The following is a 62,858-nucleotide window of genomic DNA, read 5'->3' as shown; positions in this document are numbered from 1 at the left end:
TCTGAAAGTGTTAATTGTCTTGCTGGCAATGCAGGCATCACTGAGCCATCGGATTTTATGAAAAATATCTTAATTTGTGTTCCAAAGATGAATGAAGGTCTTACGGGTGTGGAATATTCTAGTACTTAGTATGCCCTCCATAATTTTGAATATACTGCTCTGACCCTTCTTGGCACGGAGTGTACAAGTTCATGGCAAATTGTCACATCTGTCCTGTATAACTCCTGGATGATGAGCTTCTTAAATGCCCTGATCTTTAATGCGGAGTGTTGCTCAACTCATCTCTACAGAATCCCCCACAGGTGCTCAAAAGTGTTAAGATTGAGTGCAATACATGTCCACAGAAGGTTTTTCACCTTGGGAGAATGCATATCCTCATTGTCATGTTGAAAAAATGCCCAACAATGCAGGGAATGAGGAAAGGGTAACATCTTCTGTTTCAAGTTTGTGTATTAAATTACACAGTAGTGTGGGAATTCATGACAGCATTGATAAAGCACAACTCCCTCACACCTTCAGCACTCATACATCCTTATATAAGAGCTTTACTACCACTGAACTTTACTGTGGGAACCAGGCACTTTTCACTGTACTCCTCCTCTAGCAACACCATAACATTTTGGATGCTGTTAGATCCAAAATGATTAATTTGGTCTCAGGTTACCAGAGTATTGATTCACAGAATCTATATTTTGTAAATATCGGCTTTGGAAATGGCTAACTGACTTTATTATGCTTTGGCTACAGTAGGTAGTTCCAGTGAGAACAACAACCATGCATGTCATTTCTGCAGGCTGCATCTTACTCTGTGAGATAAACAGTCACTCTTTTCATAGCTTTTGCTGGCTCTGAGACACTCACTTGTTATTTCTCCTGCTCTTTGTCTAGCAAAAAAATCCCTCATCACTAAATGAAAGCTTAAAATGAAGGCTATAGCTAAGGCTTTGCTATATTTTCACACTTAAAACAATGATTTGGTTATCCTCTTGTACCACTGTCCTCTTTTGTGCTAAGAAATAAGTCTCCTGACAGTTCTGTCCCAAGTGGTTCCATTGTTGTCAGCATTAAGTCTGAGAATGATTCAGTGGGCTATATAACGCTTTTAATTGTCAAGAAATTACTTCTCTTTAAATGTTTTGGTTCAACATACTTAGCTGTTGATCAAACATTGCCTTAAACTTACACCAGAAAATTTTTATTTTGTTTTATTTAGTAACTTTTAGGAGGGTGTACTCATTTTTGCTACACAACATTTTATCACCTTGATAAGAAAAACTTATTTTCCTGAATAATTTTGACTTGCTTCCAGACTTTCTGGAAGATTATATCTCTAAAGAACCCTAACATGTCTTCTAAGTAATTGAGTAATTGCTGACTTTCAGAAGTTTCAGAGGGGGTGTACTCATTTATGCTGTGCACTGTATATCTCATTTGCAGAAAAAGATCAACTCACTCACCAAATCAAACACCTGTCGCAATCAGGCTCTTGTGTGAGCAATTGCATACAAACTATGCTTGGGACTAATTAAAGCAACTCTTTTTTGCCTTACTTATTTCCGTCAAATGCAGTACTGGGCTGGTCCGCAATGACTAAAGGGTAAATTTCCTTCTCTAATTCCAGTAAAGTCATAAATCGATGTTCATTTGTTACTTACACCATTGGCAGTGCACTTCAGACTGAACATACAAACCCGATTCCAAAAAAGTTGGGACACTGTACAAATTGTGAATAAAAAAGGAATGCAATAATTTACAAATCTCATAAACTTATATTTTATTCACAATAGAATATAGATAACATATCAAATGTTGAAAGTGAGACATTTTGAAATGTCATGCCAAATATTGGCTCATTTTGGATTTCATGAGAGCTACACATTCCAAAAAAGTTGGGACAGGTAGCAATAAGAGGCCGGAAAAGTTAAATGTACATATAAGGAACAGCTGGAGGACCAATTTGCAACTTTTTAGGTCAATTGGCAGCATGATTGGGTATAAAAAGAGCCTCTCAGAGTGGCAGTGTCTCTCAGAAGTCAAGATGGGCAGAGGATCACCAATTCCCCCAATGCTGCGGCGAAAAATAGTGGAGCAATATCAGAAAGGAGTTTCTCAGAGAAAAATTGCAAAGAGTTTGAAGTTATCATCATCTACAGTGCATAATATCATCCAAAGATTCAGAGAATCTGGAACAATCTCTGTGCGTAAGGGTCAAGGCCGGAAAACCATACTGGATGCCCGTGATCTTCGGGCCCTTAGATGGCACTGCATCACATACAGGAATGCTACTGTAATGGAAATCACAACATGGGCTCAGGAATACTTCCAGAAAACATTGTCGGTGAACACAATCCACTGTGCCATTCGCCGTTGCCGGCTAAAACTCTATAGGTCAAACAAGAAGCCATATCTAAACATGATCCAGAAGCGCAGGCATTTTCTCTGGGCCAAAGCTCATTTAAAATGGACTGTGGCAACATGGAAAACCTGTTCTGTGGTCAGACGAATCAAAATTTGAAGTTCTTTTTGGAAAACTGGGACGCCATGTCATCCGGACTAAAGAGGACAAGGACAACCCAAGTTGTTATCAGCGCTCAGTTCAGAAGCTTGCATCTCTGATGGTATGGGGTTGCATGAGTGCGTGTGGCATCGGCAGCTTACACATCTGGAAAGGCACCATCAATGCTGAAAGGTATATCCAAGTTCTAGAACAACATATGCTCCCATCCAGACGTCGTCTCTTTCAGGGAAGACCTTGCATTTTCCAACATGACAATGCCAGACCATATACTGCATCAATTACAACATCATGGCTGCGTAGAAGAAGGATCCGGGTACTGAAATGGCCAGCCTGCAGTCCAGATCTTTCACCCATAGAAAACATTTGGCGCATCATAAAGAGGAAGATGCGACAAAGAAGACCTAAGACAGTTGAGCAACTAGAAGCCTGTATTAGACAAGAATGGGACAACATTCCTATTCCTAAACTTGAGCAACTTGTCTCCTCAGTCCCCAGACGTTTGCAGACTGTTATAAAAAGAAGAGGGGATGCCACACAGTGGTAAACATGGCCTTGTCCCAACTTTTTTGAGATGTGTTGATGCCATGAAATTTAAACTTATTTTTCCCTTAAAATGATACATTTTCTCAGTTTAAACATTTGATATGTCATCTATGTTGTATTCTGAATAAAATCTTGAAATTTGAAACTTCCACATCATTGCATTCCTTTTTTATTCACAATTTGTACAGTGTCCCAACTTTTTTGGAATTGGGTTTGTAGATGCTCACTGTGATCTGTAAAGTCAGCATGAAACAGAAGTTGTGATAGACTTTTCTTCTCTGTTGTGATGTATCTTCTGGAACAAGATAAAATGTAGGGCTTGATTTTGTCCAGTGGGAATTGATTGGATGGTTGTGGTTTGCTATTGGTGGATCTCATGTGAGTGGCAGGTTGTCCCGCCCTCGTGCCAGTAAACACATCATCAGAGAAGAGAAAAGATGCTGCAAGAGGGAGGTGAAGTTATTTTGATGAAAGATTATGAAGGAACATGAATTATATATATATAAAAAAAATGATTTGTATGGATAAATAATATAATAAATACTGCAATATTCCATAAAAAATAAGAATTATAAAATTTGATTTCATGGTGTCTTTACCGTTTAATAGAAAAATGAGTAATGGGTTCCACAAACTATACAGACATGAAATACACAGTACATTGGGACATTCCTTTGGAAATCAATCTGAGGACTTGGGCACGGTGGGGAAAGCTCATAAACCAACCAGAAGGAAATGCTGTGATTATTTATGACCGCTTAAGATAAAAATCCCCTCTCCTGCATGAGGTGTAGCGGATGTCAGATCGTACGGAACAACTGTGTGGCTTTCCCATTTCTTCCTCCTTTTGTACTCCCTTCTTTTCCATTTTTTTGTTCCTTTTTTCTCCTCTGCTCAACCACTGACACTCATTTTTTGTCATACTTACTGTCATTTTACAAAAAAAAAAAAAAAAGCCTTGTCCAAAGATTACTTCAATAAAAATGAAAATTCTGTCATTTATTTCTGCTGTGGAAGGCATAAAATCTGAGACAGGTGACCCAGACATCACCCCCTCAAACCTGCAATACCCAGACATAGGGCAGCCGTACAGTTCATGGTGAAAAAACATGACAACTATCACAATAGGGAATAAAAGACTATCCCAACTTTCATTTAATAGCGCCTTTAAGCTGTGTTGTTGTGTGTATTTGTAGATGATCTCATAGAAGACATATGCATAGGCGTCTAAAGGATTAAACCTGCTATAATGAGCTACAGCAGTCCTCAAAACCGCTTTGGTGACATGAACCTCAATATTTCAGGGGTCAATATTTCTGTTTTTACTGTATTTCTGATCAAATAGATGCAGCTTTGGTGCGCATGAGAGACTTCAGTCAAAAACATTAAAAAAACATTTGAAAGGTAGTGTATATTATTATAATAATTAGTTTTTCATAATTGTTTTACTGTTTAAATTTGGCCGAAAAGCCTCTAGAGTTTCTATAGTAGACTCATATTGGGGCATGTTGTCACAAAAGGTCAATAAGTGTTCATTGATGAACGGTATTTTTCCATGTGGTATGACAACAAAGACTTTAACGTACAGTATATAACTATACAAAAATACTTCAAAAATAAACCCTGATGAATATTTAGTGGAGAAAAAGTGTGACAGACAGCCTCAGATTCTTATAATGCCATATATTAATGCCAAAGTAAAGTCAATTCATGGCTGTTTAAAGGCAGCATTCATTTCTGTTTTGCTTCTATTTTTCCATATTACTGCATATACTGTAGCTGAGTTTATGTGTTAAGGTGTGTGTTTGTTAGTTCAGATGATAGTCATTGGCATGGAAACATCCAGTAGTCCATGTGGGTCAGGAAGTTGGTTGTGTCAGGTCAGGGTCGGAGGTCAAACAGATGCTTTTACTGTGGACAGAGGGCAGGAAGAGGAATTTGGCTGTTTACTCCTGGTACAGGATGATTTGGAGATCAACAGCCCTGCACAGTCCACCTCGCCGCTCAATGTTTATTGTTTACAGCTTTACACGCACGTCTTTGGGTGTGTGCATGCAGACTTCATCATTTTGTTTGTCAAAATAATGCATTGGTTTAGTCTCAGCAGGAGGTTCTGCCAAATTGTATTTGTGTCAGTGGAGAAACTGTTTATTTTTGGCCTAGTTTGACCTGAGTGGTCTTGCAGACACAGCTTGTTTAATTGAATTTGTTGGGGTCAGAATAAGAGGATAACCATAAGAGAACACTGCAAACAAATTGAGAAATTGAAGTAAATTTTATTTAGTGACATTCTGTGTGCTGTCTGCTCTTGATAAGTATGTTTTGGCGTTGCATGTGGTTGCAGCTCTAGGGCCCCATGAAAACCCATTTTATTTTTCAATTCATTTTTTTTTAAATTTGAATTTCACTAGTGGAAATGTTTGGTAATGCACCCAAACAAAATCTTACTGAAAGCTAATTTTTTGAAATATCAACCTCAGATTTGGAAAACAACTTGTTTATATTTCTTTCTTTCTTGCTTTCTTGCTTTCTTTCTTTTATTTTCAGGTCTACGCTAGATTTAAATGGATTATAACTAATGCATATATATAATATATATATATATACCTTGAAATCCCCTAAAAATATAAAATATTAAATAAAAAGCATTGTCAAACTAAAATATAGTACATTAATTTCATTTAAATAATAATTTAAAAAATAGGCCATTTTTTGACCTCCATGCAAGCAGCACCAGAGGGTTAAGTGTACATCTTTGATTTATACATCCCAAAAAAATTGCCAAATTCTGTGACATTATACAGTTTTTTTTATTTTATAATTAATTAATAATAAATACGTTAAATTAACAGCCCTGCTTTTTATTTCCCCCTATTTGAATAAAGAACTTTCAGGCTCTGTCTAAATGAAAGGGCATGTGGTTTTCCCAGCCGTTTGAGCGTGTTAAAGGAGTGTGTTTAGTGTTTATTTGAGGAATGTTTTTGCCTTAATCTCTATTTGATCTGGACAGTCTTCCTGCCATTGTTGCTTCATGTCCCTACCGTCTCCTATCTTCCCGTCCCTGAAACCCTCTCTCCTTAGTAAGGAAGCCATGGATGCAGATACAGGATACACACTCATTAGTGTGGGATGATTGTGGCAAAACATGGTGTTTAACTGGGTATAAGTGGGTAAAAGCTTAGAAACATAAGACATGACAACACAAGACAAACTGCCAAAGTTGCCGACAAACTGACAAACTGCCGATTTCAAAACACTGCTTCATGAAGCTTCAAAGCTTTACAAATCTTTTGTTTCGAATCGTAAAGCTTTGAAGCTTCATGAAGCAATGTTTTGAAATCGCCCATCATTAGATATTGTTAAATAAAGTCGTTATTTAGTTTTTTTGCGCACAAAAAGTATTCTCGTCGCTTCATGACATTAAGGTTGAAACACTGTAGTCCCATGAACTGTTTAAAATATGTCTTTAGTAGCTTTCTGGGCATCTGAAAGTGTTAATTATCTTGCTGTCAATGGAGGCCTCACTGAGCTATTGGATTTCATCAAAAATATCTTAATTTGTGTACCGAAGATGAACGAAGGTCTTACGGGTGTGGAACGACATGAGGATGAGTAATTAATGACAGAACTTTCATTTTTGGGTGAACTAACCCTTTAAAGTCAGCATGAAACAGAAGTTGCGATAGTCTTTTCTTCCCTATTGTGATGTATATCCGAGTGAAATGGCTTTTCCAACAAGATAAAATGTAGTGTGGACTTGATTTTGTCCATGGGGAATTGATTGTAAACACTTGATCGGATTGAAATCTGAAACTGGAACGTTTTGCGCATGTGCAATGATGTACAAATGACGTATGACGCACAGAACAAGCTTCTGTTGTTGTTGAATATAGTGTCGTAAATGACTGTTGTGGCAGTCTAAAATCACTTCATCATCTGTGAAGCGCTGCAGGACAATCCTTGCTTCAGACTCTCATCCAAAGAAGACTTGTTTTGGATGCAGGAAAAGGCATTTTTACTGCTTGATTAATATAAGCATCATGGCACAAAGCTTCATGTGCTCGTCATGTCCTAATTAGGACCTGAAATAGATATTGTCTGCTTTTTAAAGCAAAGTAAAGAAGCAGTGGTAGGAGGATGCGCCAACAACAACAACAGGGAACTATATTTACGCAAGTGTGTGCATGTCAACAGACTGAATCCGACTTAAAGCTTGTGACATATAAACGTGCATCACTTTTTTAGTGTTCATGTAAACACTATGCTCGGATTCGCCAGTCAGAATGATTTCATTCCGATTGAAACAAAAAGTGTCCATGTAAACGTAGACAGTGTTCTAAAGGCTTTATGTGAGGAACAGGTTGAAATTTGAACGTTATTCACTGATATCGTCCCCACTGATGCACCTTTCAAATCTAATAAGACATCATTAATGTGAATAATATTGATGTCTGAATCAAATATTGATGTCATTTGGTCAAAAGAACTAATGACATTTGAAGGAGAAGCTGTGCTGTAGGTGACATATTTGATTCGACATTTGAGACCTGATGGAGGGAATAATGACTTAAAGTCAGCATGAAATGAAAATATACTATATATATTTTTGACCTCATAATTTTTAATCAAAACTGGATCATCTGATGAAACGACAGACTTCTCTCTGGTGATGCATGCAGGATTCTCCAATCAATTAGTTTGCTTAAACCCCACCCCTTTCTTACAATCCACTGCATGAGTGCATTCATTTTTGATTGCAACACCCACATCTCAAAAGAATCTCACAAAAATGATTCTTCATATTTTTACATTTATGTTTCATAAAACAACATGAGGGTGAGTAAATAATAACAGAACTTTCACTTTTGGGAGAACTATCCCTTTAAATATTTTAGGGTTGTAAAAGCAAAAAGACTTTGAAAAGCAAAGACCTTGCATGCTCCGTGTGCCTCTAGAGTTTGGAAGTGAACAATGGGTACTAATGAGGCAATGATGTCATACATCTGTGTGTCAGAGACCGTGTGTGTGTGTGTGTGTGTGTGTCCTGACAGTGAGTAGGATGGATGAGTAGACACTGATGTTGTGCACAATGGGAAGCCACTTAAGAGCACATTTTGGTGTAGATTGATTACAAAACCATATGGCAAGCTAGAGACTGATTTTTTGGACAATGGTTTATTGTGTTCCAGCTGCTGTGAACCCCACCTTCATTATGTGAACTGTTTGATGGTATATTGCATATGTGTGTAAGGACATGTGCCATGTGTGATTTGCATTTTCTTCACAGCTCGATAAAGCTGAGTTGAACGTCTAAGTCTATAAATGGTACATGCTGCTCTCATACTATTGAGTTTTGTGGCTCTTGAACTAGTAAAAATATTGCTAAATTAACCCACTGTTTGCAGTATATTGAGTTCGATCATAGTGTTTTTATACTATGTTAGAAGGAAATATCCACTTCTAGGATCAATATTCCCAGGACTGCTGCTGACCTAATCCATAATAAATATGCATAGATGATTTCTAATCAGTATGAACAGAGAAAAATTGTTAAATCTGTCTGCAACGATAAGGTGATTAAAGGAATATTCTAGGTTCAGTACGAGTTAAAGGGTTAGTTCACATAATGATCATGAATCATGATTCGGATCGCGTGTCAAACCGCCAAACTGCTGAAATCACGTGACTTTGGCGCTCCGAACCGCTGATTCGACATGCTGATTCATAATGCTCCGAAGCTTCCTAGAGCAGTGTTTTGAAATCGGCCATCACTATATAAGTCGTTATTTTGTTATTTTTGGCGCACAAAAAGTATTCTCGTCACTTTATAATATTAATATTGAACCACTGTACTCACATGACCTGATTTAAATATGTTTTTAGTACATTAATGGATCTTGAGAGAGGAAATGTCATTGCTGGCTATGCAGGCCTCACTGAGCCATCGGATTTCAACAAAAATATCTTAATTTGTGTTCCGAAGATTAACGATGGTCTTGGAACGGCATGAGAAAGAGTAATAAATGACATTATTTTCATTTTTGGGTGAACTATAAAATCAATGTGTTTGTATGAAATTATATTTTTAATCTTCATTTCTGCTTTTAAAGGGTTAGCTCACTTCAGAATTAAAATTTCCTGATAATTTACTCACCCCCATGTCATACAAGATGTTATGTCTTTCTTTCTTCAGTCGAAAAGAAATTAAGGTTTTTGAGGAAAAAATTCCAGGATTTTTCTCCATATGGACTTCAAACCAGGTTAAATTGGTAACAGGTTGAAGGTTCAAATTGCAGTTTCAATGCAGCTTCAAAGGGCTCTACACAATCCCAGCCGAGGAATAAGGGTCTTGTCTAGCGAAACGATCGGTCATTTTCTAAAAAAAAAAAAAAAATTATATACTTTTTAACCACAAATGCTTGTCTTGCACTAGCTCTATGATCTGCCACGCATTATGTAATCATGTTGGAAAGGTCACGTGTGACGTAGGCAGAAGTTCCGCGGTAGGATGAAAAACTCCTTCTCATTTTCTCTTCCAACTTTGAAACCGTCCGACATCATTGTTTTATCTTTTTTTGTAAAGGCTGTTTGACTTAGTCTTTGCACGTTCACTTTGTAAACACTTGCTCGGTACATCCACCTACGTCACGTGTGACCTTTCCAACATGATTACGTAATGCGTGGCGCATCGCAGAGCAGTGCAAGACGAGCATTTGTGGTTAAAAAGTGTTGATTTTTAAATAAAGATGCAGAAGTATCACATAATGATCCCATGTGACGTGTCATATTCCAAGTGTTCTGGGGGTATAAAATAGGGTTTGGTGAAAAAACAAACTGAAATTTAATGTATTATTTAACGAAAATCCTGACCTTGGCCATTGGTCTTCTGTGCACATTTTGCACATTTTGTGAGACTCTATTAGCGCTGCAGTTCACTCCCTCTTGCCCAGAAAAAGCACACAAGTTATAAGAAATCTAGATTAACAAAAAAACAACATGAAAGACAACGCCTAGAAATCCCAAAAAAAGTATCTGTGTGCTTTCTTCACCGAGTTGAATATCTCCAAACCGGAACTCCATTTGTCTGATGACAGTCAGAATGACAGTTGACAGATGTGAATGCGAAAACTTTTTGTTACGCAAAACACAACAGATATATTTACCTCAGAGAAGAAGGTACATGGATTGTATTTCATGTTGCATTTTTGATAATCTTGATTTCTCACAACTTGTGTGCGTTTTCTGGGTGAGACAGAATGAACTACGGCGCTAATAGAGTCTTACAAATGTGCACGTCGAGCACAGAAGACCAACAGGTAAGGTCAAGTATTTCGTTAAATACATTAAATTTCAGTTTTTTTTTACCAAACCCTATCATAATCCCCCAGAACACTCGGAATACATGGCACGTGTCACCTGGGATCACTCTGTGATACTTTTGCGTCTTTTTTAAGATGCTGGTCACTATTCACTGCCATTAAATGGAAGAGCGCAAGTGGGACATTTTTTAAAAGTTCTCCTTTTGTGGTCCATAAAAAAAAAAAAAAAGGGTATACAGCATTAGAACAACACCAGGGTGAGTAAATGATGACTTCATTTTCAAAAAACACAAGATGTGAAGAGTACTGCTGGGGTGTATGTCTGTATCTCAATGCTCTTTGGATGAGGGAAAGTTCAATTTGTAAAAGACATAAGGCCAAGGCACTCGAGAATTTAGAAAAAAAAAAAATATAAAAATCCTTTATTCATGGCTATAACATTTTAAAAACAATCATATGTCTTCTGTCACATGACTTAAAGGGGGGGTATAATGCTATTTCATGTATTCTGACTTATTTTCACTGTTAAAGAGTTGGATTGTCATGCTAAACATGGCCAAAGTTACAAAACACGAGTTGGACATATGACGGAGTATTTCTGTGCCAAAAATTCTCTTCCAAATCCTCATAAACTTCGCAATCTTTTTTTCAAGTATGGGCCTTTGTAACGTCATATAGGTCGGAATTCCTTGTACAGGCACTTCTCCCGGAAGAACGCGCTCGCACACATCGACCAGAGCAAGAGAGCAAGAGCACGCCCATCAACATGCTTCATTCGGCTTTATGGAAGTCGTCGGCAGCCATGCAGAGGACTTGCTTGAGAAAGATTTGTCACTTTGTTTTTAGACCATGAAATCAACAATGTCACCAAAGAAGTGTTTTTTTGGTTGTGAGGGAAAGAGAACCTTAAGAACCCAGCATTAAGTGGAGCTGAGAGATTTGTGCTCACGTATTACATTGACGCGCTCTTGATATTTGTTATTAAAATTACCATAGAAACTGATAATTGCAATCACTTTTTTATTGGTTAAAATTAATGGAGAATATCTTGTGTTTTTCCATGGCTGCTTGAGCCCTCAGGATCGGCGCTTATGGTTTTATAAACAAGGCCCAGTTCTATGCTGGATTTACAGATCGTTTGAAACTGAAAGATGGAGCGGTCACAGCGGTAATGATGACGGTCATGAGTCGGAACCACAGGTGGTGAGTAAAACTGCTTCAAATGTCTGTTTTGTTGGCAATAGGCACCTATAAGTGCATATAATGTAAACAACATGAATGTAGTGAATTCATAAATTCATTATTCATCATTCACTATATGCTATATTCATTATAGTTATTCAAAAGTTATCCATGGATAATGCAATGGTGTATTGTGTGTGTTTAAATACATTTGTTTAGCTGACCATTGATAGCTTGCAGACGATCGCTACGCAAAAGCTGCGCGTGCTTGTGACTCTTTAGCTCCGCTCACACGGCACGCCTCTAGGAGCTCGGCTGTTTTCGGAAGGACTCGGTACAGCGTATGTATCTTTTATAAATATCATAAAACTAAAGACTTTTCGGAGATATGAAGGATGCACTACTACTCTATAGGTACTCAAGATTAACATGAGATTGGCAGAAACTGTGTGTGATACCCCCCCTTTAATTTTCATTTTAGGGTGAACTATTGCTTTGAGAAATCTTCCTTTGGCCAAATTCTAATGTATCCTTTGCAGAAAAGCCAATCCCATAATCCATTGCAATGAACTCAGTGAAAATATCCATCCAAGATTGTGAAAGCTATATATAAATTGCAATTATAAATATAACTGATTCAATACAAAAACATTCTGACAAAAATGTATAGTTCACCTTATTTTACCTTATTATTTGAGTGTGCCATAATTTGAATATCACACTGTTAACTTAGCAATATTCTAAAATCAACTCTCAGTCCAACCAGCTCAGTCCAGCCCATTTTCTCCCACAGTTACTGGTTCAGGAAAAGCTTTATCAATAATCTGAAGACTTGCAGCTTACAAAACAAGACTGTCATCCAGTCTCAGAGGGCCAACACAAATGAAGGCCATATCCTGGCAGGCCCTTTCCTGTCAAAACCCATAGGTCTCTGTGTCTGCTTTGTGCTGCCGTGATTGCCAGCGTAACTCGCACTGGTCAGACTTATTCTCTGAGTGTCTCGGGAGACATTGTGATGTGCAGTGTCTAAATGAAGATTACTGCTGTGGAAACTTGTGCCCCTGTTTTTTGTGTGCCAAGTACCTTTGTGTTTAAAGAGCTATTTCAGGGCTCATTCTCAGGAAACAGTGGCATTTGTGTGCTAAGTGTGTTCTAATACAAGAAACAGGATGATCTTAATCAGATCCTGCTTTTTTTCATTTGAATGTCAGACAATTTGCATGTCACAATTCATTACATTTTAATGAATTTATCTGGAGGAAAAAAAGAAAAAAAGAAAATGATTAATTTTACAGTAATTAATTGAATTAAATGAATATATTTCGCATATAAACAGCAGCATCTATAATGTTTTTTTTTTGTTTGTTTTTTACTAAAAAGAATCTGTCTGTTCGTTGCCATTATGTGTTTATTTTTCTGAAGACATCATAAACATATCTGACCACATGGTTCAAACTTAGATAAATTTCTCTTACAGTCTTTATGAGAATTTAATTACGCTTAAACTCACGGTTAAACACTAATATAGGAAAAATCATTGTGATCAATTTTTTTTGACAAAAATTTTGAATATTGAGTGGTGCAATTTGCTTGTTTAGGCCATTAATTTACTATCAACCAGTAACCAGATGAAGCAAAGTTGAGACAAAACAAGTTTTAAAAGCAAAATATCACAGGTTATTAATATTTATTTCTATTTATAATGTGCTAAATTCCAAAACTCAATGAGACTGCCAAAGGGAAGTTTTTTTTTTTTTTTTTTTTAAATGTCTTTGAAAGTAGTCTCTTCTTCTCACCAGGGCTGCATTTATTTGATAAAAAATACAGTAAGAACAGTAATATTGTGAAATATTATTACAATTTAAAATAAATATTTTCTCTTTGAATATATGTTAAAATCTAATTTATTCCTGTGATCAAAGCTGAATTTTCAGCATCATTACTCCAGTTTACAGTGTCACATGATCCTTCAGAAATCATTGATGCTCAAACAAACAAAATTTCAGATTATTATCAATATTGAAAACAGTTGTGCTGCTTAATTTTTTCAGCATTCTTTGATGAATAGAAAGTTCAAAAGAACAGCATTTATTTGAAATAGAAATCTACTGCGTCTTACTTACTCTTACTGACCCCACACTTTTGAATGGTAGAGTAAACACATGAAATCCAAACATATTGTGATGGGTTTGAAATAATAAATTGCTTTAGTGCTTAGGGTTAGTATTTAGGATTAGGAATGTTAAATAGCTACTGATACTTTGCAGGGCTGTTTGCTGGAATGATTCTCAAATTTAGTGTTGCAACAATAGATGAGGTCATCCCTCCTGATATGTGCCAGATATTTACATCAGAAGCAACCTTTCCTTTTCCAAACAATGGCCATCAGAAAAGAGCAATAAAAGAGTGATTTCTCAGGTCAAATGTCCAAACTAGGAGTCCCCCACAAACACAGTCCAGACATGTTTACATCAGTCAGAGTTGCAACATGCAGTAGGCCTACTCAAGATAGCTTTTCCTGTTAAAGCCTGTGTTCGGCCATCAAGAGTTTCACTTAAGCCATTAAGAGGGCAAAAATTGAGACGCCACATGTTTGAACGCACTTCAATGCAAATGTCTAATTTTAAAACAGGCTGCGATTAAATCAAAGCTCAAGCCTGAGTGCTAACTTCCTACACTTTTATGCGGCATGTCGCTTTTGCTCATGGAACGACAAGAGAGGAAACCAAGCCATGGAGATATACCGCAAGGACAAAAGACACTCTGCTTTCTTGAGAGATCCATGACATCGCTGCTCTCTGGGGGCAGGAGATAAGAGAGAGTTAAGTAAACACAGCCAACTGCTAGCCGCTAACTGCTAACAACACCAGCGACGTCCATACGGATCTCATCTTTCAGCTCATTTAATTGCTCATTTAAAAGCCTGTACTGGCTGGTCTGTAAATCAGCACTACTGGGGAACATGTGGAAAGAAGGCCAGCCGCCTTGAAGCGTCTAGTGCGGAAGCTGAAACGTGTTGGTGTTACATGTGCCTGATTAGCATCCGATGTTTTCAACAGGTCTTTACATACAGACGCACAGAGCAGCGGGGTCTAGATATTCAACCCGAACATAGGAAACTCTCACCAGCCGCAGATAAAATGCCAACAAATAAAGCTCCTTAGGAAAGAAAACACTGAACTGCACCAACTCCCTAGGGAAGATAAACTCCATGAACTTATGTTGGGCTAATTTGGTAATCAGTTACATACAATTTTTTGAGATATGAAGTTCCCAATTTTAAGTAAGCAGAACTATCAAGTTTTGAGTTTGTAGTACTCATGCATGTTAATTGCTCCTAACTTGAAGTACTAATTTAGCTAACTCATACATTTTGATAGCAATTAACATAAAATATTTAGTTAATTAGGGCCCGAGAACCGATGGTGTGAGGACCCTATTGGAATTGCTCAGTCAATTCTTCTTCTTCTCCGAAATGAATCGCATTTTTGAGGGCCTAAACATGCTCAAAAACTCATGAAACTTTGCACACGCGTCAGAAGTGGTGAAAATTTACGTCTGATATGGATTTCAGAATTAGGTGTGGCAAAATGGCTTGACAGCGCCACCTACAAAATTTCAATTAAGTGCCCTTCGCTCTACGTTTCACGTACAAGTATGAAATTCGGTAGACACATGTAACAGCCCAATGCCTACAACAACGTCCCTGGGTGCAAAATCTGTAAACCCAACAGGAAGTGAGATATTTTGAATTTTCTCTGCAAAATGTTTGCAGTTTTTGCCATTTCCAGATGTTGTACTTTAACGAACTCTTCCTAGAGCTTTAATCAGATCAACATCATATTTGGTCAGTCTAATCTAAAGGCCCTTGCGACATTAAATTGCGAAGATCTAGAGTTTTCACTGAAGGGCGTGTCCGTGGTGGCCTGACAAAATTAGATGTTTCACCATGAAACAGGAAGTTGTTGTAACTCGGCCATACAATGTCCGATCTGCCCCAAACTTCACAAGTTTTATTAGAGTCCTGGCCTGAAGACATCTACATGCCAATATTCAGTTACAGTCATAGCTAAAATTAAGTGTTATATATATATAACACTTAATTTTAGCATTTACTCTCGAGTGCCATGGGCAAAGCATGCTGGGAAATAGAAATCCCAGCCCCGTTTCAGTTAAACTTTAGTTAGTCTCATTTAAAAGAAATGAGTTCATACAACTCAAAATGATGAAATAGTTCAGTTTACTTGAAATATGTCAGTGCAGTGAACTCAAAAGAAATAGAAAGTTCTAAATACTCATAACAGTTAATTTAACTGAACTAATTTGTTCAATTTAAGTTTGTCCTACTCAAACCAATTAAGTATTTTGAGAGTTAGGGTTTACAGTAGAGTCAAATATGGACAAACCCAACCGTTGGTTTAAATTTTTAAATTAAAATTTTAAACTCAATGGTTGGGTTTGTCCATATTTGACCCAAACATGGGTTGAAACAATCCAGCATTAGTAGGTGTAAGTAGCTGCGTAACCTGACAAAATGTTACATTGCAATATTTTTTCCACATGCTTGTGTTGCACACTTTATAGCACAGAATGTCCCCTTTCTGTCTGATTAATCAGTTTTAAAAAATGATTCACTAATTCTTTGAGTCCTTGCACAGAATTCCTTGTGGCATTTTGTCTTGTTTGTAGCAAGATAATTAGTTCATTGCATCAGTTCATCACTGTTTTTGGCTTAGTTATTGAAATTGGCATGCTGATCATTTCTAGTTGTGTTAGCTGTATTTTGTGTAAATGTGTCTGTTCTTAATGTTGTTATAGTTTGTTTTTAATAGTTTTTAAAGTATTTTTCCCACTAATTTTTCCCATTTAAAAAAAAAAACATCATTAGTTATAAGTCATGAACCAAACCAACCAGCTACGAGGTGAATCACTATATTACAAAAATTGATTTGAAGCAAAAAGTGTTTGAAAATCAGACAACAGAGTGGTACAGGGATGACATCAGAACCCGGAAGTCTAATTCGCCGCTTTTAATGGGGTTTTCAATTTACGTGTAAAATAAAGCCGGTGGTAAACATAACTTGATGTTACTTTGACGTTTTGTTCTACAACATACACTGCACACACTCACACACTTGTTATTTTTTTTTTTTTTTTTACCTAACTGCATTTTTTAAATGGGTAGATTGACTTTTACTACTTTAAATTATGAGGATCTTGTAGCATGGCAAACTAGTTTCAAAGTAGCTTCCCAAACACTTTTGAACACTTTAAAGGAGGTTAATGTGTGACAGAGTATCTTCTCTTGATGATCTGTGTTCTGGGTCATGGCAGGACAAGAGAGACAGGAAGGGGCTTTGAGTAACCTGGGATGTTTAGCCCATATAATTAGCTTCCTTGTTGTCTCCAGGAAGATCATGCGGATGTTGTCCACACTCTTGATCCTGCAATCCTGTTTTTTTTTTTTTTTTTTTAATCAAGCCCATGCTAATCGCATTTCATGTTCTGACTAGAAACTGTAACTGAAACTTATTTAAAACAAACACCCACACCTTCAATACACTGCCAGGCTCAAGGAAAGTGTGCTTAAGGGGTGAATAGAGATGGCCATGCGACAGCTCCTAGGTGTGAACTCGTTCATTGTCCCGTCCCTGGTGCTCAGCGACTTGGTGTCAATGAGTCGAAAACTCTTGTTAGAATCAGTCAATGAAGCACGGGTGGGGTGCAGTAAAAGACCGCCACACCTTTCCGTGTGAAGAGGAAAAGATTACGCATTTACAAATGCCTCTATACAGTATCACTCAACTTTTAATATTTAGAATCAACAGCCAAATCAATTAAGCTCTTTTCTAAGCTCCTCATTGTTCTTTCACTTTAGCTTGTGTGTGATGCCGGAGATGCTGTTCAGAGCATATCAGCACCTGAGAGACGCAGCTGTCATGTGACACAGGGGGTCACACTCACACATCAAACAGACTGAGAACCTCCTCACACTCGGCTTATCATGCCAGTCATATGGTGAATGAGACAGACACAAACTTTCACATTTATCAAACAACACTCTTAAAAATAAAGCTTTTTTTATTGGCATATAATTCAGCGAAGAACCTCCATGGAGCCTTTCCATTCCACAAAAGGTTCCTTATAGCAGAAAAAGGTTCATTAGATTATTAAAATGTTCTTCACACTAAGAAAAAGTAGTTCTTTTAAGAAATGTTCTTTGGGGAACTGAAAATAGTTCTTCTATTGCACCGCTACGAAATACCCTTTTGGACCTTTATTTTTAAGAGTGTAAAAGCACTTTGCTAATTCCATCCCAGGAAGGAGGTTTAAAAGTGTTTTTGGATATCCAGAAAGTTATGGTGCCCTTTTACCTCTTTTTATTTATTATTTGTTTGTTAAAGGTTAATATGGACGACAAGACTATCTGTCTGTCTGTCTGTCTATCTATCATTTGTTTTTTTGTATAACATTTGAATCTTTAAAATATGACTTAATATCATTGTTTTTTTTTTTTTTACAATGACATTAAGTCAGAGTTACAAGAGTTAAATTCAGACTTCTTGTACTAAATTCAATATTATGATCAAGTCTTTCTTATTATAAATATATTACTGTTATCATGTTTCTTTTACCAGAAAATGACAGTATAGTCATGTAAGTAGTAAAGTGTTAAGTTTTCTTTGTTTATTAAACCAAATAAAGTATAATAAAAAAAACTACCAAATGACTTGTTTACCAATAAGTATGCATTTTGACTTAAATAAAAGCAATTGAATGAGAAAATAAAATGACGCCATGTTAACATGTGCAGTTTGCTGCAAACTCTGCCCAAATATACTTCTTTCCCTATCATTCATTCATTCATTCATTTAAATAAATACATTTATTTCAAGGGAAGACTATCCTATGATTGCTGATGGTCGACAACTGCTGTTTCGTTAAGTTTTAATTTGGTTGAAAAGTAAATAAGCACAATTGTTCTCCTCTGTCAGGAGGTCTATGTGTTTTCTCAGTTGTTTAAAACATATACTTACACTCCTAAATCCCTTGTGGCCCTCACACAGATGCAGCCTTGTACACATTTGGTCTTATTAAGCAGTTCATTTGCAGTGCACATTTAGTCGGTTAACTTCTGAAAAACCAAGTCAGTTATTATCCATGGCCAAGGTCGGACACAACGGATCAAAGAGGCTGTTCTGAATCCAGCTGCTCGGAGAGCTCTGTCACTCGGACTCTCTCCCTGTGTGTGTGTGTGTGTGTGTGTGTGTGTGTGTATGTGTGTGTGTGTGTGTGTGTGGTCTAATACTGTGCTTGCAGTTCATTCCATGTATGGTGTGTGCATGCAAATACCACATCAAACTCTGTCATGTGTGAAGACCACAGATCTTAATAGCAGATTTGGTCCCATCATTTAACATTTAAACAACACTGCACCATTTAGAAACGGATATAAGATACTTTATTTTGGATAGAGTACACTTGAGACCTACGGAAATAAATTTAATTGCTGAGGAATAAACAGTTTGGCAGTTGTTGGACCCCCAATTGCTTTTGTCAGGCATTTGCATATCTGTCTGTACCATTTGTCCCATTATCATATCTATCCTGTTAAAATCAAGTGGAGATAAGTCCAGTGCCACCTGTGATGTGTGTATTTGGAGGGGGAGCGCATGATCTGTGATTTAGCTTTAGATAACACAGTTCTAGTTTTTTAGCCATGCTCATTTCAATGAAGAATATATAAAAATAAACTGTAGGGAGATTCTGTCATGGGGCATGTTTAAATCTCCATTTAATTGCTGCTCAGACCTACCGAAAAGAGCTTGTGCTCTGTTCAGGATGTTTAGAGGGACTTTTAGAGATTCAAATAGCCAGAAAACTCAAACTAAAGCACATATTGAGCCATTTTAATGATGTCACAACACTTGAACTTACAAACACTGCTGCCTTCCGTCCTGGGCCTGGCCAGTGCACGTGCGTGCGTGTGTGTGTGTGTGTGTGTGTGTGTGTGTGTGTAGGATGGGGTCAGGGAGGATAGTTGTGTCTGAGCGGGTCAGGGCCTCGGCGCCACTGACGCCTCATCGCTGAGAGACGAGGAAGGGTGCCGAGTGAAACCTCCCGTCTGCTACTTCACTCTGAGACAGTAATACTGCTGAGCCAAATGCTCTGGCTGATATGTGCCATTTACAGTGGGATTTACTCTGTGAAATAAACCTCACCTCTCTGCTGTTGTCTTTGTAATTTACAGGATTTTAAGCTAATGTCCTAGTAGACCCATCCCACTCTTGACTATAAACTTAAATCATTCTTTTTTCCTTGCAGTATCTTTTTAAAACCCTGTTTATATTTCATTAAATACTTGTGCAACACTGAATACTAAATTGCATTCAGACACGAAGTGGGTGGGATGCTATTTTAAATTCTGTAGCAATTATCTGACTTATTTTCTGGAACTCTTTTACAGTTGCTTGAGAATGTTAAGTATGTTAAGTACAAATAAGTATGCATTATGATTAAAATAAAAACAATTGGATAAGAAATAAAATAAAATTACACCATGTTACAGTAACATGCAGTTTGTTGCAGACTCTGCCCAAGTAATACTTTCCCAACCTTTCTTTCTTTCTTTCTTTCTTTCTTTCTTTTCCAGCATAACAGACTGTAGATAGATAGATAGATAGATAGATAGATAGATAGATAGATAGATAGATAGATAGATAAATTTTCAAAAAAGGAGAGAGGTGATCATTTATATATATGGTGATCATATATATATATATATATATATATATATATATATATATATATATATATAGTATATACTATATACAGTTGGTGACAAAGTATATAGATAGATAGATTTCTTTGTGTACTTACTTGTGAATGTATTTATTTTAAGACAAATTACATAACTTTTAAATCTTTAAAAATATACAATGAACTTAAACTATATTTGAAGACTTTATTTAAGGTATCAAATAATTATGAGGTATTTATTTATTTATTGTTTGCCAGTTATTTTCATTATTGTGTGTATTACATCTACATTCGCTTATTAGGCTATTTTATTATTTGACACTCTGTTAATGTATTATTTCTTTAATGTTTCTTTATTTTATTTTTTTTTTTATTTTTTTTTTTTTTTACTTTTTTGGCACTGGGGCGTGGCATATTGCTGCTAGGTCAACATCTGATGTTGTTTTTATTAATACATTTATTACTTTTACATTAGCCTGTTATTTGATTACAATTATTATAAATGTTACTTATGGGTGAAATCGGAGGACTGTAAGACAAATGAAAACGAGAAAACGCGGAGGTTGAGCATTTCATCCTAAAATAAGTTATACGGCGTTAGTTTCAGACTGAAAACGGCGTTAAGAACTGAATAGTCGTATGCACAAATAGGTTTTATATGCATTATTGATGCTGCACTATATGTTCTCGGATTAACTCGGACATATGTGATCTTGCTCGGGCAAGTCCGTGGATGCAGCATGTCAAACGCATTGGAATGGAAATTAGAGCCCTCGAATCGTCCAACTAATAGACTGTTGTTCACACATTCACATCCGTCCATTAAAATATCAATTAATCCGTACAGGGCAAAAACACAGGTCCTGACATGTCACGACGGATAGAGAAGTTTCGTGTTTAATTTTAAAACTAGTGAAACTCGTGAAAATGTCGATAAAAACGCGAAAAAACGCCTATATCATCGCAGTAGTAGGATATATATATATATATATATATATATATATATATATACATATATATATATAGTTTATTCGCGATAATTTTTTTTCTTTATTTAAAAAAAAAACAAAAACAAAAAAAAAAACACACACACACAAAAAAACACTGCAAAGCAAAGCTCTATCAAGTTAAATCTCTTTTGCAGCATTATTTATGGTAGTGATGTACGACTATTTGTGATGTCCGTCTTGAATGTACGTGCTGTTTCTCAGTAGTTCCGCCTGTAAATATTTTTATTTACTTGTTATTTTTACATTTCGTTCACTAATCCTGTGGGTTTTCCTGTGGAGGAGCAGCGGAGGCTGCAGTGCGGGGGTAAAGGGAGGGGTCACTGGGGTAGAGGGGAGGGGTCAGGGGTGAGGGGAGGGGAGTGTGAGATCCTGAGGGTTTAAAAGCCACTGTTTGTCCAGCTGAAAGTACATTCTGACCTGAACACATCACAAGCAACTTCTCTGTGATTATTTAGATCTCTTGTCAACTGATACTTTAAACACTTAAAGATTTTTGGAGGAATGAATGCCATGGACAACATGACTGCTGACTACAGCGATTACTACGACGAGACAGTAAACAACACAATGTGTGACTTTGATGAGTGGGAACCATCATATTCACTGATTCCTCTGCTCTACATGCTCATCTTCATCCTGGGCCTCACTGGCAATGGTGTGGTCATCTTCACTGTGTGGCGGGCCCAGTCCAAGCGGAGAGCTGCGGACGTCTACATTGGAAACCTGGCTATTGCTGACCTGACCTTTGTGGTGACTCTGCCTTTGTGGGCCGTCTACACTGCCCTGGGATACCACTGGCCTTTCGGCGTGGCTCTCTGCAAGATCAGCAGCTACGTGGTGTTGCTCAACATGTACGCCAGTGTCTTCTGCCTCACCTGCCTGAGCTTGGACCGCTACATGGCCATCGTGCACTCCCTCACCAGCACACAGCTGCGGACCAGAGGGCACATGCGGGCCTCGCTGGCCACCATCTGGTTTCTCTCAGGTGTGCTGGCTGCACCCACCCTGCTGTTCCGCACAACAGTGCATGACGTCGAGGCCAACCGCACCTCCTGCGCCATGGACTTCAGCACGGTGAGCAAAAAGGGCCAGGAGGGCTTTTGGATTGCAGGCCTCAGCATCTCCTCCACGGCTCTTGGCTTCCTGATCCCCCTTCTAGCCATGATGGTGTGCTATGGATTCATCGGCTGCACCGTCACACGTCATTTCAACAGCCTGCGCAAGGAGGACCAGCGCAAGCGGCGTCTGCTGAAGATCATTACCACATTGATAGTGGTGTTTGCTGCATGCTGGATGCCCTTCCACATTGTGAAGACCATGGACGCCCTCTCCTACCTGAACCTAGCACCTGACTCCTGCACCTTCCTGAACCTCCTGTTGTTGGCCCATCCCTACGCAACCTGCCTGGCGTACGTCAACAGCTGCCTCAACCCACTCCTCTACGCCTTCTTTGACCTCCGCTTCCGCTCTCAGTGCCTCTGCCTCCTCAACCTGAAGAAAGTCCTTCACGCCAGCCCCGCCAGCTCCCTTTCTTCACAGAAGACTGAGGCCCAGTCGCTGGCTACTAAGGTGTGAGGAGGTGGGTGAAAGTGTGACACAGAATTGAGGTAAAAAGTCAGCAACTTCCCTCAAACTGTTAAATCATTCACAAGAACTCAAAGGTAACTCTGTTTGTTGGGGACAAGAAGACTTTCCTTTTGTATCTGACTGTGGGAACTTGAGGAACCAGCTTATCCTGTCTCGGCACTACACGTTGGTACTCTGTGAAATATAAAGGAGAACGTTCTGGTTCTGAAGAACTTGATGCAGTCTGTTTGTCCTGGTGTCTCTGAGACCACAAGCAGCTTCTGAAAAGCAGACCCCCTTCCGACAGCTGCACTCCAGACGTGCGGGACAGAGTTGAATGTACATTGAGGAGAACGAGCGAGGGCTTTTCTGCTTCCTTCTGCCTCTCTTGCAGCCCCAGAGTTACGTCTGGAGATTGAGATTCATAGACTCTGCTGTTACTTTGGAGCTGCAGGGTGGTGGGTGGCCCGCAGAAGGGTTTGAGAGCAATTTATGAACTCTTTACTTTTGAAACTGTATTAGTGCATTTAACCATGCTCCTTACCGCCTTGTTTATTTTTTGTCCATTAAGCACTTGTTCATAAGGGGCAGAGATAAGAACCCTGGTGAAAAGTCTGTCTTATCTAAACTGTCAAGATAGGGGAGGGAGGGATGGGAACCTTATTTGAGAAGAAGTGTTGCAGCTTGATTAAAGACTTTCAAGGGGGGAGGTGGGTGTTTTGGGGGAGACGAAAACATGGAGGGGGGTGAACTCAGACAGACAGATGGCATTTGACAAATGTTGTCGGGGAAAAGGGACGGCCAATTAATAGGTGGCAGCTTCGACAGATGAGATACTGTGCGTGTGAGTGTGAGCTAATGAAATGTGTGCAAGTCAACTCTGATGAATTTTTTATTTTGACACAACCTTGTGGAAAACACTGCTGTATGATTCTTTTATGCAGTACTTAATAAAATGTGTATTATGAATTTCTTGTTTATGCCTCTTGTGTTGTCATCCGTTAAAGCTCTTGGATTCGACCGGAATGTCTGTAACATTCCCTCATGTGTGCTGTTTTCCTGTTAACGCTGGGCTGAGGGTAGCTGCTTTGTCTTTTATTGTCCTCAGTCAGTTCAAAATCAAAGCAAGTGACTGACAGGAAATGCATGTTTAAAGCTGATTTCCTTGTGTTTCTTGTTTTGTACTTGGCAGCCTCAAACTATGTCTATGTTGAGTACACAGATGCAACACTAAGGAGCTCTTTAAAAAAAGACCAAATATCATGACCTAAATATTAACCCTGAGATGTTAAGTACTACAAAGTTTCTAAATAATAATAATAAAAAAAAAAATTGTTATTTGAAAATACTCAAAACAAATAATTGAATCAACTGCACTAGTGTGTAATAAATACATAAATATATACTACTGTTTATATTTTACTTTGCTATATATATACAGTCAAACCAGAAATTATTCAGACATTTTTTATATATTTTTACTAGTGGGTGCAGGACACTATAATTCATTTATATAAGTGAGGATAGCAAAATAAAGTAAACTGTGACATATTATACCCAAAAATTCTTCATACAATGACAGTTTAACTCAGATCTCAGGTCATATATTTTATTACCATTTTTTAAACTATATTGAATAAACTGTATTAATGAATGAAATGTTCAAGGTGTCTGAATAAATTTTGGTTTGACTGTATATATAAAACTGCTCTGCATATGGAGGGTCATCAGTCCCTAAACAGCCCTCTAATGATTAAGCTCCCTAATAAGCTTTGGTCAGGACATAATCATTGTCGGAGAGACTGTGCTAATCTGAGATAATTAGTGGCACTGATGTCTTTATCATGAACTAATATTTGTCCTTCATAATAAAGTGTGTGGTTATTACTGTGTGCATCATGATACAAATGAAAAGCATTTAAAGTTGATGAAACCACAAATGAGCTTAAAACTTTATTTGCTTGTAGATTTACCACAACATGTGAGTGTGTAACTGCTAGAAGTGAAAAAATAAAAAGGCATAAAAATAACATTACTACTTGTTAACACATTTTACCATTTGTGTAGCATTCCTCACTTTGGATAAAAGTATCTGAATGAATGAATATAAATGTACACTCTAAAAAACAGCTGTCAAACCCAAACCCAACCATTTTTAAATTAAATTTTTAAACCCAACGGTTGGGTTTGTCTGTAATTGCCCCAAACAACCCAGCATTTTTTAGAGTGTAAGTACAACCTGAATTCCGGAAATGTTGGGACGTTTTTTAAATTTGAATAAAATGATGCCATCTGCAGATGCCAACTAAAGCTCTATCATGCAAAAAGGAAGCCACATGTGAACATGGTCCAGAAGCACCGTTGTGTCCTGTGGGCCAAGGCTCATTTAAAATGGACTGTTTCAAAGTGGAAAAGTGTTCTATGGTCAGACGAGTCCAAATTTGACATTCTTGTTGGAAATCACGGACGCCGTGTCCTCCGGGCTAAAGAGGAGGGAGACCGTCCAGCGTGTTAGCAGCACTCAGTTCAAAAGCCAGCATCTCTGATGGTATGGGGGTGCATAAGTGCATAAGGTATGGGCAGCTTGCATGTTTTGGAAGGCACTATGAATGCTGAAAGGTATGTAAAGGTTTTAGAGCAACAAATGCTCACCTCCAGACGACGTCTATTTCAGGGAAGGCCTTGTGTATTTCAGCAGGACAATGCAAAACCACATACTGCAGCTATTACAACAGCATAGCTTCGTCGTAGAAGAGTCCTGGGTGCTGAATTGGCCTGCCTGCAGTCCAGATCTTTCACCTATAGAAAAAAATATGTCAAAGACGACCACGAACTCTTCAGGCCAGAATGGGATCAAATTTCAACACCAAAACTCCAGAAACTCGATGCCCAGACGTCTTCAAACTGTTTTGAAAAGAAGAGGGGATGCTACACCATGGTAAACATACCCCCGTCCCAACTATTTTGAGTCCTGTAGCAGGCATCAAATTTGAAATGAGCTCATTTTGTGCATAAAATTGTAAAATTTCTCAGTTTAAACATTTGTTGTGTTATCTATGTTCTATTGTGAATAAAATAGTGGCTCGTGTGATTTGAAAGTCTTTTAGTTTTCATTTTATTCAAATTTAAAAAACGTCCCAACATTTCCAGAATTTGGGTTGTAAACACTAACAGGCAGTTGATAAATGAGTGAATTATATCTAATCTGAAGATTATAGCATTATAGAATAGAATAGTGCACAGACTGAACATGCTACAGTACAGGGATTATGAGGCAGGCAAAACACATGTATTTTAAGCGGGAAACAAAAGAAGCAAGAGGGTGGGGCATTAAGATAGCGGAGGAAAACGTGAAAGAATAGAGGGTGTTTCTTTTATATAAATGGCCCTTAGAGACAGAAGAAGTTTTGTATGTGTGTGTATGTGTGAGTGCAGTTGCTAGCATGTGTGTGGGCTAGTGACCACCTTTGTGTTTATTTTGGTTTGTTTATTTGTTTTCTGTCAGGGATGTAAAGTGAAATATGAAGACAGGAAACAGATTTTTAGATGCCCAGTGAATTAAATATTTCCTATATTTTAATACATAAAACTGTGAGCTTGTATTTATGGATAAAGAAATGAATGTAGAAATGAAGAACAACACTATAACAGGGTGATGTAAAGTTAATCCATGTTTCTGGCGTCTGCTGCAAACATGTTCCATGTTTCTTTGCTAACAGCTGCAGTGTGTGGGCACAGATCAAATGTTGGGCTCGGTATTGCCCGCAGGTGTCAAATTATACCTTAGGTTTTCAAAGAAAATCTGGACGGTATTTCTAGGGACATTTTCAAAGATGTTGTAAAGATTTAGAACAGTAATTTAATCTCCCTGATAAATGTGAATTTCATGGTGTGAAGTTGCATATGTTAAATGAGTTGCTTCCTGTGCTTTAAAGTGAAACACTTATATGGTGGAAGTGGGAAAACTGACAGTGTAAAGTCAGACAAAGAGAGCATGAAATAAAAATCTTTTGTAACTCACTCCATTTATAAATGTGAATCTCTACATTTCCTGTACACATTTTTGTTGTCTAAACATGTTTTTTCTTTATCTTGACTTATCTTGACATTCTGCTTTTTTCAGTGACTTATGCTGATATAAAGGGTTAGTTCGCCCAAAAATTTAATTTCTCTCATTAATTACTCACCCTCATGTTGTTCGAAACCCGTAAGACCTTTGTTCACTTTCGGAACACAAATTAAGATATTTTTGATGAAATCCAAGGTTTTTTTTCTCACATAGACAGCAATATAATCACCACTTTCGAGGTCCAGAAAGGTACTAAAGACATGGTTAAAACAGTCAACGTGACTACAATGGTTCAACCTTAATGTTATGAAGTGAAGAGAATACTTTTTGTGCACAAAAACAAAACAAAAATAATGACTTTATTCAACAATTTCTTCTCTACCCTGTCAGACTCTTATGCAGTTGACGCAGTGAACGCAGTTCAGCGCTTCCGTGTTTACGTCCGAACTCTGGCTCAGTATTGGCTGGCTCCTGCGTCAGCATCACACGCATGCTATGTGAACAGGCATCGGCCAATACTGAGTTGGCGTTCTGATGTAGAATCTGGAAGCGCTGCAATGAAAATAGCGTAGGAGAATGACAGGGGAGAAACGAATTTTTTGAATAAAGTCGTTATTTTTGTTTTGCTTTTGCACACAAAAAGTATTCTCGTCGCTTCATAACATTAGGTTGATCCACTGTAGTCACGTTGACTATTTTAAGGATGTTTTTACTACTTTTCTGGACCTTGAATGTGGTAATTTTGTTGCTTTCTATTGAGGATAAAAAACCTCTCGGTTTGATTTTATCAAAAATGAACGAAGGACTTACGGGTTTGGAATGACATGAGGGTGAGTAATTAATGACAGAAATATAATTTTTTTGGGTGAACTAACCCTTTAAAGCTGATGTTGGTGATTTTTTGGATATTAAAATATTTTTCTACTATCCCTGCTTAATATAGCCTACTCTAAAGGAAGCCATTTGTGGAGTTCCAAAAACTGTGTAAATACTCTTTATTTGAGCATCCTGGCCGGCAACAGCAACACTGGCTCAACCAATAACATGGGTTTGGAGGCAGGGAAGTCTGTTTGCCAACATATGAAAGGGGGGATTGTTTGAGGAAACATGTTTGAAAACAATCATTTTTGCAAATCCATCTGGTGATGCTATGATGGTGCAGAAATCACATGCTTTAGCTTTACAGAAAATTATGAGATGATTGCCTAACTGCTTATGATCACACATGTTCTTTTTAAACTCAAGGTGTTAATAGGCCCAGTCCTTCCTGTCCTGGCACATTAAATGTCACAAGATTCACACATTGACCACTAACAGTTTCATTTTGAGTTTAGTTCAACTTCAGTTTTAAAAAGCAGGCTGTTGAAATGCAAAGCACTGCAGCCTAAACAGTCTGAAACTAGAACAGCCTACAGCATTAACACAGTGTTATGATGTATGACATTAAGACATCAGAGATGACTGAAGTTATATATGATAATGTGATGATGACTGAGACTGTGGAAATGGACAGAGGAGAAAGAGTGGAGATGATGGTGGATATCTATGACAGTGCAGATACTGTGAGATGTCATGATCTGAGGACAAACACAGAGAGACATCAGCCACTTCAACACACAGGTAACGGTCATTTATCTGATACACATTATAACAGACAGATAGAAGTATTGTAGTATCTCTTGCATTTTTCTCAATTGCTTTGGTTTATTTTTTTTAAACAGTCTTAACATTCTCTAAACTGTAATACAAAACATTCCAAGTCGATGGCGTAGCGGACGGGCATGCAGGGTTTGCCTGTTGACCGCGTGTTGTGAATTTGCACTACGCCACTGTATATACGGTACTTATTTTTTTTTTTGTAGTAATGTGTAACTTGTTAACAAAAAAATTCACATTTTCATTTCTTCTTTTGCACATTTTTTATATGTAAAATCATACATAGTAAACAGAAAATTGCCGCAAAATAACATACAGACAAATCTCTACATATATGTTTCCAAACTTGATTGTACCTATTTCATTCCTATGGCAGGTCATTTGTCAATTTAGCAGACATCACAAACATTGCATTTTTTTTTTTTTAGAAATGACACGTATGTCTGACATATTTTGGTAACCGAATGGCTCAAACGATGAAAGATGTTATGAAGAGTATGACAATTTTACTGAGAATCAACTCGTCAGTTGCCATGAGCCATGAGCATTAAGATATTGTGCAAATTATAAGCAATAGTACTTACTCTTTTGCACAAAAAACACTTGTTCCAAAACACGTGCAATTTGCTTAAATGAAAAAGAATTTTAAATGTGGTGTGAACAAGAAATTAATTCAGAGATCTGAATTTATTGTTTTGAGAGACCTCGTTTGAGAATTGAGACTGTAAGATTAAAGTCTAGACATAAGCAGAAGTGTGAAGGTTAATTTAAGTTTGTGTCTGTCATCCTCAGGAAGTTTTTCAATGAAGAACAGAAAGCACAAAGCAGTTGAAGTGTGTTTGTGTCTGCTGTGTGTTCTTCTGCTGACTGCTGTAATGGTGCTCTGTGTGTATTTCACCACCGAGAGAAACCAGTTACTAACCCACATCAATAACCTGACTGAGGAAAGAAAACAGATATTTACCAAATATGAGCAGATATTGAACCACAGCAATAATCTGACTGCAGAAAGCAAGCAGATAGAAAACAAGATTGATGAACTCCAACGTGGCCTTTATGAACAAGGTAATTTTGTTTTTATCCTCATTAAATCATTAAAAAATGATCTTTTTTTCTACCATTCCACTTCAATAAAAATAAGCATTCACTTAAACATCAAGTGTCTGTTCATAAATACTGCTTAAATAAATGTCAACATGGACAAAGCTAAACTAATATCTAAATTGGTGCATTAACAGATCAGCGTGCTGACAACTTTAAATGGATTTACTACAACTTCAGTTTTTATTATATTTCATCTGAGGAGAAGTCATGGAGTGACAGCAGACAATACTGTCAACAGAGAGGAGCAGATCTAGTGATCATAAACAGCCAAAAGGAACAAGTGAGTGAGAAAGAAAAAGATTTTGTGTTTGTTTGTGCACATTTACACATATGGGTTGGTCTGTTTTAACTAGTGAAAGAAAGGCGTATTACTGTTATTGTAATTATTATTATTATTACATATATTATACAATATATTACTGTTCTATCATAACAGGAGTTTTTGAAGAAGGTTGTTGATAATAATTCTTTTTGGATTGGTCTGAGAAGGACAAAGGGAGTGTGGAAATGGATTGATGGCACCACAATAAATGGGTAAGAGATCACTGAATTTAACTGATCATTAGCCAGAATTTCTCTACTGTGAGTATGATATCATACTCATAACTAACTGTGCTGAGTGGAAATCAAACTGTCTTCTTCATTGTTGTTTCAGGTACTGGAGTCCTCAGTACCAGTATCCATATAGTGTATATGACTGTGGTCTAATGACTCCATCAGGTTGGGAAGATTGGTCATGTAATGGTTATTCTGAAAAATGGATCTGCGAGAGAACAATTTTAAAATCACTCATTACATAAAATATATGTACATACAGTGAAATAAACCCATCATGTTTTTTGCTGCAGTGCGATCCAGTCAGACAAACTGTGATGGGAAAAAATGATTTTATTTATAACTAAAGAATAAAATTAATAATAAAACAACAAAACAATGAATGGATACATTAATTTGTAAGTAATAATCAGCTTTTAATAGTAAGTAACAAAGTAACAATAAACCAATCTGTAACAAAATATCTCTGAGTTAATATATATAATATATTGCCACAAGAGTAAAAGGAGCAAAAGGGCCCTTCTTGCTATAAGTGGGATGCAAGAGCAAGAGAGAGTAGCAAAGTAAGAACTTTGCAAACACATATACATATTATCTACACATATTCAGATCACATAAGGAAATTGTAAGACTATCATGTCAAAAATAACCTCTCTAATCGCCTCTGACCTCTTGGTACTACATAATACAAGAGTATATAAGCAGTTTTAAAGGGATAGTTCACCCAAAAATGAAAATTTGATGTTTATCTGCTTACCCCCAGGGCATCCAAGATGTAGGTGACTTTGTTTCTTCAGTAGAACACAAATGATGATTTTTAACTCCAACCGTTGTGGTCTGTCAGTCGTATAATGCTTGTCAATGGTAACTCCATCTATAAGAGTCAAAAAAATCATGCACAGACAAATCAAATTAAACCCTGCGGCTCGTGATGACACATTGATGTCCTAAGACATGAAACGATCGGTTTGTGCAAGAAACCGAACAGTATTTATATCATTTTTCACCTCTAAAACACCACTATGTCCAACTGCCTTGTGCATCCGGTTGGTGAGGTCTGAACGCGCTCTGACAACGGAAGTGATCTCTCGCACTCATTGAAGTATAAGCGCGAGACATCACTTCCGTCATCAGAATGTGCGTTCAGACCTCACCAACCAGATGCACAAGGCAGTTGGACATAGTGGTGTTTTAGAGGTGAAAAATGATATAAATACTGTTCGGTTTTTTGCACAAACCGATGATTTCGTGTCTTAGGACATCAATGTGTCATCACGAGCCGCAGGGTTTAATTTGGATTTGTCTGTGCATATTTTTTTTACTCTTATATGTGGAGTTCCCATTGACAAGCATTATACGACTGACAGACCGCAACGGTTGGAGTTAAAAATCATCATTTGTGTTCTACTGAAGAAACAAATTCACCTACATCTTGGATGCCCTGGGGGTAAGCAGATAAACATCAAATTTTCATTTTTGGGTGAGCTATCCCTTTAACACTCTTGAAGCAGAAACAGCCAAACAAGTTTATGCGACACATTCGATGTGAGAAAGGATACCATATTTTGCAGACAGACATAAGAAAGATCAAGAAAGATAGCATGTCTCAATTTTTGGAGAAGTGGCAACAAAATTTTGACATGCACATCTTCAGGGCAGAGGTGAACTAAAGGTCTGAATAGAATAGATGAATATATAAACTATGAGTATATGATATCACAAGATATAATGGATAAAAAGAATATTCATAAATGGATTGATACAAGAATAATATGTTTGAAAGAATTAATAATAGAAATAACCATAAAAGAATAATCATAATGATCATGAGCATATTTTTTCTTATACACCATTTTTAAAAAGCAGTGGTTCTGCTTTGTAATTCTAATGATATCACTGAACAGTTCAAGTTATTTTTAAATTAAATATCTTTATGTGATTCATAACCTTTTAAATATGCAGCTCATCTATATTACATATCTAAATTATAATAGAGATGAAGATAAATTGATCCACTCCATTAAAGTCTCTGGATATTGCTCATGAGAAAAGGTCTGGTGTCTCATCTTGAAGAGGGTCTTCAGCAGTTTTTCCTCCCTGCTGGTGATATCAAGAGCAATCAAAGCCAGCAGACAGACTGATGGTCCCTCATTCTCCCCTGTGACTAGTGATAGATGGATCACCGCGGATGTGTATTTGTCTTTCCTCATCAAAGCCTCAGATTCTTAACCACTGCAACTCAATTACAGAAGCTTTCATCTAGGCCTACTTCCTTTTCCACTAACAGTGAAATCAACAATATCAGGTAGTCAGATCCCAAATACTTACTTGATGCAAAGTGATGCCTAATGCGACAGATTTAGTAAATAAATACAACTAACAATATATAAAACTAGATCTAATGTGTTGTTTATCTATTAGATTCCATGTATTTGTGTAACAGATGCTACAGTTCAGCTAAAATTATGCATAGTGGATCAGCACAATAAAATACAGAGCAACGCTTTTTATGTCCTGTAATTTTATCTGTGCGTATCTTGTGCTGCAGAAATATAGGTGTGAGCAACACTATCAACTGATCTCTTGAGTAAACTAATGTTTCATTAACATAGCAAAGCACTAAGCTAATGGCCTCTTAAAAAGTGAAACAACAGACTTTAAAGGAGATGAGCCATTTAGTTCACAATACACTCTCTGACTAATAAACATCACAATATCACATTCCTACCCGTCCTGCCTCAGAAGCAAAAGCCAACAGAACACATTTAAAGGGTTAGTTCACCCAAAAATGAAAACCCTCATGTCGTTCCAAACCCGTAAGACCTTCATTCATACAAATTAAGATATTTTTCATAAAATCCGATGGCTCAGTGAAGCCTGCATTGCAACCCAATTAACACTTTCAATGCCCAGAAAGCTACTAAAGACGTATTTAAAACAGTTCATGTGACTACAGTGATTCAACCTTAATGTTATATGAAGCGACGAGAATACTTTTTGCGCGCAAAAGCAAAACAAAAATAACGACTTTATTCAAAAAATTTGTTTCTCCCCTGTCATTCTCCTACGCTATTTTCATTGCAGCGCTTCCAGATTCTACATCAGAACGCCAACTCAGTATTGGCCGATGCCTGTTCACATAGCATGCGTGTGATGCTGACGCAGGAGCCAGCCAATACTGAGCCAGAGTTCGGACGTAAACACGGAAGCGCTGAACTGCGTTCACTGCGTCAACTGCATAAGAGTCTGACAGGGTAGAGAAGAAATTGTTGAATAAGTTCGTTATTTTTGTTTTGTTTTTGTGCACAAAAGGTATTCTCTTCAAAATAAAAAATAACGACTTTATTCAACAATATCTAGTGATGGGCGATTTCAAAAACACTGCTTCATGAAGCTTCGAAGCTTTACGAATCTTTTGTTTTGAATCAGTGGTTCGGAGCGTGTATCAAACTGCCAAAGTCACATGATTTCAGTAAACGAGTCTTCGTTACATCATAAGTGTTTCGAAATTTCAATGGTTCACCACTGGGGGACGTTTTGGGGATATGAGGGGGAGGGAGGGAGAGTAATTAATGACAGAACTTTCATTTTTGGGTGAACTAACCCTTTAATGCAACACAATTAATCTGTAAATAACACCATGCATGTGCTGTCTGTCCACATTTATTCCCATAGTTGAAAAACATCTTTTGAATTCAGTTCTTGCTTTCTTCATTTAAGTTATATCAGCTAACCACTGGTGTACCTCAGGGCTCAGTGCTTGGCCCTCTTTTGACTGATTTTACACTTATGGCAGTGACACACGCATCTCTACCTGTCAGTCTAGTCTGATGTTCCTAGTACCTGGAAAAATCTCAACTTGCCTTTTGGACAGATTGACCTGAATGAAATAACACTCAGCACAGTCTAGTGAAGGTTAAACTGTTTGTCATAATCTAACAGCAACAACAATAACACCATCAAGGTCAAAAGTTGGGGTCAGTTAGATTTATTTTCTTTTTTGAAAGAAATTAATAAATTTTATTCAGCAAGAATATTAAATTTATCAAACAGTAAAGACATTTTTAATGTTACAAAATGTTTCTTTTACAAATAAATGCTGTTTTCAACTTTTTGTACATCCAAGAATCCAAAAAAAAAAAAAAAAAGTATCATGGTTCTCACAAAATATGAAGCAGCACAACTGTTTCAACATTGATAATAATAAGAAATGTTTCTTGAGCAACAAATCAGCATATTAGAATGATTTCTGAAGGATCATGTGACACTGAAGACTGGAGTAATGATGCTGAAAATTCAGCTTTGATCACAGGAATAAATTACATTTTAAAATATATGACAATGGAAAACAGTTATTTTAAAATTGTAATTGTTTCCTGTATTTTTTACTTTTGGTGAAGAGACTTTAAAAATCTTATCGGCCCAAACTTTCGAATTGTGGTGTACAATAATAAAATGGATAAAAAAACATTTTTTTGGATACTTGGTTTGATATGTTGTATACAATGCAATGACATTCATACATTTTAAGTGTTCAGATACTTTCTGGGCCCTCTGTACATCTCTGTACATCTCTCTTGTACTTATTGGACAACTTTGTAAATTTGTATTGTAGCATTTCAAATATAGCACTTCTTGTTTGTGCAGTAGAATTCCTAATTAGAAGTCCCTTTGATTAAAAGCCTCTGCTAAATGTATAAACTTGTAAATGTAAATGTTCCTAATGGCCACAAACTGTAACCACACCTATGCAAACTGCCACACCCTTACGATTGCTTGCAATGAATATGCATTAGAACACAGTTTGGACCATGCTTAAGTATTCATATGGGCTGTTGATATTGAAGCTTGGTCAATGAGGCTTTGTTTTGATTGCAGCCATTTTGTCACCACCCAGGGCTGCGTTTCCCAAAAGCATTGTAATAATTGATCATGAACATTTGCCACCAATGGTCTCTACAATCAACTTAGGCTTACGATGCTTTTGGGAAACGCACACCAGGTCAGTCGTGAACATAAAAGTTCAACACCAAGACAGTGAGGCTTATTTGTGAACCTGGACCACAAAACTAGTCATAAGGGCCAATTTTTTGAAATTGAGATTTATACATCATCTGAAAGCTGAATAAATAAGCTTTCCATTGATGTATGGTCTGTTAGGATACGGAAGCCCGTTTCCGCCACTAAATAAAAAAATAAAAACTTTTTATCTCGCAATTGCGAGATAAAAAGTCAGAATTCTAAGATAAAAAGTCGCAATTACTGTTTTTAATTTTTCATTTAGTGGTGGAAACAGGCTTCCATAGTTAGGACAATATTTGGCCTAGATACAACTATTTTAAAAAATCTGAAATCTGAGGGTGCAAAAAATAAATAAATAAATAAAATCAAAATTTTGAGAAAATCACCTTTAAAGTTGTCCAAATAAAGTCCTTAGCATTGCATATCTACTCACAAAAATAAATTTTTGATATATTTATGGTAGGAAATTTACAAAATATCTTCATGAAACATGATCTTTACTTAATATCCTAATGATTTTGGCATAAAAGAAAAATCGATAATTTTGACCGATACAACGTATTGTTGGCTATTGCTACAAATATACCCATGCGCCTTATGACTAGTTTTGTGGTCCAGGGTCACATTTCATTACACAATGGTATAAAAGCGAACAATGCAGTATTTTATAATAATGAAACCCATAGAAACCTCCGCCTTTAAGGTGTGGTCACATTAGTGAAATTTCAGCTAAATTTTGTTTGCAAAAATAAGTCCATTGTACATTGTCAACAGTGTAGTGATGTATAAAGCACAGCTCAGAAAAGACAAAAGTCACTTTCAAACCAAGCAGCTTTCTGTTTAACAGTGATTTCATGTGACCAACCTGCACATGCAAAATTTTTGGGGAACTTTTTCATCCTTATACCAAATTCCAGATTGTGCTACTACTAGGCAGACTGGATTTTGCCCACAAAATTTTGAAGAGCAACAGTAAGACGCATTCACATTCAGTGAAATTTTAAGGCAAAAGGGTAAATTGTCTATTGTCAATAATGAGTGATGTATGAAACAGATCTCACAAAAGTACAAAAGTAAGTTTTCTGTTGGGCAACACAGCAAATTTGTGTGACCAACTTGAATATGAGTAAAATCTGCGAGAGAAATTTTTCACCCTCATGCGAAACTCCCAATCGTATGCGTTCCTATTGGAATGACTGGATTTAGCCAGTGAAATTTCACCAAGCAACAATAAATTAAAGGTGCCTTAAAGTTGCGGTCACATTCAGCAAAATTTTACGAAGAAATGGTCAACTGTCTATTGTCAATAATGTAGCAATTCATGAAACAGAACTCACAGAAGTCACTTTCAAACAGTTTTCTGTTGGTAAACACAGCAAAGTCGCATGACCAACTTGATCACAAGCGAATTCTGTGAGGGGATGTTTTTTTTTCTCAAGCGAAATTCCTATTGGAATGAGAGAGCAGAGCGGCAGTAAATATGACCTCACCTTTAGAGAAAAAGGGAAAGACCCAGTCAAGACAGAAACCATTATAAATCAAGGCAACAGAGCAGGTCAGGCAAAAATAACTCTTGAGGAAACGTGTGTGGCTTTACTGGGCCAGAACAATGGGACGAGAGGGTGGCTCAAGTATGGCTACAGTAGAGGGAAACTAGCGATGACTCCCAAGGAGCTTGTGGAAGACTCGTGGCTTCCTGTCCTAGTTCATGCCTCCCGCGCTCCTTCCAGTGTGACGGGTGGCTCTAGTGCACAGAATAGGGATCGCAGGGCCAGAGAAGGTTGGGGGTCTGACAAGGGAAAGGTTCCTGTCCAGGGAAATCCTGTCTTTCAACAGATTCACATCGTGGTTCAGGACCCTCACTGTGTCTTTGAGTCCCTTAGGGACTGTTAGCTCAAAACTGCCGCTTTGCCGATTGTCTGACAAAGCGGGCCACACTTCCTCAATGCTGTATGATTGAACCCCAGGTCACGGAGAGCGTACGCCAGGAGTTTCCAAATTGCAGAAGCAGGCCAAAGATCATCAACACCTTCAGCGTCTTCAGACAGTTCAGAGGTTCTTCCTGCATGAGAAGGGATACTAAAGAATATAGTGGGTTGTACAGGCACATCGGCAGTATGCATGATGCGATCGCACCGGATCTATGGGTGTGAGACCAGGAGGGCTCATCCTCCCTGATGCACAAAGCATCCCTTCATGAGCAGCTCTATTCTCTCCTTTGTGAGTGCTGGTTTTAGGGCAGTCTCAAGCTCTCGCTCTCTCAGGCTTGTCACTGGAGCTAAATGACTTCCCTGTCATCAGCTGAGCCCACAGCCGGTTCAGCTGCAGGCATTCAGGCGAGCTGAGCTGACAGCTCTCTCCTGATCACAGAGGCTCACAGAGGCACATCTTAAATGGTATGCAGTAAATTAAATGAGGCTGAGCGACATTATGTGGCCTTAATGGGAAAACATTACCTGTCTGTCAAAACTAGAATGCCAACTTGTTTAAAAACAATGACAAACTGAATATGCACAAAGTATGGGTGTGTGGGTGTGTGTGTGTGTGTGTGTGTGTGTGTGTGTGTGTGTGTGTGTGTGTGTGTGTGAGAGAGAGAGATAGTGGGATTTTTTTTTTTTTTTTTGCAAAATAATAACAGAAAAGACTATCACATTTTTACAAAAAACTTTTTTTTTTCAATAAAAAGACTATTCATTTTGAACTATTCATTAAATTCATTAATTCATCATCCATTAATTGTATTCATCAAAGTATCCTGAAAAAATTGTATCATGGTTTCCACAAAAACATCAAGCGGCATAACTTTTTTCAACATTGATAATAAGAAATTATGCTTGAGCATCAAATCATCATATTAGAATGTTTTCTGAAGGATCATGTGACACTGAAGACTGGAGTGACATCACAAGAATAAATTACATGTTACAATGTATTCAAATAGAAAACAGTTATTTTAAATTTTCACAATATTACTGTTTTACTGTATTTTGACCAAACTATTGCAGCCTGTGACCATAAAGAGACTTCTTAAAAAATGTAAAAAAAAAAAAAAAAACCTCAAATCCAAATATGTATTTTATTTATATGTTTTTATTTTTAATTATAGTTATAATTTATGGTGTATATATATATATATATATATATATATATATACACACACACACACACACACACGTATATATATATATATATATATATATATATACATATATATATATATATATATATATATACATATATATATATATATATTGTATCAGTAAGGCTGGCCTGGCTTAGGACCAGTGCTGGTGTTGTGCCGAATTTCGACCCCCTGCCAAATTATTACCTCCCTCATTGAAGGCCCTACCTGACTGCCTAATCTTAACCCCACCCCTAATCCTAACCCCTCCCCCACATCTACTCCTAAACCTACCAATACTAGGGGGGTAATAATACTCTGGCAGGGGGTCAAAATTCGGCTAGGACCAAAAGAGGTAAACAGTCAAACAGTATATTATCATACTTCAATACAAATGGCATTGGGAATGTTCTTCGAAACAAGAACTTAATAGTCCACAACTCTAACACAGACTAATGACATACTTTGAAAAGCAATGGTGATCAATATTTTATCTAAGGTAAATGAAACCAGCCAGATGCAGAGTGCACTCAAAAAAGACCTGCTATAAAATGTCCTTTTGCTGCTTTTCAACAGTTGGATACTGTTGGTGTAAAGCTCTTGTCTGCAAAAACAACTAGATGCCACACACAGACAAACACACTTCTTCCAGACAGGTGTTCATCTGGTGTAAGAACCAACAGCAACATGCATCATACATGCATTATATCAGTGCATTGACAAGAACAACTGCTTAATTTAGATCTAAATGCTTCTTGTTTTATGACATTTTTAGCACTTCATAAATCCAAATTGTATCTCAGTTTAATCCAGAAGTAGCCTTTAGGCCCCCTGTTGAAAAACATCAGATTATAAACTGGTAACTCTGCTTTTGGATCATGGTTGCTGGCATTAGTTGGTGTACGCTGGATATTTATTGGTCCAAGATTGGTCATTAACCAGCTACTATGCCGCAAAAACCATCCTGACCACATTGAGATGGTATGAAAAGTAATGGATTGTAACTATAGTTTGTTGCTGGTTCAGGATATAACAAGTTGTATCAGCTAGAAAATTCTGTCATTAGTTACTCACCCTAACAAATGAAGGTTATCTTTATAAGTTATCTTGGCCAAGACAGTCTTGTAAAAGAGATTTTTTTTTTTTTTTATCTCAGTGAGCTTTTCCTGGTTAAATTTGTTTGTTTGTTTGTTTGTTTGTTTGTCCATACAATGAAAGTCTGATGTTTGGACCTCAGCGGTAGGATTCTTCAGGTTTGGAAAGACACAAGGGTGAATAAAGGACAGATTTGTCATTGTTGGTGAACTATCCCTTTAAACTTGATTTCCCAACAGATAAGCCTTCAGTAAGAAAATAAAGATCGAGATGTAAATATAATCCAGGGTCTAAACTGCAAATCAAGTATCAATTTACCGTCTTGTCTAGACTCTCAGTGATTCAATATTATTTATAGAGGTTGTGAAAACTTCCCGCCACTTTTGTCTTCCACCCCTGACATTTGAAGGCAGTAAAGGATTGATGACAGATAATATGTTGTGAAACTGCGCCACCTGCTGGTCCACCTAAAATTTAAACTCGTAGCCTATGGCGTTTATGAACTGAAGGGAGTTTTTAACGTTCTCTGCCCGTTTTCCAGACATTTTTATAGGTAGACTTTCTCTACTTTTTCCCCAGTAATATTTCTGATTATAATGAATGACAGCTGCTGGTCTTATCGTTCGCATAAAGTCATTATTACTGATGATTCATGTCAGTTTTAGCCTGTTTTTTACTTTTACTTTTGTTTTTATTTGCTGATCCCTACCCTTTCTGGATCCCTCCTCTAATTTGAAGAAAACATTTATCAGCTGTAAACAAGCAGTGATACTGAGGAATTATGCATTTAAGTGTAAAAGACATTATTTAATAAATAATTTAAACAAGTAAATAAATAAACATGTATTTTTATTCTTTATTCCGCTGCTCAACTGTTGGACACTCTTAAACATATCTGATGACCTTTAGTTTTATATCAATTTATAGGCTATCAATTTTGTGTTCAAGTTAATTGTTTTGTAGTGTTTTAATATGCTAAACTAAAGAATGCTGTGTTAATAATTATATAGGCCGTGGTTTTAGAATAAGCACAGGTTTTTTTATGATTCTCTCACTCCTCCAAATGTAGGCTAAATGTTACATGTGATAATGACGTAACAGATCTCAGAAAAACAAAATACCGCCACATTCCTAATACAGAAATGAACACAATGGACTGTTTGTTGGATTCTCACCTCAACCAATCAGTGTCTAGAAGAGACACTTCCTGCTCTATGAAGAGTGACGGAGGGAGGCAAGCCTGAACAAGTGAAACTAAAAGTTTTACAGTGTTCTTGTCATGTGATATCTATATGTTGTCACCACATGAGAAGGGAAACTCCATGAATCACAAGATATTCGCAATTTAGGAAAGTCATATAGGCCTAAAAATGTAGGCTAATTTCATCTCAACGTCAACCTTAGCTATACATTTTGATAGATTTTGATTAAATGATCTAATTCTCTGGAAAAAAGTAACGATCTATGACAATGTATTTGCAAAATATCAAAGTTTTTTGTGACTTTGTTAATGAGGGATGTATTTTAGATTTTTAGATTTGTAGAATAAAAAAATGCTTTTATTTTGAAGTAAAAAGATAAAATAAGATGTTATTAAATGTTAATATTTTCAGAGTTTATTATTCAATAATTACATGAGTTTGATGTACATTTCAGATCTTTTTGCTATTCGATAAAACCTAATTGAGTGTAATCATTAAGTTTGAATTCATAGTGTTGCAATATGATATATCTTCAAATAAAAATGAGCAATGTGTAATATTCATATTCCTGTAGCTATATGTCATAGAATAAATGTACATTTTAGAAGAATATTTATGGGATTTTGCTTTGTCATTGGTTTTTCAATTCAACTAAATTGTCAAAACACATTTTAAAATAGAATAGTTTATTTAGTATTTTAAATTAATGACACTAATGGAAAAAATACAAATATTTATAAGACTAATAGCCTATCAAATCTGGGGCTTGTATACCCGAGTTAGATGGCCTGTTTTAATAATTTAACATTTTGTGCCATGACATCTAAATTAGCAAATGTTGGCATATATATTAATTTCCCTCACTAACTTACATTAAGTGATGCATTAACATCATGTAGGCTACATGATAAACTTGGGCTATAGCCTATCTAAATATGTTTAGAAAATATAAAAGTAAATTAACATTGTTCTTAAAAAGTCCATATAAGGTGGTCATGTTATCAGTTCAATGGGATAGCCTTCCTCTGATGAAGAACAGGTAGGCTAGCCTATAGACGCCATATAAACACGGAAATTGGGCACTACGTCGACGGGAATTCTAGTCACGTTGTTTACGCGTCACTATTTAAGCTCAGCTTCTAACAATAATTCAGAGAAGTGCGATCACAGCAGTCAGACGCCTTTAAACTCACGCGTTTATTCATTTATTCAACACAGTGCTGAATCCCCGACAGGACGCGTAAAGTGTCTATACTATCTGAAATGGCGAAGAAAGGTAAAGCAATTTTACTGACCTGTTTAAAATAAGTGTTATTTTAAAAATACATATGATTACAACTTAAAACGTAACGACTTTCGATTCTTTCCCGTACAGAGAAAACCGCTGTTGTCGAGTGCGCGCAACAGTTGCGCACAATTGGAGATCTCTTTGACTGGAAATACAAGTTACTGGAAATCATAATCGCGCTCCAGAAAGCGCAGACGGACGGAAAAAGATGAAAAAGAAGGAATCTGAACCAACGTACACCTGACATCTGAAGAGGATTCGTAAGACGAGGTGCGTCGACATCGTCTTCCAAAAACAACCAAAAAAGTTGAACAGGAATGGCCTTCCGAGACGAAGACATGGATAGGATGGCCCTTGAGGACATAGAAACACCGTGGACCATTTCTGTGCTATTCGATGCTACTATTCTATTCATATTTGTCTCTTGACTGTTTATCTGAGGGTTTTTGAACGGCTCGTCAGGAAGGAGAGTCTACATTCATCGGGACGAATGGCAGAGCTCGCTCGTTTACAACTGGACTTCTTTTTCTAATCATTCTGAATTTAGTAAACAATATGATCTGTAAAAATAGAGATGGTGCGAAATGGATGTCCTGATGTATACATATGCTTTTAGGCCTAGTCTAACGAAGGAATGTCTGCCTGCAGTAGCCTAACTGTGGAGCCTATTTCACACTTGGGAACTGACTTCATTTATCCATGAAAAATTACCTCGAGACCAGATGGCTTAAATAATAAGAAAAATAATAATAATAATAAAGTGTAATAATAGCTCAGAAAAAGTGTTTCTAAGAAAGAGTTGAGTTGTTGCAGATGCCACTTGCTTGTTTTTTTTTTTTTTTAAGTGTCCAAATACTTTTTAGCAATTGTACTTAGATTTTATTAAGTTCAGGAGTTGACTATTTTAAAGAAATGCGAAGCTTTTTAAAGCATTTGTAAACTTAATTGTTACATTTAAATACAAAGGTACTTTTTTGGGTTGTACTAAAGTTTTTTTTTTATGATATAGCCTATTTGTAATATGTACATCTATAATAACTGATAGGTAACATGATACTTATCAATGACCACAATGAAAATCTACCTACTGTATAAGCAAATGAAATGTTTACTTTCTTACTAATGTTTTCTGAAACTAAATAAACTGCTTTTATGCTTTTCTGAAACAAAATAAACTGCTTTTATGTGTGATTGGTTTCTCAAATTTTGATTTATGAGATTTTGGAAAATTTCACAAAATGTAACCATTTTATGAGGTGGCAATTTTGAATGAATTTATAATTTGATGTGAATTGTACAAAAAGGTAAGATTATTTTTGGAAAAAAGCATGAAGCTCCACCCCTAACCCCACCTCTTAACATGACAGTCACTAGTGCATATACGAATTCATATAAATTAGCCACCAATTTGCCAAAATGTAAAATAGTTACAAATTGCCATGAGTTTGTGTTGGCAGCTCATGAGTCATTTTTAAAGTGAATCAAAAATATACAGAGCAACCAGTGAGTAAAGTCTAATTCACAAACAAATGACTCTTATGATCCAGTCGTTTATAGTGAATCGAGAACATACAGCACAACAAAGGGTGTGCTTCCCGAAGACAACAACGGTCGCAAGTTCCATCGTTACCAACACAATTCAACGGGACCACAGTTGTATGCTTTTGGAAGAGACCCAGAGTAGTGCAATAAACAAATGACTTTTATGAACCAGTTGTTTTCAATGAATCAAAACATTGAGTGCGACCAGTGTCTGATTTCACTTGATTGCTGAAAGACGGACTCTTATAAGCCAGTTGTTTGAAATGCAAAAAAACAAAAGAGTTATTGGGGTAAATAAGTGAAACTAATACTTCTCTGAACCAAAACCCTCAGAGTGGTTTCTGAATCAACATTCGTCTAATTTACCTAACTGGTTGAACTTGCTGTTCAATCTCGTCTGGACTGCATGATGCATTTGGGGGAAAAACGTACCACAGTGCTTTTTATTTTCTAGCATTAGCATTCATGAGGTTATGGTCACATTGTTTACTCAGGTATGTATCATCATCAAATTTCCACCTGCACCATTACTGTACATGTTCTCAGTGCATTCTCATTACATCAGAACCATACAGTCACAGCACCAAAAAAAAAAAAAAGTGCAATGCACATGACTTAAAAAAAGAGGACAGCTAATATTCATATCCCTTCCAGGCACTTAAAGATATTCCTTTATTATATGATAAAAAGCAGATGTACAAATCAGGGCACCCATTTCACACCATCTCTACTTTTACAGCTCATTAAGTATTTTTTTACTAACAGTAAATCAACATGTCAAACACCTGCTTTCTTACACAGGAAGGGCATATCCCTACCCTGTTCTTTACCAGCCCTCTTTCAGGACAGGAGACAACCAAAAAACATTACAATCGACTCCGAAAATATTGCGCCAAAGGAAGGAACGAAATAAAAATGATTAAAAACATAGTATAAAAATTGGAAATATAGCAAGAGGAGAGATTATGACATGAAGGAAACCATACATGTGTGACGAGACAGCTACATTAATGCAGTGATCACTATGATAGGCCTCAGGAATGAGAGCCTTCCTTGATGTTGGGGCTCTGCTATTGTTTGACTGGCCATTCGCATGAAATGGATGAAAGTTATGAGGCAACATAAACCCAGATGTTTGACTTGGATATATATATATATGTTAGCTCAATGCTTCCTTGACCTGTTTGTGGTGTATTACAATACAAAACCCACTGTAAGAATGAATTAATATAGCTGTGAATCTTGGGCTGGATGGATGAACTGGATCAGCTAAACAAAAAGGCAGTGAGTAATATAACAATCACTATTAGGTTTTAGTCACTTTATACACAGGCCAATGAAAATCACCAGCAAATGTCTTTGAATTAAAACCAGTAATATTAGCACACATTTGAACATTTTATTCTTTGAGCATTCAGAAAGAGCGGATTACTGGAAAGAAGGCTTGCAAGGAAGCAGGGTCATTATATCTTTAAAGCACCAGAGAAAAACTGATGCTTGCATTTCAGTCTTGTTAAATATGAAATGGTTTATTTCCTGTTAACTCAAGACCCATTTCATGTATCAGAAGCTCATGGAACATTTCCTGCTGAATATGGAAAAGCAATGGAAACAGGAACTTTTCATGTAACCATGACAAGGACCATGAAGCCTGTGTGTTCGGAAGTAGTGGCTCCTTCTTCAAAGATACATGGAGTTTGAGATTACTGTAGAATTATACCAGGATCTGGATTAAGATTAGAGTCACGGCCTAGTTAAGTACAGGGAAACAGACCCTTTACAAAACACCTCCTTTCAAATCGCGCTCATTTTCGTTCTTACATGAACTTTATGATCTAAGTGCATGAACTACAAGAAGCCTCACAGTGAATTGCAATCATGTAGCAACTATTGGCCATTAGATGTAGACAGGGCAACACCTTTGTGAAGGTCAGAGTCAGAACTGTGACAATGAGAAAAAGCCGTCCCTTTCCAAGTATCATCATCATCATCATCTCCTTCAAAATTTGTATTTCCATCATCACCATCACCAATATTAGTCCGAATCAACCAAGCTTGGGGCCAGTGGTCTGAGTCCAATGCCATGAGCACAAAGTTGAGTCCCTTTCTCTCTACTCTGGAGGTTCATTTGGTGAAAGCGGCCACCACCGCCCACAGCAGCTCGTTGGCGCCCGACTTGGCAGCCTCGGCCTCTGGCTCGAGATCCAGAAGCAGCCGCACCCTCTTCATGGCCAGATCGTACTGGTCATCCAGCAGAGGAGCGAAGGCGTTCTCTAGAACATCAGAGGAATGTGCCAGGAACAGCAGCGCCAGCAGACGCTTATCCATCCGTTGGGGCTCGTTGACCCATTTCTCCAGGACGGCCTCCTGGACTTTGCGCACCAGCCGCTGCTTGATGGTGCTGTTGGTGAGAGGGTGGGTGGTCATGTCAAAAAGCAGGAAGTTTTGCTTCTCCGTGGTGAGGACGCCCTTCTCCACCAAGTTCTTAGCCAAACGCTCTCGGACATTTCGCAACTGGTAATGCAGCTTCAATGGATTCCAAGTTTCACCTACAGAACATAAAAAGGGCCTGAAATAGACTAGAAGAACTGGAATGATCCATTTCTAGTACTTTTTGATGTTTGTAACATATTTGAATCAAATACACAATCTTATTTCCAACATAAAGCTTAAAGTCAACATGACATCTAAAATTGTCCACTATATCAAAATAACTCTGAAGCAATCTATCATTTTGGATGATGACACAAATTCCTCTTATTTTTCAACAATTACCTGGTTATTCGTTAACCGGCATTAAGAATTTTGACCGATTAATTAATACTATTGGTTAAATGGTTTAAACGTCATTTTTAAAGATATTTTGAAAATGTTTGCTGCATGGTTAAAAAACAAATACACTACACATATAAAATTGAGCTTTTGAGAGGATAAAAACTGTTAAGTCGCATATAAGTCGCATTTTATTATTACAATAATGTAAAGTACCCTAGGCCTAAATAATGCGAAATGTTAAACATTATAAACACTACAAACATAGCTAAAGGCTATCTTAGTTCCCCTCATGCCACAACAAATCATTTAAATTTAACGGTACTCAGAACAGAACAAGAATGAAAAATAAAAGTAGCTATATAAACGTCAAGCCAAAACTAATTCATTTTAAGCGAAACTGAAACTGCCGTTGGGCTCGTGTAGCCTACCTCTCTCTTTCGGTACAAATACAGAGTTTCCAAATTCGCAATGTTTTTGGATGCTAAACTATTATTTATTATGTAAACTAGGCTTTTTACTTCACTTGCATTCCAATATCCATGTTAAAACATCATCCTTCACATGTGCAAAAATGTGCTTGGCATAATAACGCCACAGTGGGGCTGTGCTCTCGCTGAACGGTACAGATTCTATTACGGAATATTTAAATTGAGCAACGTAACTTTTTATATGTTTGCCTGTATTTTATTTTGATAATGAACACGCTGCGATGTCAAGTTAGCAATGCTAGGACTGATGTGTGTGTGTGTGTGTGTGTGTGCGTGAGGCAATCTGCGCGATCACTTCATTTTTCCTCATAAAAGCTGAAATAACTTAACATACTCAGTCATTTATGGTCATAAAGATAAGAGTAAGACATCATTAGAAACTGTCCAGTGTTTACTTTTATTTATTGTACACTCACAATAAAAACAAAACATTATGCTTTTGTAAAATAAAGAACACAAACAGGATGCACTTTCTGCCGTCTCGGTTTCCATGTTTTTGGAGCGCGTCACAAAAAAACCCTGAAACTTAGCATATAGGCTAATACTTATCGCAGTTTTTTCTTTCCTGTTGTTAATCTGTTAATATTTATGTGAAATATATTTTGCGTATTTATTCCTTTATATATATATATATATATATATATATATATGCTTTTATTTTGTTTTTCTCCGTTCACAGAAGCAGTGCAGATGCGTGATGTGACGATGAATCCTCATGTTCTGTTGTTTATTCTGCTATTCGCGCATGTAAAACTAAACCCCCTGGAAAACAAATTTTGTTATTTTTAATGGGTCACAGACACTTATCTCTTCTAATTTAATTTAATTCTAATTTAACAATCTTGTCGGTTAATGGTTAATGATTGGTTAACATGTTTCGTTTGTTGGTTAGGAAAAAAACTAAATGAACATCTTTAACCGCCCTACATTTTTATTATTCTACATTTAAATATTCTATTTCACTCCGAAATAAATCAGATCACAGAAGTAAAATGGATGCCGAAAAATGTTCCACAATGACTTAAAGGCAAAAAAAATAAATTATGCCATCATTTACATTCAAAAACTGTATGAAGAATGTTTCAACTGTTTTTGATCAAACAACAAAAGTCTGTGGGGCTCGAAACAACTCTGAATTCCACTGACTTTCATTGTATGGACAAAACAGTGATACATTTTTCAAAACATCTTCTACGTGTTTCACAGAAGAAAGAAAGTTTGGAACAGTGAACTTACCCCAAAAAATAAGTAACTAGTGTACTTGTATATGTGTCAGATATATTCACAACTCACCACTTAACAACTCAATCCAGCTCTGGACTGTCTCTGGAGGTTGAGTCTCTTTAATATGTTTCAATGCCTCATCCAGCAACATGTCTCCAGTGGGGGCATCAGATTTACACAACACCTGATGAACAAACAAGTATAAAGAGTCAAGATAATGTGCAACTTGCATTTGAACAAGCCCCAAAATCACACACACACACACACACTTGTATTTGTGGTTTACTCTCCATAGACGTAATGGTTTTTATATTGTACAAACTGTACATTATATCCCCCTACACTACCCCTACCCCTAAACCTACCCATCACAGGAAACTGTCTGCATTTTTTGAATTTCAAAAAAAACACCGTTTAATATGTTTTTTAAGCCATTTGGTTTACGAGGACACAGGAAGTGTCCTCATAAACCATGTATAAAAGAACACACACACACACACACACACACACACACACACACACACACCCACACACCCCTTACCTTTCTGGTCAGAAGGCTTTTCCTCCTCATTCCAGATGCCTCCAGATGCAGGCGACCTCTTAAAGCCAGCTCAATAAGCATACACCCTCTCAGACCAGACGATATGCAATCATTCCAGAATGATGTGTAACCCTAAGCAATACATAAGTTAATCAATTATTATTCTAAGAACATCATCAGCAGATATCATGCATGGAAATACATGAAGTAAATGCATGCTTCCATAAACAGGTTGTCAACAGACTACTTAAACGTTAAAAATAATGCCCTTTATAGTCCCGATTGCATTACTTTTGTATGACACCAATGTTTGAAATGACAGGCATATCTAGCAACTATATTGTTTCGCAACTGTTATATGCAGAATAGTTGTAAAGAGTGCCATAATTTACATTTATGACAGGAACAGCTTTAGAGACCTTTGCCTTTTAGCCATATTTTACAAAAAAAGCAGGACTGGGGCCCTTCTAACAGGCTAAATGGTGAAGGTCTTCGGGAACAGCTGTTCTTAAGACACTTAATCTCTGTAGTTTAACAGGATTTATCTAGTCCTAATGTTAACTAGCCGCTTCGTGGCGACCATTTGACTAACAAAGCCACACAAGTCACGTCAAACCTCTCGATCCTTCAGTCCGAGCAGCAACACCTCTTCCATCAAAGTCAGTCGTGTTTCTTTGGAGTCTCCCTTGTCTTCGTCCTCCTCCTCTCCGCGGCGGGACTCGTACTCATCCTCTTCAGGGCTTTTCTCCTTATCCGCGGCGGCGGCGTTACGCGAGGCCTCGGTCCGTCTCTGCACCAGGCCCGAATTTCTCTGCGTTAGCGAAGTCATTGTTTGCACAAGCCTAAAAACACCACCGGGTTTAACAGTCTTTTAAATATACATCCGACAGAAACGATAATGTCTATATACACGCTGTTCCGTGCCCCTATAACGGCTTCATTAATATACTTTCTGTTGACGTGGATGTTTACATGCATCCGGGACGTTCCACCTCTTCCACTCTTATTTCCTCATTCAATATGGCGGACACTGATGACGCAATGACGCATGTAATGTGACGTCTACGTGAACGTTTGGCGCCCGCGGATCCTATTTATGTGGGTGACAGACTGATATTTTAAGAGTTCAAGCGCGTAGCTTGTTTTCTCCGTGTTAGGTTAAAATAAATTAAACAGTGTACTGACTATCATGGAACCCATTTTATTGCCACTGCTGTAAATAAAAATGTAACGTTAGGGTGAATTAAGGGTGATTGAGACATAAGGTCAGATGGGACAGTATAACTATACAGAGTTTATTTTCTTGCCTAATGAGTGAAAACAGTAGCCTAGCCTAGGCAGGCATCATACAGTTGACCCTGAAAAGCATGAAGTGAAGAAAATCACATAAGCTTTTGCTAGTTTTCATAAGGTCATAAAATTGTCAACTACTGTTTTTCACAAACCTTTGATGGAAACATAAATATGATGCACTACTGCAACAAAATCAGTAAAAATTAGGTTGTTTTATTTTGTCATGCATGATTTTGGGTGATTGGGACAGTGCTTAAAGGCTTAACTAATTAAAAAAAATGATTAACCTTGCATTAGAGAACCATTGCATATGCTCTGTATATGCTCTTTTTCATTTGTGCAACCCCTAATCAACCCCAAAAATGTTTATGAACTAGCTGGATTATTCTAAAATAAAACAACGTAATTACAATTAATACAGTACAACACATGTAATTGAGGTAAAAGAAGTCCAAAAGTTCAGGTCCAAAATGAATTAAAACAATAATGTAAACTATTTTCAATAGAAACATCATAGTTAAACATTTTTGTTGTTGTTGTTGCAGTAATACATCATCAGAGGTTTGTGCAGGCTAAATGTGTTTGTCAAGCACACGTTTGTAGTGATGGGGCCACCGAATCTTTCATCCAAATGTTACCCTTGGGGTTGGGTCAGTTTACATCATTGTTTTAATTCATTTTGGACCTGAACTTTTGGACTTCAAGCCTTCTTTTACCTTAACAACATGTGTTGTACTGTATTAATTGTGGATGAATTTATAAACATTAGGGAAAAAGCGAAACAAAAATAAAGACTTTATTCAACAATATCTTCTCTTCTGTAGTTCTTCTCTTACGTAGTTTATGTCCAGCACTTCCAGGTTCTACATCAGAACGGCGAGTCATTATTGGCCAGCTCCTGCGTCAGCATCACACGCATGTGTCGTGCTGCTCACGTGAACAGCGTCTGCCAATAGCGAGTCGGCGTTCTGACGTAGAACCTGGAAGTGCTGGACGTAAACAGTGTAAGAGAAGAACTACAGAAGAGAAGATATTGTTGAATAAAGTCGTTATTTTTGTTTCGTTTTTGCGCACAAAAAGTATTCTCGTCACTTCATAAAATTAAGGTTGAATCACTGCAGTCACAATGAAATCTCATTTGCCTAAAATGCTCAAAAAAGGCATACCCAAAGTAAATTGCATGCTGTTCATGAACCATTTGGAGTATATGCATGGTTTTGGTCTCTTTTGAAAGGTATGTGTAACGCGGGTGGTACAGTGGAAGTACAGTGATTTTTGGGAATCAAATAACAGCATTCTAGGAACATTCTCTTCTTTCTGTACCCAAAAATGAACCTTCCCAAAACATTGCAGGGAGGTATTTTAGTGACAAAAGAGAACCTATAAAGAAAGTTCTCTAATGGTTATTTTTAGGCTTCATTTTCATAACCATAATTTAACATTCACAGAAAGTTGCATGTGTTTTTTCCTATTGAAATTTGGAAATACAAATATAATGCTTACAACACTAATATCATTGCAACAATACCTTTGTAAGATATGAATAGAACTTTAATAGTCAAATCATTCAGATGTTATTCAAAAGCGCACATATAGGCCTATATGATGATTAGGATTAGCTTTGTGATTGAGAACCATCATCAGTTTTTTTTTTTTTTTTTAATATGTCAATATTTTGGTTAGATAACATAGGCCTATTAAAACCCCTGAAATATAATCAAGCAGTTATCCTCTATACTTATTTCTTTATTTGTTAATGTACAGCCTTCAACATCATGAGTTTGCCAAATATTATGAATGTTTTACCTGTTGTGGACGTGTCGAAGTGTTAGAGTGCGGGTAGCGAGTAGGTAATGAGATCTATTATTTGCAGTACAATAGCATGTACTCAAGTTCAGCGCTGAACACCTGATTGGTTCTCCTGCGTCTACGTCACATCAAATAAATAGAGGAGCGAGACAGACTTACATTAGTGGCCCTGTAGATGTGTATAGTTCAAGTGTGTCTTTCTTTCCTTTAGTGTTTGGCTAGACTATCATATAGAAGATAACGGCGCTATTACATTTGCTTCCTGACATGGGAGATCCACAGAACAGTAAGATATCATTGATCAAAAGTTTAACTTAATTACAGGCTAGCATTAGATGACAAGTTTATTCGTATTTTTAAATATCACTACGATTAAAAGATTAGACATATTAATGATATAATATTTGTTCTTAAAGGAAATAAGCTGATTTCATACTGTGTGGGTTGTGGGCATCAGATCCTGGATCGCTTCATTCTGCGGGTTTTTCCTGATCTCGAGTGGCACGCGCAGTGTCTGAAGTGCGCAGAGTGCCATCAGCATCTGGACGAGTCCTGCACCTGCTTCATCAGAGATGGGAAAACCTTCTGTAAAGACCACTACAGCAGGTGCGCCTCATTCTTACAGCAAAGTCGCTTTGCTCATCAGAATTAGGCCTATTATTTTATTACAGCTTCAAAAATGAGTTATTATTAATTGTGATGACGCTTTACTTTTCAGTTTCCTGTCCCACTGTATATCAAGTGTCTTTAACTATGTACTAACATTTGAATTAATCATTTGATACAATGCACTTATTGTGTACAATTGAGCTCAAAAGTTTACATACCCCTTGTAGAATCTGCAAAAATGTTAATCGTTTTAACAAAATAAGAAGGATCATAAAAATTGCATGTTATTTTTTATTTAGTACTGTCCTGAATAAGCTATTTCACATAACAGTTGGTTACATATAGTCCAGAAGACAAAAAAATAGCTGAATTTATAAAAATTAGCCAGTTCAAAAGTTTACATACCCTTGATTTTTAATACTGTGTGTCATTACCTGGATGATCTATGACTGTTTTTATATTTTTTTGTGATGGTTGTTCACGAGTCCCTTGTTTGTCCCGAGCAGTTAAACTGACCATGTTCTTCAGAAAAATCTTTTCACACTGAGGACAACTGAGGGACTCAAACACAACTATTACAAAAGCTGCAAACGTTCACTGATGGTTCAGAAGGAAACACAATGCATTAAGAGTCGGGGGGTGAAAACTTTTGAACAAGAAGATGATGTGCAAGTTTTTTTTATTTTGTTTAAAGAACTTATTTTTTTTCATTTAGCACTGCCCTTTGGAAGCTACATAAAATGCTTACATGTTTCCCAGAAGACAAAAAAAGTACTATTTATCCTGTTCATCCAATTCAAAAAGTTTACATCCCTGGCTCTTAATGCATCGTGTTTCCTTCTGGAGCATCAGTGAATGTTTGCAGCTTTTGTAATAGTTTTGTTTGAGTCCCTCAGTTGTCCTCAGTGTGAAAAGATGGATCTCAAAATCATGCAGTCATTGTTGGAAAGGGTTCAAATATGCAGAAGATGCTGGAAAATCAAAGAATCTGCAGGACCTGGAGGATTTTTCTGAAGAACAGAGCTCAGTTTAACTGCTCAGGACAAACAAGGGACTCATGAACAACCATCACAAAACAAATAACCAGCCATGGATCATCCAGGAAACAACACACGGTATTAAGAATCAAGCATATGTAAACTTTTGAACTGCGTCATTTTTATAAATTCAGCTATTTTTTTTGTCTTGTGGACTTTATGTAAACATCTGTTATGTGAAGTAGCTTATTCAGGACAGTACTAAATAAAAAATAACATGCAATTTTTATGATCCTTCTTAGTTTGTTAAAACGATTAACATTTTTGCAGATTCTGCAAGGGGTATCAACTGTACATATGTTTTTACATTGTACTTTTATGTAAAATGCCTGCATGTAAGCTGTAATTAATTTCTATAATTACATTCATAATTACACTGTTGACCCATACCTTACAACTTAACCCACCCTTAAACCTACCCATACCACCAAACCTGTCCCTAACCTTACCCGGGCTGTATGTGTAGCAGCAAAAGTGTTTTGTAATACATGAACACAAATTTAAATTAGCCTACATTGTATAACCATTTTTTTATGTAAGTATGGTAGTTAAAGACACCTAATATAAAGTGTGACCCAGTTTTCTAACAAAATAATTTACAATATATATATATATATATATATATTTTTTTTTTACTTTTAAAATGTTTTATAGAAGTGTTGGAGGAAAAATTCCAAAATATGTAAATATTTCACATTTCATATTCAGCAATTTTGTTAGTATTATTACTGTAATTAATTATATTTACATATATTTGTGAAACATATATACACTGTATAGTAAAGAGCTATTTTATATGATAAATCCTTTGTTTAAAAAAAAAGTAATGTTTGTGATAACTGTAATTCAAAAAATGTCTCTTGACTTTTTTCCCCCTTGATATTTTCTGTCAGATTATGCAGTAAATGTGCAAAATGCCACAAAGCCTTCATCAGCAAGGAGTATGTCATGCGAACAGGAGTGAATATTTATCACATCCAGTGTTTTCGATGTGAGAGCTGCAATCGTCCGTTACTCCCTGGAGATGAATATGTTCTGCGGGATGGTCAACTGCTCTGTACAGACCATCATGAGTTTAACAAATTAAAGTCTGGCTCAAATAACCAACAGAAGGAGACTGCAGAGCCATTTGGTAAGTCTACAGAGTTTCTGGACATGCTTCCCAATCCCAGCCAGCATTTAAATGTTTATTTGCAGTTGAATCTATATCATACCACAAGGTTGAATCACTGTTGAATATTGTTTTGCAAATTGAATCAATGTTGATTATTTCATTATTTCAATCACATTTCAACATTGAAGGGTTTGCTGTGTGTAAACAAGTGAAAGTTATGTATGTTGTTTTGATGTAAAACCCCTCTATATATTTGTCTTTCACAGAGGGTCTGAAATCCACAGCATCCTGGAGGAGGTCAGAGAGAGCCACCCGCGTGAGGACGGTTCTCAGTGAGTCCCAGCTCCGCATGCTACAGACCTGTTACTGTGCCAATCCCAGACCCGATGCCCTCATGAAAGAGCAGCTTGTGGAAATGACGGGCCTCAGTCCTCGGGTCATTCGCGTCTGGTTCCAGAACAAGCGATGCAAAGATAAGAAAAGAAGTCTGATGATGAGACACACACAGAAGCAGCTTGAGGGCCATCTGGTGAGTGAGCAGGTTCTTACATAGTAGGCCCTGTTCTAGGACTGCGTGACTGGGGTGAAAACTTGGGGCAGCATTACCTTGCAGTGGTTGGTCAGACTTAATTCACATCATGACTCGCAAGTTTTTGATTGAATTCAAAAGCAATTTTGCAAATTCAGAATGATTTAAAGGGGACCTATAATGCCCCTTTTACAAGATGTAATATAATTCTCTGGTGTCCCCAGAAGAGGGTGGAGCTTTAACAGCTCACGCTTCGGTTGCTCAACAACAAAGCTGGAGAATCTCACGCAGCCAAAATGATGATTGTCTGTAACGGTGTTCAGCCTTACATTGTTCAAACCGGAGTCAGACACTGATGGAGAGACTCAGAAAGAAGTTACAACTTATAGAATACTCCTGGACATTTCTGAACAGTTAGTGGATAAATTTATGTAGTTGCTGTGGAGTTGATTCAACTCATCAACTAGCATGTGCCGTCATGTTAATCTTTTGTGCAAATCCAGCGTTGAATTGACACTCATTTTGAAGCAGTCCATTTTGAAGCAGCATAAAATGACGGCATGGCAACAACACTTTACTACAACAACTCTTTCTCTTCTCTAAAGCTGTCAGACTCAGACAGAGACAGAGAGGTAAGATCACAGATGTTTATTAACAGAGACACGAACACAGGGAACAGCAGGTGATACGGTGAGTAGCGTTGCAAGCACAAATGAACAGACACTTAGCTGGTGAGTAACTTGGATGATCTTTTGTAGGAACAAGAGGAGAACACGGAGAACAGGACACTGGAGACGAGGAGGCAGGCAAGTAGCAGGTAAGGAGTCCAGGTATGTTTAACGAGACCAGACAAAGAACTGAGGAACCGTGAGTCTTTATAGTGTCAGTGGTGATGAGGTGCAGGTGCTTGTGATTAGAATTCAGGGGAGAGTGAACGAGTGGGCAGAGTTTTGAGATCTGGTGACGATGCTTGTGTGTTGGTGGGCGTTGGCTGTGTCTCCGTGACAGTAGCCCTGTGGTGGATTGCCGGAGGGAATTCTGGGCATATTCGGCCCAGGGCAGGAACTGGCTCCAGCTGTCCTGGTTCCGTTGGCAGTATATCTGCTGGTTGATGTTCCACTGGATAGGGCTGACTAACATGGCTCGAGGGAGAAACGGCTCGGGGTCGGGATTTTCTGGCTCGGGTTGATACAGTCTTGACAAGGCATTTGCTTTGCAATTCTTGGTTCCAGGACGGTAGGAGACTTTAGAGTCGAACCTTGTGAAGAAGAGAGCCCAGCGGGCTTGGCGAGGATTCAGTCGTTTGGCTTCTTGAAGGTACTCCAGGTTCCGGTGGTCAGTGATGACCTCGAACGGGTGGTTGGCTCCCTCCAGCCAGTGTCTCCACTCCTCCAAAGCTAACGTGATGGCAAGTAATTCTCTGTTCCCGATGTCATAATTTTGCTCCACCGGGGATAGCTTTTTGGAGAAATAGGCACATGGATGGAGTCGTGGAGGATCACCTTGCCGCTGTGACAACACCGCCCCGACCCCTGTAGCTTCTCAAGAACCTGGGAGATGTGGTGGCGATGTTCGGCGAGGTTCCGGGAGTAGATGAGGATATCGTCGATGTAAACGATCACGAAGCGCTGGAGGTACTCCTGGAACACCTCATTCATGTAGTTTTGGAAGACGGAGGGAGAGTTGGACAGGCCATACGGCATGACCCGGTATTCGTAGTGGCCAGACGGTGTGATGAAAGCTGTCTCATCCCCCCGTCGAATGCGAATGAGGTTGTACGCACTCTGCAGGTCCAGCTTGGAGAAGATACGAGCTCCACGTAGCTGTTCCAGGGCGGCTGGGACCAGAGGAAGGGGATAACTGAACTTCACCGTCTGGGAGTTGAGATGGCGGTAATCGATGCATGGCCTCAAGCCTCCGTCCTTCTTGGCCATGAAGAAGAAGCTTGAAGCAGCAGGGGATGTAGATGTTCGAATGAATTGTTGTTTAAGGGCTTCCTGGACGTACTCCCCCATGGCCTTTTGTTCCGGGATGGACAATGGGTAAACTCTACCTTTGGGTAGAGTAGCCCCAGGCAGCAGGTCGATGGCACAGTCCCATGGCCGGTGAGGTGGTAATTGTGTTGCCAACCGCTTGCTGAACACATCCTGGAACGCCCGGTATTCAGGAGGGATTTCAGTTTTCTGATCCATCTCAGGACTTTCAATAGACGTGGAAAGAACAGGAAGAACTTTGTAGGTTTAACCACGGGCGCCCCAGAATGATGTCAGCGGTGGATTCTTCCAGCACCATGAACGTGATGTCCTCGGAATGAAGGCAGCCGATGCGGAGCGTCAGTGTGGGGGAGAAATGTCTGATGCGACCACGTCCCAACGGCTTCCTGGCTGGTCTGTATCTGAAGATCCTGCTGACAGCGCTTTCGGTGTACATTCATTTCTGGAGAATCTCGTTGCTGATGAAGTTTCCTGCTGAACCGGAGTCGAGGAGGGCTTGCGCTGAAACACAGGTATGAGCATTAAGGATATGGACAGTAGTTCTGGTAAGAGGGGCAGTCTGAGCGGGTAACTGGATGGTACTCACCGCGGGACGTGGTGGTCGGACGGGACAGGCAGTGATGTAATGATCCTCTCCCCCACAATACAGGCAGAGATGTAACTGAATCCTTCTCTGACGCTCCCCTCAGGTAAGACGATAAGAGTCCACTTGCATATGTTCTGGTGCTGGAAGAGCGACAGATGGTGTGGTGGGCAGAGGATTAACAGTGGGCACTGAACACGCAGAGCAACGTTGAGCCACTTGGTTGGTCTTTTGAATTTGGTGTCTTTTGGTTATGCATGGAGAGATCGGCGGTATTCTGTCCAAATACTTCCCGGAAGTGGCTGAAGAATTCGTTAACGGTGGCGGTGACTGGGGCATGAGACTCCCAGAGGGGTTGAGCCCACTGTAATGCTCGTCCTGAGAGCAAGGAAATGATGAACGCCACCCTGGCTCGCTCGGGTGTGAAGAGATGAGCATGCGCTTCTAAGTAAAGCGAGCATTGTAGGAGAAACCCACTGCAATCCTTAGCCGCACCGGAGAATGTCGCTGGTCGGGCCATGGGACTGACAGAGGCAGCGGTGGGTGCAGGATGAAGAAGGGCTTGGCGGATGGCGTGCATGATGGTGTCTGTAATGTCGAGTGTTGTGCTTGTTGGTGGAGAGGGTAGAGAGGATCGTATAGCGTCAACCAGACTGGTCAACGGATCCGATGTACGATCCTCGCCCGTGTTCGTGGCGCTCTGCATGTTGGTTGTCTGGTCTTCTGTCGGACTCAGACGGAGACAGAGAGGTAAGATCACAGATGTTTATTAACAGAGACATGAACACAGGGAACAGCAGGTGATATGGTGAGTAGCGATGCAAGCACAAATGAACAGACGCTTAGTTGGTGAGTAACTTGGATGATCTTTTGTAGGAACAAGAGAAGAACATGGAGAACAGGACACTGGAGACGAGGAGGCAGGTAAGTAGCAGGTAAGGAGTCCAGGTATGTTTAACGAGACCAGACAAAGAACTGACGAACTGTGAGTCTTTATAGTGTCAGTGGTGATGAGGTGCAGGTGCTCGTGATTAGAATTCAGGGGAGAGTGAACGAGTGGGCGGAGTGTTGAGATCTGGTGCCGATGCTGTGTTGGTGGGAGTTGGCTGTGTCTCCGTGACAAAAGCAGCCCAACATGGCCTCACCCTCTCGGGCAGGGTTTATGTAAATTTAGCATTAGTGATGTCACTAACCCGGGAAGAAGCTCGCTGTAGTCCCTACCAGCCATTTGTTGTAGTCCTTAAACAAAGAATTCTTTAAAAGAAAATATCTCCCTTTGAGCGTTGTAACTTTGCAGATGTTGTTTATGCTCTAACAGCAACATTACACATCACAAAAAGTGAAATCATAATCAACCACCCTTTTAATAAAACACATTCAAAGGTTTTTTTTAATACTTTCTCTAATGTGTCTTGAACAAGAAAAAGAAACTACTAAGGATTGTTTATTGCACCAAAGGTAATTTGAAAGGCAACATTAAATATATGTACAGCTGAGGTCATAAGTTTACCCTTGCAGAATGTTAATCATTTAAAAAAATAAGAGGGATAGTAGGCTACTGTGTGTTGTTACCTGGATGATCGAAAGCTGTAAATATTTACTGACGTTCAAGGCAACACACTACATTAAGAGCCAGGGGGTGTAAACTTTTGGATGATTGGTGGAAATTGTTCTTATTTTGTTTAAAGATCTTATTTTTTTAGTACTGCCATTTAGAAGCTACATAAGATATTTACATGTTTCCCAGAAGACAAAATAAGAACTATTTAGCCTGTGCAAATGTTTAAACCCCCCAGATCTTAATGCATCGTGTTTACTTTGACCATCAATGAATGTTTTCTCCTTTTGTAATATTGTCCTCAGTGCGAAAAGATGGATCTCAAAGTCATACAGTCACTGTGGGAAAGAAGTCAAATATGCAGAAGATGATGGAAAACATCTTTTATGTGAAATATCTTATTCAGGGTAGTACTAAATAAAAAACAAAATGCAATTTTTATGATCCCAGGTGGTGACTAGGTAGCGAGGAGTAATATTGTGAAATATTATTACAATTTAAAATAGCTGTTTTCTATTTCTTTACAAATATACAGACAGTTTGCAGTGAAGAACTTAAGTGGGGTTTGTTGTTTCATCTTGTTGAAAGGTTTCAGAGGATCCAATGCTAGCCAGTCCAGAGAGCCAGGACAGTGACATGATGATAAGCCCACCATGGAAACTACTGACCGACTTTATTCTGCAAAAGGATGCTGAACACAGATCATACCAGCAACTGGTAAATATCAGGATGCACAAAAGATGACTTACTAACAGTGCATAATAGATACATCATTTTCGCACTGTTGTTCATTTGTTTTCGATTTCAAAACATTTGTTTCCAGCTTTCTTTATCAAAGGAAGCTCCTTGTTCTGCTGGAAGTGAAGCTGTGTCAATATCAGCTCAGTTACCAGAGACACCCAACAGCCTGGCAGCGAGTGCCACGGACATCAGCGAGTGAACTGAGTCTCTCCCATCTCAAAAATGGATGGCGTATTCCTGCAATACCAGAGGCTGCAGTTTCAGAACCGCAGACCTAGGACCCATTTCTAGAACCCTCGTTTTTTGTATGTACTAGCAGTTCATACCATTTTAGAGCATTACTATTCAATTCTGTATTTGTAGTATTAATTTTCAGGAATGGTTTAGTTGTTTTATTATTTAAATTTAATTGATATATTGCCCTAACCAACCCCTAACCCTAAACACAACTGTTGGTAACACTTTTTCCTATATTCTGGATTTAAATTCAGTTTTGATGGAAAGAAAGAGCTTATTTTCAAAACACAAGCAAGATATTTTCTGTGTACGTAGGACATGAGACTTCCTTTTCATTAGCTGCAGCTTGGCGTGGTAAAACTGTTTGCGCCTGCAAACTAGTGTGTTTATTAGTATGTTAATAAATGAAAACAATATGAAAACAAATACCGGTTTACAATGTCAATCAATAATGAACTGTTTTTGCACAGCTAAAATAACTGGAGACTGTTGAACATTCTGTTGAACATTCTTAAACATTCAAATTTAAAATGGCCGCGCCTGCTCTAATGTTAAAAATAAGGTGGAAAAATAATAAAAATGTAATAACTTCCGTTGGTCTAATCTTTGCACCTGTTTGTTTTAGATTTAATTCAGGTCTCTTCTGTTGGAGCAGCATTGCCTAGGTGGCGCAGTCACAAAAAACTAGGGTCCTGAAACTGCAGCCTCTGGTATAGTATTGACTAAACAGCCAATGATTGACAGTTAATTGTGAGAATGATGAAGGACTTCTTTATATACAGTACCATTCACAAGTGTGGGGTTGGTAAGATTTTTTAAATGCTTTTGAAAGAAGTCACCAAGGCTACATTTATTTGACCAAAAACCGTAAAAAAAAAATATATATATATTATTACAATTTAAAATAACTGTTTTCTATCTGAATATATTTTAAAATATAATTTATTCCTGTGATGGCAAAGCTGAATTTTCAGCATCACTATCCCAGTCTTCAGTGTCACATGATCCTTTAGAAATCATTCAGATTTGATGCTCAAGAAAGAAGATTTTATATTTTATTATATAGATTTTGTAGAAAGTTTTATTGTTCAATTATTGTATTTATTTCTTGAACTATTGTGTAATAATATTGTAAACCCACCTGTTGTTCAGCTGCCATTGCAGCCTATTAGGCATATTGCAAAATGTTATTTTGGTGATTATCAAGCATGTTTTTTTAAATTTAAATGAATTCAGAACACGATGGTCAGTCCATTTTCAGAGAGAGAGAGAGAGAGAGAGAGAGAGAGAAAACATTTATTTATGAAAACTAATCAGCCATTAAGAAACTGTCATAAAAAGAAATGTTTTAAAACTGGTTGGTATTTGAATGCCTTGTTGGTCTATAAGGGTACATTTACATGACAACAATGTACTAAAATCTGAAAAGTTTTTCCTTGGTGTTTTTTGTGTACAGAAGGCAATGTTGTCAAATGATCTCCGTTTACACGGATCTGTGAAAGTGACTAAAAACACTGTATTATTCATGCCAGGCCCGTAGATGGCGATGTCACTTTGTAAAAAAAAAAAAAACTACGCCCCTACAGACTGAACACGTAATACGCATACGCAGGATATCACAGTTTTCACAAATTCACATTTTTGTAGTTTACAGAGATAATAATGGTAGAGTTTTCAAAAACTTTGCACTTTGAAATCTGTTTTCAAATGCTTGCTGTTTCAAGCCCCCAAAATGCTGTTGTCGTGTAAATGAACGGTTTTTAGTTGAAAACAGTGTCGTGCAAACGGCCCCTAAGACTGTTCCTTTCTGCACTGTGGGTTCATGTGAAGGACCTCTCTCTTATGTAGGACCTGTGTTTTGAAGTGAATCATACACCGTATAATCAAAACAATGCATCTACTTCTTCGCCCCATTTCTCTGCTGTTGAGCATGTAAGTGAATTGAAAAGATCTTGTTTGGAGATGCTGCTTTATACCATTGGTCTGAGCTCTCAACCTTTTGTGCTCTAGATCAAATAATGAAAGAGGTGCTGCACTTCAACGGGGCAATTCATCCTCACAGAAAGAGATGAATTAATGGATCAAATCTCTGCTTTTTGCTCTCACAGCTTTCATCTTTGCCCCTACCTATTTATTGTCAAGTTACAAAACTGAGTGAGAAATATCAAGCCTCAAACGTAATTATCCATGTCTTTGAGAAGCTTTTATTAAAATGCTAATTTAATGAATGTGCAGCAACAAGGAAAGTAAAAAGTGGTATTAGCATGACATACTAAATGTTGAAACATTGATCAAACGATTCTTTTCTAATATTTTAATATTTATTAAATAATTATAATTTATTGTGTTTTGTTTGTAAACTGGACTTTTGTTTTATCTGTGTTTTTAGTTTATTATGAATAAAAGGAACCAGTTTTCATCTGTAGATTTACATTGTTAATTCATAATTCTGTCCCTTAGTACTTTTTCATTTTGTCTAAAGTTTGGTAATAGCTCTGGTTATTATTTCATTGTTAATTTCAAAATATTCCATCACAGGCCTGTAGAAATATTGTAGATTTTTTTTTATATTATTATTAAAAATTTGAGCATAACTATTTGCTCATTTCATCTGTCAAACAGAAAGCAGTGTGAGACAAATATTTCATGAAAAGCAATTTAAACATGGGTTGATATTAACATGCCACTTCAATTACAGACACCGAAAATCATGAAACAAGTACATCATTATGCATTGGCCATTGTAAAAATGATTAAATAGAAATTTAATTAGA

The 62,858-nt window shown here is 37.6% G+C and overlaps 4 protein-coding genes and 1 long non-coding RNA gene across 5 annotated transcripts; 4 read left to right on the top strand and 1 right to left on the bottom strand.

Moving 5' to 3' along the window:
• The first annotated feature begins 21,724 nt into the window (after window positions 1-21,724).
• On the top strand, window positions 21,725-23,867 carry aplnrb (apelin receptor b). Its single transcript, XM_051909621.1, has one exon. The coding sequence runs from the start codon at window positions 21,834-21,836 to the stop codon at window positions 22,905-22,907; it is 1,074 nt and encodes a 357-aa protein (XP_051765581.1). The 5' UTR covers window positions 21,725-21,833; the 3' UTR covers window positions 22,908-23,867.
• A 4,470-nt stretch (window positions 23,868-28,337) lies between these two features.
• On the top strand, window positions 28,338-31,152 carry LOC127520914 (uncharacterized). Its single transcript, XR_007932228.1, has 5 exons — window positions 28,338-28,587; window positions 29,416-29,688; window positions 29,862-30,007; window positions 30,164-30,261; window positions 30,383-31,152. It is a non-coding gene; the product is annotated as an uncharacterized LOC127520914 (long non-coding RNA).
• Window positions 31,153-41,836: 10,684 nt separating this feature from the next.
• On the top strand, window positions 41,837-43,201 carry pmaip1 (phorbol-12-myristate-13-acetate-induced protein 1). The gene is made up of 2 exons (XM_051909630.1): window positions 41,837-41,998; window positions 42,098-43,201. The coding sequence occupies exons 1-2, from the start codon at window positions 41,986-41,988 to the stop codon at window positions 42,220-42,222; spliced, it is 138 nt and encodes a 45-aa protein (XP_051765590.1). The 5' UTR covers window positions 41,837-41,985; the 3' UTR covers window positions 42,223-43,201.
• Window positions 43,202-44,196: 995 nt separating this feature from the next.
• golph3b (golgi phosphoprotein 3b) lies at window positions 44,197-49,610 on the bottom strand. The gene is made up of 4 exons (XM_051909624.1): window positions 49,197-49,610; window positions 48,581-48,712; window positions 48,109-48,223; window positions 44,197-46,101 (listed from the first exon to the last, which is right to left on the bottom strand). The coding sequence occupies exons 1-4, from the start codon at window positions 49,407-49,409 to the stop codon at window positions 45,677-45,679; spliced, it is 885 nt and encodes a 294-aa protein (XP_051765584.1). The 5' UTR covers window positions 49,410-49,610; the 3' UTR covers window positions 44,197-45,676.
• A 2,252-nt stretch (window positions 49,611-51,862) lies between these two features.
• Window positions 51,863-60,942, top strand: isl1b (ISL LIM homeobox 1b). Its single transcript, XM_051909622.1, has 6 exons — window positions 51,863-51,968; window positions 52,099-52,288; window positions 54,222-54,460; window positions 54,709-54,971; window positions 59,695-59,823; window positions 59,930-60,942. The coding sequence occupies exons 1-6, from the start codon at window positions 51,950-51,952 to the stop codon at window positions 60,044-60,046; spliced, it is 957 nt and encodes a 318-aa protein (XP_051765582.1). The 5' UTR covers window positions 51,863-51,949; the 3' UTR covers window positions 60,047-60,942.
• The last annotated feature ends 1,916 nt before the right edge of the window (window positions 60,943-62,858 follow it).

This window comes from Ctenopharyngodon idella, chromosome 10 (assembly GCF_019924925.1).
Source record: "Ctenopharyngodon idella isolate HZGC_01 chromosome 10, HZGC01, whole genome shotgun sequence".
Lineage (NCBI taxonomy): Eukaryota > Metazoa > Chordata > Actinopteri > Cypriniformes > Xenocyprididae > Ctenopharyngodon > Ctenopharyngodon idella.
The sequence above is the reverse complement of the archived record's forward strand: the minus strand, read 5'-3'. Positions and strand labels throughout refer to the sequence as shown.

Coding starts and splice junctions, on each gene's coding strand:
- isl1b (XM_051909622.1), top strand. Junction 52,289..54,221: donor TGTAAAGACCACTACAGCAG/GTGCGCCTCATT, acceptor ATTTTCTGTCAG/ATTATGCAGTAAATGTGCAA. Junction 54,972..59,694: donor AGCAGCTTGAGGGCCATCTG/GTGAGTGAGCAG, acceptor TCTTGTTGAAAG/GTTTCAGAGGATCCAATGCT.
- golph3b (XM_051909624.1), bottom strand. CDS start 49,409: ATGACTTCGCTAACGCAGAGAAATTCGGGCCTGGTGCAGAGACGGACC. Junction 48,224..48,580: donor AAAGCCTTCTGACCAGAAAG/GTAAGGGGTGTG, acceptor TTTGTTCATCAG/GTGTTGTGTAAATCTGATGC. Junction 46,102..48,108: donor CTGGATTGAGTTGTTAAGTG/GTGAGTTGTGAA, acceptor TATGTTCTGTAG/GTGAAACTTGGAATCCATTG.
- aplnrb (XM_051909621.1), top strand. CDS start 21,834: ATGAATGCCATGGACAACATGACTGCTGACTACAGCGATTACTACGAC.